Source organism: Halichoeres trimaculatus, unplaced genomic scaffold, assembly GCF_033239565.1.
Source record: "Halichoeres trimaculatus isolate MK-OKI-2021-1 unplaced genomic scaffold, fHalTri1.1 fHalTri1_scaffold_9, whole genome shotgun sequence".
Taxonomy (NCBI): Eukaryota; Metazoa; Chordata; class Actinopteri; order Labriformes; family Labridae; genus Halichoeres; species Halichoeres trimaculatus.
Window position 1 is genome coordinate 3,010,359 of NW_027437188.1, and position 58,468 is coordinate 3,068,826.

The window sequence follows — 58,468 nt, forward strand, 5'->3', positions numbered from 1 at the left end:
TTGCATAAGTATAACTGAGTAAAAAACAAAGTTTCAGGATTATCTCCATTTAAAAAATGAGAAATAAATAAAGTGTGTCTTTATTGGCATAATTTTCAAAAAGAAAGGAATAAGAATAAAAAAAAACATCCAGTTTGTTAATTTACAGAGAATCTGTAGTTTTACAGTTTTGTTTACTGTCTTGAAAAAAACCCTGAGTAAATGGGGTTATTAACCATAAAATTACGTTTATTTATTTTTACAGTGTTGGTAAGTGTTTTTCTAGTTAAATCATTGTTTTACATTTTAAAAATGTTTTGTCAAATGTAAAAGTGTGTTTAAAGTTTGTAAAAGTATTTCAGACTTTGAAATTGGGGTTTGCACTTCTCAGCCACCGTAGCTCTGCCTTCTGACGAGCCATTGACCTAAAACAGGTGACCACTCAGTGGCCAATTAGTGCAAAGAGTAATGAATGAGTGCAGGCCTCATTCAGGAGCCATGCGACTTTTGCGTGCTACTGGCAGCAGGTACATAAGCAGGTAACGTGCCAACCCTCATTACATTTGCACCGTCATGTTCTGCTGTGCTGGCTGCAGGCAGATTAGCCAGTCCGTGGACAATCCTCTTAAACAAGTCTGCATTAAGCACAGTGAGAGCCTGGGGGTTGCATTCTCCTCTGTCTCCTCTTCCTCTGGATAAGTACGTCTCTCTTGTGCTGCTCCAGCTTTGCTTCTTGCGTGTCATTTCTTCTCTCTCACATATTTTTGTCCACCTGTCTGTTGGCCTTGCGAAAAATGGTCCTGATCTCCTGAGTCACCATCTCCTGCCAGTTTGTCCTGGCAAATCACAGAAAGCGGATTAACAGGGAATAATGTACTTGTTTTTAAACAAAGTGTTTGGATTTCAAGCCACATAAATACAATACAGCATACCACACAGCACACAGAAATACATCAAAGTCTGCCAGAAACACAGTCAAATGAATGTGCTAATTATGAAAATGTCCCAGCCAGCAGCAGTGAAAGTGAATGAGCTAAACAAAGCGGGCTTTTCCCAATCTCCTTAAGATGTAGAAGGTGATAAGATCAGGAGATTAATGAGACTTATAGATCACAGAGCAATCAATAAGACTCAGTAAGCAGTGAGACAGAAGCTGCATGTGCAGACACAGAGGTTGCATTATAGAGCTCACAGCCACAGTAACTTCTCCACAGTACAGCAGCAGCTGGCATGCAAGACTCTACCTCCTGAGTTTGGACTAAGACGGTCAAGCCTTTTTTTCAGCTTTTTTCCTTCTGTACGCAGCTATATCCTCAGGGTTCAGCCCATGATTGTCTTCCCTGAAGCAACAGTCCAAGAGTTGCAGGAACCATAAATATATAAGTGTCAAGAAACAGTAACATCATCACATGAATAAGCAGACTCCTAAAAATCACACAGTATCAGAATATTCAACAGTAAGAAGGGGTTATACAGATTATAGGGAACAGGGCTACAATGTTATCATTCAGATTAAGTTTTAAAAAAAAGGGGGGATATAAGTGAGTGTGTTTCCTTTTCTCATTTTAGATTCACTGCATATTAAAGAGGCTGTGAGGAGAAGCTGTTTAAATTAGACTGCATTGCCACCTTTGGGCCTGGAGTCTCACACACACTAGCCACGTATATATGGACCCAAATATTCCACTTGCATTTGGTTTATTTGTTCAAATGGAAAGAATTTAACTTTTGTATACACCTCATTCCAAAAGAAAAGTGCCAATCTGAATGGACATTTAATCGGTTTCACATGGGGTGGAATATTCCTTACCCCAAACTGATTGAGGTATCATGTATCCACTCAAACGGAAAGTTGTCAGGGTACATTCTTTCAGCGCATGCTCAGATATGACGTAGGCGCAACTAGAGACGTTCCTCTACTTTAAAAATGGTGGTGAGCAGTCAGCACTGGACTGCTGCGGAAAGTTTGTTTTTGATCCAAACTTCGAAAGAAATTAACATAATATCAAGACTGGGCGGACGACAAACTCACAGTACAGAGTATTGCAACACCGTGATAAACAAACTGTCGTCCTCCATCTTTGACATATCTTGTGATGTTTATGTTTTTCTGGACATGCCCCATTGACTATTCTGTTTGATTACAGCGGCGCATGTAGACCAGAGATTGGAATATTCATGTATACTATTGTTTTCGGAAAAGTCATTTGGTAAGGTTCCATTCGGAAAGATGAAAAACTCCTCATGTAACTGTGGCTACTGTGGTAAGGCTCTAAGATGTGTATATAATGTGTAACGCTAGTAAATCCTGGTTATGTCCTGCCTAGGGTTGCCACCCGTCCCGTAAAAATACAGAATCGTCCCGCATAAAATGGAATCATCCCGTAAAAAACAGAATCGTCCCATATAAAACGAAACCGTCCCCTATTAAACAGAATCGTCCCGTATAATAAAGAACCCTCCCGTATAATACAGAATTGTCCCATATAATACAGAATCAGCCTGTATAAAACGGAATCATCCCGTATAATACAGAACCCTCCCGTATAATACAAAACCGTCCCGTATAATAAAGAACAGTCCTGTATAAAACGGAACCGTCACGTATAATACAGAATCATCCTGTATAAAACGGAATCATTCCATGTAAAACAGAATCGCCCTGTATACAACGCAACTGTCCCGTACAATACAGAATCATCCTGTATAAAACAGAATCATCCTGTATAATACAGAATTGTCCTGTATAAAACGAAACCGTCCAGTATAATACAGAATCTTCCTGTTTAAAACGGACTTGTCCCGTGTAATACAGAATCGTCCCATATAAAACAGAATTGTCCCGTATAATACGGAATCGTCCTGTATAATACAGAATCGTCCTGTGTAATACAGAATTGTTTTGTATAAAATGGAATCATCCCGTATAATACAGAATTGTTCTGTATTTCACACTTTAATGTTGCGTCCTGTTTTGAATCAATAAGGGATGCAATCTTTCCTGTATTTTCTGTTTGCCTTGAAAGCCGCACCACTTTGCCTGAATTAACATGCATTCGCATCAGCCCTCTAGAAACAGCAGTTTGTTGGTTGATTTTAAGTGTGGAGTAAGTGCTCGTCATTAAGTGAGTGTGAGAAAGTCACAGGAAATCAGAGTAAATATGCTCCTGCCTGTGGCAGCTTCTGGAACTCCGCCTTGTGCCTCATTGAAAGGCAAACGATGCAAAAGTGAGTGAAATTAATTTTAAGGACACAGAATACATTTTGAAGAAATACTTCAAAAATCTTACTAAATCTTACCCCCCGCTGAGGGTGTCCCTTGTTTTTCTGCCTTGAAAAGTGGCAGCTCTAGTCCTGCCAGTCATCAACCAAGCTGAGCTAACATAACCTCACTTTTCATTTTATTGATAGACTCTCAAGTTTGAACAGGCCACTGCAGAATAACTGCTGACTGTGAGTTGGAATGAACATTAGCACAAACAGTTAACCATGTGTTAGCCTTTAGCTTGTGTTTTAGCCCTCTAAGGTCAAAATTTCCTACTGGGAAGTTGGTGAATCCTCCCCACCCCTGAGTTTAGATAACTGCCCTAATTGTAAACAGTAATTAATCTCTTGTTATATTCCGTTTATCTTAGCATTTTTGACCAGTGTGTGTCGCTCTAAATCAGTCGTGTACATAGTATTTTTTGATGTGTGTATTGAGGGATTATTTGTTTATCAACAACGGCGGATGTGCGCGCAACTTGGGTGCAGAAGCACTTCGGAGTAGAATGATTGGTCAACTGATGTGGAGGAGTTAACCACCAAAAAAGACATTTTTTAACTTAATATCATCACTTTGACGGATGGTAAAATGCTCCCAGGTTTGTGAAACAGCAGTGAGTGGACAGAAGAGGACAGATATTAGGTGGACAGGCGTTATTAGCAGAGAAACGTAGTGTGTACCCAGAGGGGAAACACAACTCTCACTCGATGCTCATGACTGCATTATCCATGGACACTCATCAGACTGTGACAGACCAGGATGTAAACATCGTTTCATAATATTCCCTAATTTCACTTTGATCATAAAATCTGTTTCTGTTAATAATAATTCATAGGTTCACTCATTATTTACTGTCCATATTGAGTCCATGTTTGGTCAGAACCTCAGCCCCAAACCAACTTTTTCATTGAATAAAGTCAAATCTGTATTTTGAATATCAGCAGTTAATATTGCTCGTTTGCAGTCAAACTTGGTTAACTGAGGTTGGATAAATAACACATACGCATATGTCGCTGGTGCATCAGTGTAAAATGTGACTGTGTTAACTGGTGACTCTCGGCTGTTAATCACATTCAAAAAAAATGGACATCGTCTTGCTGGGCTTAAAGTGAGGTCGCCACAAAAACTGCTCCCCCTGGTGGCTGGCTGCAGTATAAAAAATCAGGCTCACCTGCCATTCCAGATGAGCTGTGGTCAAACTTGAAAAAGATTAATAGGCCTCATAAAAATGTTTCTCACGTCAGATTATTGTGGTGGCTTGAAGATATAATTTGACTGCCTTGTATTCAAGTCCTATTTTTCCTGAAAAGTTTTGTTTTCATTAGTTATAAGAGGTAAAAAAAAAGGCCTTACATCACATATAACGATGATGACTGCTGCTGTTCTCATGTATTTTCCCGGGGATGGTAAAATGTGTTGGGAGGTAGAGTCAAGAAGTGTTAAGACTCTCAGAAGAAAAAAATAATTATTATTTTTGTCACCCAGCTCCACTCAGATTCTCAGCTTCTGATAATCCCTCTATAGAAATATTGCTGTTTGCCGTCCCGCAACGTGCCACCTCCAGTCATTTTAATGAGGGATGGGCGGCAGATGGCAAGCGGTTTCGCCGTGGCGGTGGGACCCAGAAGCAGTTGCTGCCCACGTGAACGCACACAGACAGGGATGCCAGAAGTGGGGGGCTGAGGGTGCTGCGGCCCCCCCTGGAGGTAGTGGAGGGGGAAAACTATATTGAATTTTTTTTTTTTTTTTTTTTACTGCTTTTTTTTTCACACACATATTAAAACAAACTGCCGCTGTGAAACTTATTTACTTTTATTTTTTGTGCTTCTAACAATTGGATCTTGATTAGTAATAGATTTTGTGTTGAAATGTGTGCACGAGTCATTGGGCATTATTGAGATTTACATAACACACAGGGTTTTGATCTTGATTGTTTTGTGTTGTTGAAGTGTCATTGAGGCTGGAAGTGGTGTTTCCTAGACACAGATAGAATGCGCTCTTTGTTTCTCTGACCCCCTCTCCTTCCACAGACGTCACGTTGTGTCTTGTCAGGTTGTGTCTTGTCAGGTTGTGTCTTGTCAAGTTGTGTCTTGTCGGGTTGTGTCTTGTCAGGTTGTGTCTTGTCGGGTTGTGCCTTTGTGGTCAAGATGGGTAGAAGAGAGTGAGACCCAGAGAGACTGTCAGCCTGGACTGTGGTGCAATAATATTTTGTTTAATTGGTTTGAAATAAACCCTGATTTGTTGGCACACAACGTCTGGTTATTTAGCTGTCTGCAGGCTCAATATGAACCCGTAGAAAACTGAAAAAAAAAGAAAAAAAAAACAGATTTTTTGCGCGTTAGTATCCCCTAGTACAGCCCCCTCTGGTACAAATGACTTCTCGCGTCCCTGCCCACAGATTTTCCCCTGCTGCCTGGAGTACAGCGTGTTGAGCTTTCTGGTGGCAGCCGCTTGGGAACAGCCAATCACATTGAAGGAAGAAGAAAACCTGGAAATAGCAGGCTTCGCGGGGCAAAACGAGCAATGGAGGAGCTAATACTGCTGGTATCTGAATATCCAGAGCTCTACAATAATGCTCTACAGTTGTTGTACATTTGCCGTTTACCGTCTATATTAATTTTGAATTGATTTATTCACAGTAAAGGGGTGCGAACCGTATTTTCCCCTCCGTTTTATAGTCAGTACTGGTGTAATATTGTGGAACCGACCATTGAAACGTATTTCTCGAGGGAATTCTTTTGATGACGGAACCTTTTTTTCCCCTCCGTTTTTTAGTCTGTAGTAATGTTAAATTCTGGAATCAGCCATTAAAATGTATTCCTGGGGGGGATTCTCTTGATGACAGAATCATGTCTTCTTATGCAAATTATACAGTAAACAGAAACTACAAGGTTACTACTCGGGGGTACGTGTTTTTGAGGAGGGAGTGTTGTGAAGGACTTTTGGGCGGGCTCTGCTGTGACAATGGCCGAATCACCTCTTCGTCACTGCCGCCTGTTACCCCATGCTCATGCCGCTTTGAAAGCGCTCTGCATTTCAGGGGCCTCTGTCGGCAGAGAAGCTGTTTTTTTTCGGGGCGGTTACGGCAGTGTGAAGGGTGCATAACACTTTTAACTCAAAGATGATGTCATTCCCGACTCCCCACTTCCCACTTCTGATGTTAATGGAATGCAACATAAGCCTTAAGCTTGTGTTTGAGCCATTAACCCATGTTTCAGCCTTTAGCCTGTGTTTTTGCAGATGGCTCAAGTTTTAGCCTTAATCTGGTGTTTTAGCCTTTAGCTCGTGCTCTATCACTCTCCTGTTTAGCTTTCTCTGCTAGCTACTAAATTAATCACAGAAATTGTTTTCCGCAGAGAAAACACAGATCTCTCTCCTCTCTACTAAACTTTATCAGCCGGTATGGCCTTTCCATAGACTTCAACATGTCATAAATCAATCCGGTCAAACCTTCATTGGGGCTGATAATCTCATTTTAAAATGTGGATTATGATCAGACATATATCTAGAAGGGAGATTTTTTTAAGATCACTTGGAAACTCCTCACAGCCCCTTTAAAAAACTTGTGCATTCAAATATTGAATGATGACAACATATCTAAGGGATACAGAGAAATAATACGCTTACCCTGGTTTGATCTCAGGTGGTCTTGGCAAAGGTTTAGTGAAGTCTGTTTTCCCCACAAGCCAATATGTCTCTTCAATACCTTTACCCTGTAAAACAGACAGGGCATGGAGGGTAGAGCGTATGATCTGAAACAGTCAATAGCCATTCAAAGTGGTTCATATGATGATTGAATGTTACATCACCTTCAGCTCTGTCTTGCCCCTAATATCTATCCTGTAGCCCTCGTTAAGGGAATGGAGGATTTTCACAGTGGTCATATTCACATGGATTCTATAAGCTGGGGGGGGGGGGGTCAAAGAGATGAAGACACCAGATCAAAGAACAAAACCTGTAACAGCAGGGCTTTGAATGGCTTGGAGGTGAACAGAACACTCACGCAGCCCTGTTGATTCCATGCGAGAGGCAGTGTTGACAGTGTCTCCAAAAAGGCAGTACCGCGGCATTGTCAGACCAACCACCCCAGCAACACAGGGTCCTGAAAATGACAAGCTTCCTCTTTTTACAACTATTAAACTGAGTGGAATGATACTCCACTTGATAAGTTTGGCTTTATAGTTTTTTGTTTTTTTAAGCAAGTATGTTTTTCCTTTGGCATAATCTACAAAGCACTGTATTCTTCTTAGCGAAAGTACTGTATGTCTCAGAATTCATCAGCAGTGTTCATCACAGTTTCATATAAAAACAGTCAGTACAGTCTCGAGATGTAGAAGCTACAGATGAGCTTTCGTCATACAGTAATGATGATCCTATTTTACCCTGATGGGTCGCTTTAATTTACAACCCTCTGAGGATATTCAAGGACAAAAAAATTCCTAAAAACTGCTATAAAAACAGAAAATAATATTTTTTTTTACTTTTTTTGCTCAAATCGTTCAATTAAATCAGTCCTAATGAAACATACTAAATATTTAATATTTTTTTAAATTAAAAACCTTTAAATGCCCAATATATTACATGATGTCGCTGTTCTTATTTTGCAAGAAAAAAAAATACTTGCCTCAAAAAAGTTGGAGAGCTGGGGATTTTTTAGAACATCAGATTTAAAATACACAAGATAAGTAAAAAACTCTTTTCTCTCTCACACCTTTTTTTTTTTTTGCAGTGTGAGGTTCTTAATTTCCCACCCTTTGACAACATTAGGACTGAATCGCCTCGACAAAAAGTGCTAGGAAACAATACAGATAAATATTTTGTCTCTTTTTTTCCCCTTATACCTTTCAATTAACTTCATTCCCTTTCAAAAACATCAAATATATACTTAGTTTTATGATTTAACCCTTTAAATGCTCTTTTTTTAGTTGTTTTTTCCATTAAGAAAAATGAGTGTTCTCTGTATAAATATACAATGGGAAAATTGTGCAATCTCATGGTAAACAGTAAAAATAAAAATTTGTCCTTTTTTCCCTCCAAAATGAAACCCTGGAATAGGAGAATGCAAGGGCATTTCATGAGTTATCTGATACAAAAGTATTTATATATTTGATAAATTCAATTGCTACTTAAGTTGATCGACAGATTTGAGTAAAAAAGTTATATATATATATATATATATATATATATATATATATATATATATATATATATATATATATATATATATATATATATATATACACGTTTTTTTTTTTTCAGTTTTTGGCGGAGCACATATTTGTTCTCTTTTTAACTCAAAGGGTTGTAAATTTGCCCCCACTGTATTGCTGACATTAGAGGAAAAATTTAGATTCTGATGATAAAAAAAACTTTTTTCACTAAATATCATTCCACGTGGTGTAACAAAACCAAAGAAAAGAAAAGAAAAGAAAAAAGTACCTAAAAGGACAAAAAATTTCCCTGGTTACCTCTGAGGGTAAAAATTTCATCACAGACAAAACAAACAGTCAAAAAGGGCTCTCCACAGGCCACAGAATTTAATAACTGTATCATGTAGATTCACCTGAGTGGATTCCTATCCGTATCCTGACGGGGACATCTGGCATGTGCCTCATCCGGAAAGTTCCTACTGAGCTGAGGATGTTCAGAGACATGTTGGCAATCTCGGCAGCGTGCTTGTTGCCGTTCCTCTTTGGCAGGCCTGATGCAACCATGTACGCATCACCGATGGTCTCCACCTGCACAGTTTCAAAACTTCAGTGTGTCTATGTGGTGTGTACCATGAGTGGACCAAACTCAGGTTTCAAGATATGTTTTTCTCCAAATAAAAAAGGTGGATGATAATATCCTGATCATATAAGTTTCTGAAAAAAACAAAACTCTCACACAAATATTTTATATGAAGAGGGGTCACTTTTCAGACTCAAATAAAAAAATGACAGAAACTCAGCCAGTTCAGAGTGGTTTACCACAAAACGTAAGCACTCTCTCTGACCTTGTAAACATCATGGTTACTGAGCACGGCATCAAACAGCGTGTAGAGATCATTGAGAAGGTCAACCACCTCGATGGGATCGCTGAGCGAGGAGATGGTTGTGAAGCCCACAATGTCACTGAAGTAGATGGTGACCTGGTCAAAGTACTCTGGTTCCACTGTGGCACCAGTTTTTAGGGCCTCTGCAACAGAGCTGCAGATAGACGGGCAGGGAGGCAGTAAGGAGAAAAACTCAGTTACTTCATGAAATAATGTTGAGCTCACTGAACTCACTTTGGGAGTGTAACTATTTCACAAATTCAAGTTACTCAAGAAAGAAATAGATTTTTAGTTCAGGGAACATTCATTTGGGAACATCTGATGTCTTTGTGCAGGTTCGTTTGTGTATGTCAGGTGGAAACTCACGGTGGAAGCATCTCTGACAGAAGCTTTTCTGTTCTCTGTTTCTCCACCTCCAGCTCCTCTGTTCTCTCCCTGATCAGGTCCTCTAGGTTGGAGCTGTACTGCTCCAGCATTCTCAGCATGGAGTCAATGATGTTTGTCTTTTTACCCTTGTTGATTATCTTGAACTAATTATAAAAGATACATACCTTATTCAAACATATGTTAAATATACTTAAAACTTTAAAAAATAAATAATAATCAAATACTACAAGAAAATAACAACCAGATGTGTACCCTGTCAAATATCTCATCAAATGTTGGTCTGCGGTCAGGCAGTTCACTCCAGCACTGCTTCATCAGCTGGATACACTCCAGAGGAGCCTGGTCTGGGGCCACAGTGGGGCGGCACATTGGAGGGGGCTTCTTCACTTTGCGGATTATCTCTGGTGAGGGGACAGTAGATGTTGATTTTGCTTTAACCTGAAACTTTAACTGTATCAGTGTTTTCATTACGCTGTTGGCTGGGACCTATGTTCTCCAGCAGTGGTGAAGATGTCTGTTTCTTGTTCATTTCATTTTATCAATCAACACGTCAGTGTAAAACATAAAAACAATTGACCTATGGCTCATCCTGCCCTCAAACACAATGAACCCATCACAGTACTTAGAGCCATTCCCATACACTCAGACATTCTCTGCCCACTGAAATACATTGCAGAAAGTCTATTTTTGTTCAGCCTCATGAGGTTTTTCTGAAACTTTGAGTTTGAAAATGGTCAAACGGTGTTCATGGGGTACATGTAACTCTAACACAAGGTATCCTGAGAGGCTGGGTGACTGGGTGCATGTTTTACCCTTTCCTAAGACACATCTGTCTGAGGTTTCTGCCCCTTAAAGGGAAGTTTTTCCTTGCCATTGTAACTGGCTAAATGCTGCAAAGTCCTGTACTCATGGTGGATTAAGATAAGATAAGAGTCCTTATCTCGTTTTGATGTTGGGTTTCTGCTAATAAAATGTTAACTTTTACGGGCCTAGACCCATAAATGTTTTTGTAAAGTGTCTTAAGATAATGTTTGTTATGATTTGGCACTGTACAAATAAAGATTGATTGATTGATTGATTGATTGATTGATTGATTGATTGATTGATTGATTGATTGATTGATTGATTGATTGATCTGGGCAGAGAAAAGTGTTTTCTTTGGATAAAGTTGTGCAGTAGAGCGCAACTTCAACTCTGTGTGAATAAAATGAAGGATGTCTCCATTTATTCTAAGGTAAGCTGACATCGTATTTGAGGCAGCAGATTGTGACTTTTCTGTAAAGAAATATAAAGTTATCCTTAGCATTAGAACCACCACTCATTCATTCATCAGCTTATCTGTAGTTGCTGAGATAACAAAGGTTGTTAAACGTTATGCTGAATGATTCAGCGTAAATCCTGTAGCTCCAAACTAACAGAGACAAACTTGGTACTCTGGTAAAGCTGGTAAGAAGGAGGTTTTACTTTTGTCCTGACCAATGCTGATCCTCTGTCTTGTTGTTTGAGATGCTGATGCTAACCAGATGCTGTTTATCAGGTTTGCTTTGGGACCAGAAAATTTGGTCGGTAACTCAACTTTTTATCGACCCTCTCAACAATAAAATGATTCATATATCCCTCCAATGTGGACTTTTGAGCCTTCTGTTGACTTCTACATGATCTGTGATCTTTCTGTCTCCAAAAATCATCAACAGCATCCTGTGAAATGTCTCCTACTGTCTCCTGAATGTCTCTCTCTTGCTAGTTGATACACACCCTCTGGTGGGAGACCCAGCATGCAGTATGGTGGGCCCCTGACCACCACCTCTTGTAGGATGATGGAAAAGCTGTAGACATCTCCCTTGCATGTGCCTCTGCGGGAGTTTACTTGATCTCTTAAGAACTCTGGAGCTGTCCAAAACAAATCTGAGAGAAAAAAAGAGAAGAATTATAGATTAGACAGGTAATATGATAATTCACCAAATGTGAAGAGCCAGAGGCTTTGTGTTTGCACAAAGAGCTCACTTCTACACTCTGTAAAGGAAAAATGAAGAATGAGGAATCATCAACTTTACAAGTGACAGTTAGGTCCAAAAGCAGCCTATGATATGCCAATGATCGCTTAGCAACTTATGGCAATCTTTTAGCAACTTGAGCCAATCCCTCAGAGACTCCAGGCAATCACTTAGTGACTACTGGCAATCCCTGAGCAACTCGTGGCAATCCCGCAGTGACAGGGGTAATCCCCTTAGACCCTGGGCTCCATAGTTGCCGAAGGATTTGCATGGGCTTCTGAGCATTTCGCACAAGTCCCTGAGTGACTGTCACAAGTTGCTGAGGGTTTGTCATGAGTCACGGAGAAATTGCCATGAGTCAATAAGAGATTGGCATGAGTTGCTCCTGGATTCCCTGGAGCCACTGAGGGATTGCCACAAGTCACTAAGGCTGTATTCAGACCAGAAAAGTCCTTTGGTCCACTTGTTTGGTCCAGACCAAAAGCGGACTTTATTTTTTTCATTTGGTGCGGTTCGTATTCAGATTGTACTTTTTGCAAGTGGACTATATTCTGTTAACACATCCACGTGTGACGATCAGTGCTCTCATTGGACAGCACCGACAAAGGGCGGCACACAGAATACAGACCCCGAAATGGAGGTAAAAATGTGTGTTTGTGCTCTTTTTAGAGCTGCTAAATCATTTTCAGTTTCAAGAGCAGCTCCTTCAAAGGAGGCTTAACAACACCGTTTACAATGTTGGAACAGTGAAGACGAATACGCGCAGCAAGGAGACGCTATGCTCTGCGTGTCCTGATCCACAACATGCCAGCAACAGTGTGGCTAAACAGAAGATGGAGGATCAGGTATGAACCAAAGACGGTTAGGTTACGGTGGCTTTATAGGCCCAAAAGGCGCATGTATCCTGTAGTTACTTCAGATGGACCTTGGTTTGTATTCAGACCTGCACTGGAGAACCATGAACTGCACCAGAGTTCGTGTGGAAGCGGACCGAGAACACCTCAAAAAGTGGGTCTCGGTCCGGTTGTTTGGTCCGCACCAGGGTTCGTTTGTGTCTATTCACACCTGCATGAAAAGTCCGCACCAGCGTGGGAAACAAACCCTGGTCCGTTTAAAGTTGACCAAACAGTCCAGATCTGAATACGCCCTAAGTTTCAACAGCATACCATGAGCCGTTTTTTCATCTTGACCCTGATGGATTTTCCAGAATCACATGGGTTCAAACACTGGCTGGTTCTTTCTACAAATGTATTGGGACTGAGTTTTACCTTGAGGCGGATGTTCTTCTAATGAAGCTTTTTGAGACTCCAGCAGCTCATTGAAGCCATAGTCTGTAATCTTGAGGACAAAACGGCCATCTACCACACAGTTGCGAGATTTTAGTCTGCCATGGGGGAAATCTCTGTGATGAAGGTACTTCATACCCTGGGAGCACAAAACGTCACACATGCACATACACGCCAATATAAGAAACCAGTAATGCCCAGTGACTCAGCAGTTCTTAGATGTTTACTTTGATGAGGTCCAGCAGTAGTGAGGACTTGAACATCCAGTCTAATTTGACATCCTCGTTTCTCAGCAGGTCCTGCAAACTGCCCCGAGAGCAGTGTTCAGTCACCACTGCAAACATGGAGCAGTCTGAGAAGAAGCCCAGAAATGGATTGACGTTCTCATTTCTCAGGTCTTTCATCTGAGATAAAAAAGAGGTTCAAAGAAGGAATGAAGATGATATTGAGAAAATCACAATACTTAAAGCTTTTATCTGTGACAAGGTTTTTTAAAACAATCAAAATAAAAGTGAAATGAAAACTATCTGGTTTAGAAATAGGCTTCTACCTTGGTGAAAATCTTTGTTGTGCTTTGCTTCACTTCTTTGAAATCTCCCTCTTTGAACTTCTTCAGCCACACCCAGTCGCCCTGGAAGGAAAGACAAGTTGTGACAGGAGGAGAAACGTCCTTTTCCGACCGCTGAAGTTCACTTTTTTCTTTACATGAACCAATAATCATTTTACTACTCTCCCATCATTCCTCCATCAGATCAGATGGTGGATTGTTTATACTCCCACTTTACAATATGGGTATAAACAATCTGAAACACATCCTCAAAAATACTATCAATGTGGCAGACACCTTGAGAGAAGCAGAACAGGGAAATGCCAGTTGTTGTCTTTATGGTGGATTTAAGGGACCAAACAAATAATTCAATGGTACCCTCTCTTATCCTTCATTATAAAATATTTAGAATATAAACACATGATGTTTCAGTGTCCCTTACCTCAAACACAGCTACGTTTGTAGTCTCATGAGTTGCCGTTTGCATGCTGTTGACAGAGTGTGAGTTGTCTACAGATTTGTCCTCCAGGGCACTCTTGGACTCGCTAAGATCCTCTAATGTGATTTTCTGCAAAACCAAAAAATGTTTGACAGTAATAAATAAGATTTTAACACATTTTATCAAGAAAAATTGCACATTGTCTCAGATTTGCATAGTAAAAACGCTACATTTACGAGAAATGTTTGATTGGATCAGTGGAAGGTAGCGTGACTGCTTACCTTTTTACTAAGCTGAGGATTGATAAATGTAAGATCCTCTAAACCTAGCAGGATCCGATTGGGACCCTTCACCAGCTGGATTTGTTGCAGTCTCCTCCTGCAAATGGAATTCGATGAAAAAAGGTGAGAGTACTTACGCAATGGGAGCTGGAGCCTTTGAATCATGTTGAGTGTGAGCTTTTCTTGTGAATTTCAGTTTCCTGGAATATCCCTTTAACTACCTCTCCTTTTAAACCTCTGACTTTCACTTTTTAAATGCAAGGGTTGTGAAGTCTATCTAATTTTTAACTTTCCACCCAAGGAAAAATTAATAACAAATGAAAATGATGGATAATTTTTGTTGTTGTTCAGATCAGAAAAAAAGTAAAATTCAGAAAAAGTTATTTAAAGCTGTAGAGACAAGCTAATCAGATTTTACTCAATTCAACATATGTCCAATGAGATACAGCGACTCAAAAAATGCTTTACCAAATGGTGGAGGTACAATTTAAAGAGTTTAAGGTGGACAGACAGGAAAAAAAGACATACATGTCCAACTCAATCCTGTATTCATATAAGGTAGCTTTGAGATGTGGGTCAAATAATTCAATCATGAAGTTTGTACTACTTAGAGACAGGGGGCGCTCCTTTAATGCTTGTCACGAATACCACACAGTTATAGTGAGTCAACTCTAACTAGTCGAGGTGTGGATGATACTTTTTATGAAATCATTGTGCTTTAGCCAGTAATGTCCAGTTTTTTACAGTGCATGCACTGCAATTGATTTTTACAGTACAGTAGTGGATTACAGCATTTGAATGTAAAATAACAGTAAAACACTGGAATCCCTGCTTACAGCACTTTACAATTATTCTAAAGCAAACTAATTTTTATTTTTTTTGTGACAACTTTTTGTAACCATGAGTGAGGAGGGGACCTAGTGGATATGAGACCCTGCTATACAATGAGGCTCCAATTAAACTACTGTCACTGTAGTGGTATTTAAAGTCATTGGCCGTGCCATGTGGAGCACAGGCAGTCTGTGCCCCCTGCAGTGTAACATCTCAATGTACAGCAGGGTCTCATATCCACTGTGTTTCTCTCCTACTCACGGTTACAAAATACCATCACAACAAAAATCACTTCACTGTAAAATAAAGGAAGCAGTATTTTACTGTTATTTTACAGGGAAAGTTTTTGCAGTGCTGTATTTAAACATAGTCAGATTTTACAGTTGATATTTTCACATAAATTTACAGTAATTTTTTACAGTGTGCTTAACTGCTGAACTGTAGTTGGCCTCAAAGCTGCTTGACCTGAACTGTCCAACAATCATTGTTTTATTCTCTATGTTTTTTTCATTCTTATCACAGGTTTTTCACTGTGACTGCATGTTGCCATATGCTTGCTCATGGTTAGCCTGTGCTAGACCTTTTTTATAAGTAATTTCACAAAGAGTACAGGCTAGACCTGCCGTTTTTGTTAGTGTCTTGAGTAACATTTAGTTATTTTTTTGGGCTCTTTGCTCTATTGGTTGGTTGGCAATAACATATTGGCATCTTCAACAGAGGTAAGCTGCCCCTAGGGGGTCTACGGAGGGGTTGGTGAAAATTTTGGTTGATTATACAGTATTTTATATTTTCTAATGATTATTCCCAAATAATTCATTTTTTTCTCATGTTTTTGTCTTTGAACACAGGTCAAAGATGTTAACTACAGAGAGTAATGAATTCATCCATCAACACAGCAGCTCTCTAAACCTGCTCACAGGTCCACTCAGCATTCAATTCAGGCTCCTCTAGACAGAAGAAGACCAGCCTCTTTTCCTGTTTCTGTTACTTGTGTACTTGTTTCACACAACACATGCTAATATTTGGGACCACACTGAAATAATTTGGAGGGGCTGAATGAGTCCAAAGTCTTGGTTTCTTGCCTGCACCATGACCCTCATATCTAAGGGATTATTTTCATTTTGCCTTTTGTTTTGAAAATTATGTTTTTTTTTTCTTTTTCTTTTTATTATTTGTATTATTCCATTTTTTCAGCATTTACACAGAACACCCATTATTTAGCACATCCACTCTTGAAAATGTGAGCGCATTTTATATTTCATACAAATTGACTCTCAACACTGGATGGCAGATGGAATGAAACAGCAGATTGAAGACCACATTTTAAGCTCAATGTTGAGCTTAAACATCATGATCCTGTTTTTATTTTATACCAGGTAAAGATTGTACCTGATATAAAAGCTTATAGCGAGCCCTCCAAGAGCCAGCACAAAGATGACTGCAAACACCACTATGATGTATGTGACCTCCACACCTGAGGATGACAATGACAGCAGGTGACTTTGACTTTTTGGAAGAAGGATGGATTTATAAACACACGAAGATGGAAGATGGTTGAGGAAAAATTTTTGTGTGGACCGTTCGGTACCCCTACCTCCGGTGCACACAGCAGTCTTATCAAACCAGCAGCTGGAATCAGACGGGGGAGGGGCTCCTCCTGGAAAATGAATGGACCTTCCAGCAAAGCGAAGCACTCCGTATGATAGATCCACCAGGTAGGTCTGATACAGCTGTCCTCCTGTGTTGTCAGAGTCCAGGATGACAAAGCTGGTCTTCAGTTCCCCAGCACTGTCCACCTGGATCTTCTGATTAAAGCCATTAAAGGATATGTTCTTCGTGAAGTAGGCCAGATTTGAGCCTGACAGCCACATGCCTGCTCTTCTGGCATTGTGGATGGACTTAGCCAGCAGGTAAACGCTGTTATAGATGGTCCCAAACAGCGGATGTATCTGCAGAGGGCACAAGAAAAGACAAAAGTATGTCATTATTTTCACTTGAAGTATTATAATTTTGTCACTCTGACACAGATTGCATTTCTGTATCAGCATGACAAAATGATAAGACTAAATGAATATGTACGTAGGGGTCATTCCTACAATTCAGTCCCTTTCCAGAACTGTGACTTTCTTAAAAAAATTGACAATTTTGTAAGAACTTTTCATACACTCTTGAGGAGGGCTTTTTAAATTCCAGCATAGCAGACCAAACCTGCTATACCAGAGCCCTGTATCAAAGGGGACATATCGTGCTGATCCCTGATTTAATACTTACATAAAATATAATAAATTTGAAAACAAGACCTTTCACCCCCTGAATTTTCAAAAATTGAGATATTGTATTTTTTCTGATATCTTAGAATGAGATTTGATGCCTCTGAAAATAGGTCATTGCCAGATGGCTGCGAGATTTCGACCGTCGTGACAACACAAGGGTCCTTTCTTTTTATTGGAGTAATCTGATAAAGCAGCTCCTCCTCTGTGATGTCAGTTAGTCACACAACCGCCACCAAGGGATACACCCACCAAGAGCCGAGTATAAACGTATAAACTATACATGTTACAGTACCGGTTTGACTCATCACACTGAAGCGTCCTGAGATGATCTGTATCGAGGTGGATTTTCTTCCTCCTGAGCTGCTGTCCGGGTCTGACTTGGGGTCCAATGCAAAAGGACGTATCCTACACTCTGCTGTTTGATTAGTGCTATCAATGCCTTACGGTGAAGTTTTGGCAAACAGCAAACTCGCTCGGTCTGCCCCATTCAATGTGGCGATTTTGTAAATACTGCCATGCTGCAAAAACCGCCCCCTGGCTCTACCCCCTCCACCCCTCTGATAGAACTGACCAATCAGAGCACAAAGGGCTGTGATGTTGCGAGGTTACTGGAGGTCATTCTTAAAACGGAGCGTTTCAACGAGATCTTCAGAATGGCCTAAACTGAGGATATTGAGAACGCTATTGTGGGGCAATGAAGGAACTAAATGACTTGTACTGAGGGCAGAAATGCTTTACAGGCATCCTAGTCTGGCATAGTGAAAAGGAGAAACCAGCATGATATGTTCCCTTTAAAACAAAACTCAACAAAACTCAAGTTTTTCAAAGTTATCAAACTAAAAAAAAAATCGGCATTCATCAAAGACATTCCTTGTTTCATCATGAATCAGACAATAAAACATTAAAAAAAATCTCATTTTCAGATTCACCAAAGTTACACAATGAACACACTTTGTCTTCCTCTGAAATGGCGTTAAACCTACCTGCCTCTGTGGCTAGGGAAAAGTTCCTGAGCGCAATTGAGCACAAAATGATCTCTGTTTCAACCTTATAACTAGTTTATATACATACTTATGTATATATATATATATATATATATATATATATATATATATATATATATATATATATATATATATATATATATATATATATATATATTATTATTATTATTATTATTATTATTATTATTATTATTATATATAATAAATGAATTATTAGTATGATAATTTCAAAATTTTGAGACATGCAAAGATTTCTTTACCTGTTCTGCTGGCACATCTAGAGTCAGCTCCTCGCTCCTCTTGGCAGCTGTGTAGGCCTCATTGAAGGACAAAAGCTCAGAGGCCACAGTGATGGTGAGCACAGCGTCATAGGCCTCCCTCAGTTTGCTGTTGTTTTGCAGAGGGAAGTAGGAGATGTTGGTGTATGGCACACTGTACTGGAGGGTGTCGTAGGGCACAAACACATACTTCCCTGAAGTCAGACCCATTTCCTGTGCTTTGAGGAGAAAAGAAGCCTGCTGCTCCCCTCCCACCAGAAGAGAGTGCATGCACATGATGATCACTACAACAGAAAGGGGAAAATATGCACAAATAATCAGATTTTAATGAACTCAGTGGTTCACAGCCAGACAGATAGCAGCTGTGGTACACTCTCAAAGATGATGTGACTGAGTCACTGGAGTAAAGGCACATGAGCACAGTGAAGATCTTGGGATATTGGGTGTAACCTCTGAAGAGACATGGTATTTTGGCAGATTGTCTTAAATAGACAAGGCTTCGCCATCATTTTAAAATTCAGACCTTTGAGATGCATCAACTTTTTGCTGTCAGCTCCGTGGTAAAGGTAAATAAACATAAATCACTGATTTTTGGGAGATATTTGAATTGCTGTCCCAACTGATAAAGTTTGGTGAATGAATTCCTGGACATTTCTCTACAGATGAACCTTCTTCAGGTGACGTGTTTGAGGAAATAAACTCTTCATCCTATTATTATACCAGAGGTGCTAGACTTGTTATTATGTCCTCTGGTATACTATAACAAATTACTAATACTTAATTTACGAGGAAGTTTCAGTGGTAAAATTCTGTTATGTTTAAATGCAGCACTGTAAAATAATGTTGAAATACTGGAAACCCTGTTGCCAGAATTATACCCTTATTTTACAGCAAAGTAATTTTGTTGTGATGGCGCTTTGTAACCATGAGCGTGGAGGGATGAAGTGGATATGAGACCTTGCTGTACATTGAAATGTTACAGAGTTGGGGGCACTGGATGTCTGTGCTCCACATGGCATGCACCGGATGTCTGTGCTTCACAATACTGTCAGCAGGGTTGCCAGTATTTTACCATTATTTTACATTCATATACATTAATCCAATAAACAGTATCATACTGTAAAAAAATAAATTACAGTACATACACGGTAAAGTAACATTTAATTGCCGGTTATTTCTGCCTCCAGTATTTTTCCGTTATATTGCTGTGAATTTTTTTTTTCTTTTACAGTGTAGCTTCAGCAAAGATTTCAACATGATTTTTACTTAATGAATGTTCTCACCCCTGATCTCTCCTGCAGCCTGGATCTTCCTCAGCGTCCTCTCGACCTCTGTCTCGTTTGTACCTATAGATGTGACCAAGCCTACAGGAAGACCCTTATTCCTCATGGCTGATGCCACTCTCCCTGCTGTATCAATCCATATATCCTCATTGGACGAGACCACCACAATACTGGCCCACCTGAAGTGCTTCAGCACAATGAACAGCACCTCAGAGGGAAAGGGCACTGTCCTTGAAAAGGTCGGGTACCCTATGACCCGGTCCAGCTCGTAGTTCACGCAGCCATAAGAGAAGATGGCCTTCTCCCAGTTTTTGGCCAGCAGAGAAGCTGCCACACAGTATCCTGGGTTAGTGGGTCCCACAAACGCATCTGCCATCTTCTCATACTGGATGAAGGCAGTGAGGGCTTGTGAGGTCTCGCAAGGCTCATGAAGGATGATGTAATCCATTTTCAGGCCCAGGTCCAGATTCAGGTCTCCGTTTATCCTGTTAACAGCGAGCTTGGCGGCCACAGCTGGCAGAGCCTTGTAGTAAACAGGATCGCAGTTCCAGGGCCCCAGCACCCCCACTTTGAATATCAAACAGCGGACGCAACAAGGGAAGGTCAGTACACCAAGGAGGATCCATAGCAGAAAGTTAAAAAAGGGCAAGGTTGTTAGAGTGGATCTGCTTTTAATGATAGGCAAACACGGATGGCTGGACTCCCATAGCCCCCCTCTAAAATTTAGAGGAATATCTTGCATTTTTCCTCCCAGAATTCCAAGGAAGTGAAACGTTGCGTTCACCGACTACTGTAGGTGACAGTGATGACGGGCGCAGAGCGGGTACAGATCAACTTGGTCATGTCTGTTTACATTGATGCTATATAGATGATGTCTGAATTTCAGTAGAATCACTACTTACAGTTTGAGGCCATTTAGAAAGCTACACAGTTGGGTCACAGTCCGTCAGGTGTCCTAGTCTGTCTCCGCGCAAACCGTCTCCTAACATTCCCCAAATCTTACGCATCCGGCGATCCACGCTGTCTCTCCGGAGAAGACACGGCCAAGTTATGGTGTTTGGGTCATGGGCTGAAGGTGACGAGCAGAGCTCTGGTTCTGCGTCTGTCTGTCACGTTTGGAGACAACTTCAGCACCCTGGAGAGCTGCTTGCGTCCCGCCTCTGAAGGCTCCGGAGCATTTCCACAAGCACCTGCGCTGGCAAGCAGCAAGTGAGGAAAAAATCTTTCAGGGAGAAAAGTTAAATAAATAATCCAAACGTGCCAAAGAAAATAAAAAGTTTATCCAGTTTGAACGAATTCCTTTATGCGTGTGATAAATATGGGAGAAGTTTGCATGTTGTAATACTACAGGAGGCCGTGTCAGCTTCAGGTCCATTCAGTCAAATCCCTCCAAAGTGACCCTGGGCTGAAACGTAGGTGTTACTCGCTAATCCATTTTCAGAGAGGCACAATATAAGAGGATTGGAGGCCTACATTAAAGAGACACGTTGTCGAGCAGACAGAAGAGGTAGCGGGGCCTCGTCCTGTCGGTGATCACAGCACTGCGCAGAGATAAACAGTATTCAAACATTTCAACGTCAATACTTAGCAAACAAACCATTTCTGATGTGTGAAGCAGCGAAACTCGTCCTGCCATGGAGACACATTAATCATCTTGCGCAAAGACACCTGAACCATGTTTTAATTGGTCTAATGTGCCTGCAGTACAGCAGGTACCGCAGATTAAATGAATGTGAACCCTGGTGGAGCGGTGTAATTAAAGATAACGAAGGGCTCTCCTTGTGGATCCCCTGGGTCAGCTGCACTTTCCCCTGCGTCAGTCTTTTTCAGCTCTTTCTCTAAAGACTCTCTGGTGATGCAGCCTGCCAGGCAAATGACACCCTGAACAGCTGGTTGCCACAACATCAACCAGCGCATGACGTGACAAAATATGAGCTTGATGGACGATTTGAGAGAGAGCAGACCATATGGAAAAAAACGTTTTGGAATCAAGGTAACAGCCACAAATACCATACAATCATTTTTTAATCTTAAAGCAACAGCCGGTCTTCCAACATGTTGTGTTATCTAGCAGATGATTCATATTAACAGGTATTGTTGTTTTTTTGTTTTTTGTTTTTGCATTGAAATTTAACCAGGCAATGCTCTGATACAACTAAAGGCAGACCCCCTTCACCAGGTCGAGACCTCAAAAGATCTAGCATGAGATTGCAAATGTACATCTTCCTTCCTTCTTTTACTCTCCCCTGTCAGTTTTTGCATGCATGTGTGTGTCTGTGTGTGTATGTGTGATATCACCTCTGTTGACCGTTCACCCACATAAGCTGATGAGCCTCTTAAACCTTGACACCGCTGCCTGGCATCCAGGAATAAGGGACAGAAGTGTTGAGTCAGCGCTTTGTTCACCCAGTGAGCCTGTGAACACACACACACACACACACACACACACACACACACACACACACACACACACACACACACACACACACACACACACACACAGCACATCTGAAGATGCACCTGAAACAGGCTCCCATCAGGCCTTGCACTTCAGTTTAGACCATCAAACAGCTCACATGTTATCTGCACAGGCACAACAAAAACAAATAATTGCTGAACAGTAATATTTCAGGTAATCTAAAATCTGCCAGAATCTAAGCAGGTGAGCTGTGTCTAAAAAAAAGAGTAAAAAGGAAAGAGCAGGGTGGGTAAATAAGGAATATATCTGTTATCGTTTTGTCCTTTTACTGAAAAATTGTAACCCAGGGATGCTGAGTGAAACAAATTACACTGTAGAGGTAAAAAGGTGCATTAAGAGGGGAGACTGGGGACAGTTGTAACATGGGTCAGCTCTAGCACTTGCAATTGCTCCAATTAGGGACAAGCAAGGAATCACCTGATTCCCTGTGCACATGCTCAGTTTAGTCCTCAGTCCACATGTGAAGAAGTAGAGCCCTGAGGCAGACACAGCAAATTTTGTGAGGGAAAACATGATTTTGGGGTAAGCAGGGGCGTAGCTACAATTAGGAAAACACAGGCAGTTGCCTGGGAGATTCCCAGGGGCCCCCAAAGGATCTCTTAAAAACTGATTTATGAAGTTCTCTTCAATTGAAAGCATTTCTTTCTTTCTAAATCTTACTTCACATGCTTCAAAATCCATCAAAAGGCTTAATCTTTAATGATCGTTTTGGGTTCTCCCCCTCCCTTCTTATTCAATGGGCTATTCCATGTTACAACACATCTGAAAATTTGATTCAGGAAGAAAGAGGTAAAAAACACTTTTCCCATTTTTTTTTCTTATTTTCAACTAAGTCGGAAATAAAAACAATGTTGCTCTGAGATCTGAGATGAATTTATAAGACTTTTAGAATTTTAAGGACTTAATCTAGCCCAGGAAACAGGATAATTTTCTCAAAATCAAACTTTTTGAGTTGGTGATAAACATTATTGTACATAATCTTTTTTTTGGATACATAACTCACTGGACAGGGGGTCAAATAAAAATACATTAACTTTAAAATAATAGAACCAAAAAGTATGCTAACTGTAAATATCACCTCTTTCAGTAGATTTTTTTCCAGTTTTATGTTGTGCTTGATATTTACATATATTTTCTTTACTAAATTATTTTTTTCAATATTTACCTGTTGTAATGTTTTTCACTTCATACTTTCTTGTTTGTTACTATTACTCTGTAAATTCTCCACTGTGGGACAAATAAGCTGTCAATTGACCATAAAAGATTTCAAATCCAGGACAAAGTGGACTAAATTATGTATTCACTTTTTTCAAAATCAAACTAAAGTACAGAACTTGAGGAAATGCATTAAGTTGTGTTAAGTTACCATGTACAAGATTATTATTGTCTCATGCCTTGATTCTGGGAAAGAGACAGTGGACCCAGGGAAGGCCAGTCTAGCTCTGAGGAAGATGAGTTACAAGGACATGGAGGGCCCCATTGACTGGGTTTGCCTTGGGCCCCCAAACAACTAAATACGCCCCTGGGGGTAAGAGAGTAATTTTTTTTTGTGCCTGCTTTGTAGTTGAACTCATCAAACATACATCATGGTGATTATGTTTTGGTTAAGCCATCTTCTATTCAGACTGTTTGTGGTAATGTTTTAGCTGATAGCTGTTAGACTAGCAAGAGCATTGCTAATGCACTCAGGGATAGCTGTAACAAACTTGCTTGGGGTGATTTGTAACATCTGAAAAAATGGGTAAAGTGTACAACATGTCATCTGTGTGCCCATGCCATACACCTGTCACCACCGAGAAGGAACCCCCAGTTTAAAAATATGAGACTATGCTGAAGTGCTAAAATTTGCTGTTTCTCTGTGTCCTCTTGAGGCTGGCTCTGGAAGTCACTCACCGAGCCAAAAACAAAACAAAACAAAACAAAAAACCCCCGCCGTTTTCACAGCAGAAATAAACCTATTAACAGCCTGGTTTAAATCCCATCTGAATCGGTAACTTCACTATCAGCACACACTATACATGGACCCAAATATTCTGCTTGCATTTGGTTTATTTGCTCTAACGGAAAGAATTTAACCTTTGTTTACACCTTATTCCGAAAGAAAAGTGCCAATCCGAATGGACATTTCACAGGGGTGGAATATTCCTTTCCCCAAACTGATTAAGGTTGTATCGGCTCAAATGGAAAGTTGTCATGGAGCGTTCTTTCAGCGCATGCTCAGATATGACGTAAGACGCAACTAGAGACGTTCCTCAATTTAAAAATGGCAGCGAGCTGTCAGCACTGGAGGAAAGTTTGCTTTTGATACAAACTTTGAAGAACTCAACATAATTTCAAGACTGGACGGACAAAAACTCACAATACGGAGTATAATACCGTGATAAAAAAAATAAACTGTCGTCCTCTGTCTTTCATAAATCACGTGACGTTTACGTTTTTCTGCGCATGCCCCATTGACTATTCTGTTTGATTATAGCGGCGCATGTTGACCAGAGATTGGAATATTCCTTTCCATGTAAACTATTGTTTTCGGAAAAATCCTTCGGAAAGATTCTATGCGGAAATGCGAAAAACTCCTCATGTAACCATGGCTACTGCCCGGGGGTTGAATTTTCTAACTCAGCAGTTTAGAAGATATAAGATCACAAGTTTGCCCAATCAGAGACACAGCTCAGCTCATGTGACTGATGAGCGCCCTATAGCTGTGCTTGAAGCCTGTGTCACTTCCAGTATGGCCGCTATGGCTGTTTTGCTTCGAAACTCAGTTTCTAACTAAGGTCATAGCTCTACTGTAAAGTCATAGTTGTAGTTCTATTCTTGTCTGCTTATACATGCAGAAAAGAGAATTGGGCTTTTGTCCGAGAACGTCTCACTCTGCTTCGATAGATGGCACCGTGTCCTTTTTTTGATAAGTGAAGGTGCAGGTGTATAGAACTAGTTTTGGTTCACCCAAAGAGAAAGAAACATGCTAACAATAATGGCGGAGATGGATGCAGCTGTTGCTCTTTATGTTTTCATGTATGTATGTATGTATGTATGTATGTGTGAGCCATGGTGTTTGTTAGTTGTTGTGTTGGAGCCATAGACCGAATGAGTGCAGGGATCCTATTTTTCATGGTCACCTACTTCCTCTTCTGGAATGCCAAGGGGGAACTAAGACCTGCCAAATCCTGCCAAAGCCAACCACAGTCCAATAGCAATCGCATTATCTAGGTGTGTCAATCGATATACTTTGTCTGATTTTTGGTCCGGCGGTTGGCATGCATGTCAATAGTCCAATCCCAAGCTGACTAAGCTCATACTTTGATTTCTGAAGCTGCATGTAAATGTACTGAGTGACACTAACAAACAAACTAGGCAGATTGTTCATTTTTATAATTTCTAAATGTTTTTGTTTGACACACACACACTGTTGAAGCTAGTGAACAGTTGCATCTTTTGTAAATTTTGATTATCATAAATGTTCAGTGTTAGTTTATTTTAAGTCCTGTACTCTGCAGAACCAAGCAATTTTTATGAAAGTCTTTTACTTAAAGCTTTCAATATTTGAAGTCAGTGTCATGGTCCTTATTTCATCATCACAACTGACCCAGACTATAGGGTCAACTTTAACATTACTCCTTGTATTTGAGCCATGCATTTTCTGTTTGTGTTGCAAAGGCAGTTTTTAGACCATTTATCAGACAATCTAAGATAGTTTGTACAGCAGTTTAAAGACACTGGGTTAAAAGAACTCAAAGTTAAAGACAGAAATGTCACAACTGTCCCTGGTCTCTCCTACTAATAGGATCTTACACTAACTTTAATTCAAATCTTTTTGGCTAGAGAAAGACATATTTCAAACAATTCCCTGTATAAAAAATTGAGAGACACAATGGTTTAAAAACAGGTGGATCACAGATGATCTGTGGCTTTTTTCAGATCTGGGACGACATGTTTGACCAGTGAGGCTGATCTCAAACAAAATTTTCCTGGACTTTTTAGAAGAGCTTCATTATGAGTATTCAGGTCTAGAGTTTTTCTTCACTGTATGGTCAGTATTTCAGAAGTTTCCCCTGACTGAACAATCACAGTGGCTTGGTTGTGTTTACCTTTGGTGCCATCTAGTGGACAGTTTCTAGAGATGCTCCAACTTGTGCTAAAAATATTATCAATAAATTGAGATAGTTGCACAAATGTTATCACCCATAACAAAAGGTAGCACAGTTTGTCTTTATTAAGAAAAAAAAAATATAAACATAAACAACAGAAGAATTGACTGCAAACAGTTGCAAGTAAAAACAACAACAACAACAACAACAACAACAACAACAACAACAACAACAACAACAACAACAAAATGCTGCGTCCTTTCTTCACCCTCTTGATTCCAGTTTCCTTTTCAGGAGACAGATGATGTTTCTGACCACCTTGTGTTGGTAATCTTTCAGCTCTGCAACATATACTGTAAAATACTCTGAATACTGCGTAGGAATACATTTCCCAAATAAACCAACTTTATTTTTACAGTCCTACAGAACAGTCCACAGGTCGTTCTGTCTTACTGTACTCAGTAAGTACTGTGCTGATATGCAGTGCTGCAGTTTTTTCTACTAAGAGTAGATTTCTTACTTGTTCCCATCTTGGAAAGTCTGGATGATGGATGCCACACTGAACCTGCTCAGATTTGTCTGCACCCTTTTCCCAGCCTCCCTCATTGTTCGGCCATGGGCTCAGATCTTATCAGAGATTGTGGTCCTTGGCCTCTCTCCTTCTCCTCTTCCTCTTACTCTCACTCCTCTGGCTTTGTCTCTGTTTCCAGTGTTAGCATCCATTGCTCCAACACAGAAAAGCTCACTTGCTGACCTTTATGCTAAAGCTCTGATTGCTGATTGTAAAAATGTGTAACTGGTGTTTTCCCATGTGACAAGTCACTGTGCATAGTAGGACAATCAACTTTAGAATTTTGAATGACAGTGTTTTCCAGAGATTTTCGACGGAAAATGGAGCCAGATGCAGAGAATATGTGTAGTAAAAAAGTGTGTTCATCTGTAGTTTGTGTGTGAAGCAGGAATTGTGTTTGTAGTTTAGCAGGGTTGATTTAAAATGTTCTTTTCTTCTTTCAGTATGCACAAAAGGCTATGATGACTTGTTGAAGGCTATGATGACTTGTTGAAGGTTTTAAAGCTGGTCTTTACTTTCTGTTTCTTACATGTCTTGGTTTCTTTTTCACTCTGATGAAGCTCCCCACATTCCATCTCTGAGTCGTTTATCTTATCTTTACAGCCCTTGAAGATTCCAAGACATTACCACATGCTAGTGGGTGCGTGTGTGAGTGTGTGAGAGATTGTGTGTTTGTGCAAGTAGATACATGTGTAACACCTACTGTTAGGTCACCTTTTTTTCATTCCAACTCAGAGTACAAGATCTTCACTGGGGGATGATTATATTTTTTTCTTATATTTTTGACAGGAACTATGTTTGGGGGTACCCTTGAGGCTCCAAGTTTAATTTAATTTAATCACTGCAGCAGAGCTTGGGTGTGCGCTCAGATGCTGTCATGATCTTGTAGAGAAAACAAAAGCTGAGGACTGAAGGCCTTGCAGTTTTGTGTGAGAAGCAACAGATGATCACCACAATTCATTACACTTGAGTCCCCATTTGGAGAACTTGTTTCTGTCTGTTCCAACAGGATGTGGTCTCAGGACTCCTCTTTCTTGTATCCTCTTTTGCCAAAGGGAGGTTTGTTTTCTTTGGTAGCCTGTTATTTGATTGACTTTCTGAATTGCACTTTTTTTTTTGCTTAAAATATCACATCAAGGTTACCTGCTATGCCTTGTGCAAATTGCATTATGTAGAGATATTTCTGTCTCAGGAACAGTCTTTTCAAAGGTTGCCACGGTACCAAAGTTAAAGGCGCTATACAAAAAGAAACACACCAAATAAGCCATGCTGCTGAGCAACAACAGGAAAAGTCTGCGCTTCCGCTCAATTATTTCTCTTTATCAGTTTCATCAGAACGTTAACAGCAGGCCAAATCAAACAAACCGCCTTATTGTTGCGCAACAGTTTTCTCCATTTCTTCTCATGAGCTCTTTAAACTATCTCCACTAGAGGGCGCACTAACAAAAACCTTCAAATCCACAGACTGTAAATTTACCACAGAAGGTAGAGATCGGAAGTATAAATGTGGGCCTTGAAATTAAAAGTCGTGGTGATTAGAAGCTGAAGAGGTTTTCGTCCACGCACTTCCGAGCATGACCTGAAGGAGCTTCGAAAACAGGTAGTCAACGAAGTACAACTAAGATTTAAACAAAGTTAACGTATTTACAAAATGGTTTTACAAAGAAATGAAGGCGAAATTTGTTCACAAAGGTAAAGTGAAACATGAGCTCTGCCAACCTTCAAAGCGCTTTATTTTGAAAAGTCGTGACCGGAAACGTGTGTTACTGCGTTGGCTAACTAGACAGATGGGCTTGAGATAAGCGAGCCGAAGGACTGTGCCATGGGATGACGACCGACTTCTGATGTTTTCACTTCGTGACAGTTCAAAGTGGTCGCTTACGCTCACGGTGCGACCCGCAGAGTCCAGGTTAACGACCGGACCCAACGAACCAACCCGACACAGGAGAGCCGCGGGGGTCCGGAAAATGGGAGCGGTGAAGTGAGAGCGATCGGAGAACTGCATATCTGGATGAAAAGTATCAAAGTAAGTTACTCTAGGCTCTGGTTGTGAAGAAAAGTACTTTAAATAGCCATATATTGGCTGTTTGGTTTATTCTAACGTTTCCCCACTGGTCGGGGTGTGTTTAATGTTCGTCTTACAGCGGCGGAGTTCAGGGCACAGAATGCTGCAGACCAGCGGACCTCAGTGGTCAGATCAGATTTCACGATTTCACGCCGTCCTCTGAGTTCTAGTGACTGCCCTCGCTGCCCCGATGTCAGACTTCTGTACGAACAACTTTTTGTAGTTCCTCCAAATCATCTAGACACGGACACAAACTTTTAGTTAGTCCAGACCATGAGAGTGATGCTCGTAGAGGTGACATCTGGAGCAGTGATTGACACTTCAGGGGGCGGGGTTGACTCCAAGATCTAACTAACGAGGACTCACACGTGTCTGGTGTTTTATCTGAATCGATCTGAAAATGCTGTGGCATAGTTCTCAGCTCTCCATGCTTTGCCACGTACGGCTGAAGGAAATTTGATCCGCATGTGTGCCCATGTGGTGAGTGTATACCGCCTCCCGTGTGAACGTCTGGGGACATGGCAGTGATTCACAGTGGTTATCCAGACAGAGCGGTTGCATATTTTTCACAGCTAGTCAGAATAGTATGTGTAAGGATGGAGGGGGTCATGTTGGTGTGGAGCCAGTTGTAGGTTAAGTTAAAATAGTAAAATGTCTCACTTGCAAAAAAAAAAAAAAAAGTTTCAAATGTAAATTTGAGAAAGTTTGTTAAATATTTACACCAGGGCTTGACATTAACATTTTTGCTCACCAGCCACTGTGGCTAGTGGTTTCCCAGAGTTACTAGCCACTCAGCATTTTCACTTGCCACAGTTTTGTTGTTGGATAATTATGTTTAATATGATGAAAGCAGACAAAAACATGCTAAAGTTTACTTGAACTAGATTTATGACCTTTTTAAATGTAAATGACCTCTGTTTACACTTAAATCAAGACTACATAAATGTTTAACCCCATTATCAGGTTTTCAGTTCTAAAACGGTTTTGCTCCTTTAATATGAAAATATGCTGACAATTAAGACAAAGTAATTAAAGGAGAAGTTTATTATTGCATTGAATGAAATTTGTTATGCTTGAAGGTTAGTTGAAAAGATAAAAACTAAACTGAAAAACTAGCAAGAAAAAATGTTTGCTTAGATATTTATTTACAACAGTAATTTTTCAGTAATAAACTAAGGACCATACTTTCTGGACTATGTCACTTTGTAGTATAATTGGACATTTTTTTAAATTCGTATCAATCAAAAGAAAAAATGCGTCATGAAAACAAATACAGCACATATAAGTCACACTGGACCATAAGTTTCATTTATTTAGAATGATTTGGTTTGTTTACAGTATTTCCAGAGTGTTCTTTTTACATATAACTGTGATAAATGTTTGTACATTAGGAGCTTTAAATATTGTTCCTACAGCTCCTGGTATCTGTGACCAGTTTCTCTTCTCTACGTGCGCTCCTCTCCTCTCCTCTCCTCTCCTCTCCTCTCCTCTCCTCTCCTCTCCTCTCCTCTCCTCTCCTCTCCTCCTCCCCCCCCTGCTCTAGGTGAGTGTTGCTGGTGAGATCGGTGCAGTGTGAGTTTAAATGAGCTCCATCCGATAAACGTCCTCCCTTTTAAAAAGTTACAGGAGTTTTGGCGGTAGTTTGTGACTTAAACCCCAGAATCTGTTTACAGTAGAGAGCCAAAAAGACGTGAGTGAAGTTTTAAATCACGTTATCAGGAGCTTAACACCGGGAGCTGTCAGGCTGTCCAAGACGGAGGCTCGAGACGCCCGAGACGAGCGTGTCCAATGAGCAAACACTGTGTGCAGGCAGTGCTCATGGGAGTTGTAGTGCCGTAGTCTCATATTGCAATGGGTTTAGTATTTCAGATTCCATTTAAGAAAACTACAATTAAATAATTTAACCCGCCAAAGTAGGAGTGACGGTGTTACCCGCCACAGCTGGAATTCACCCGCATTTGGTGGGTTGGCGGGTGTTAATGTCAAGCCCTGATTAACACCATTGGTTGGTCAAAAGCAAGGGTAGGCAACCTTTTCCATGACTCAAGCCACATTAAAACACACTTATTCCCAAAGTGCCAATACTAAGTTCTTTCATAAAATCATCCACAGTTGATCTGAAAGTCTCCTTGAATGGTTTTCCATGCTTAGCTATACAGAGAGAAATGGTATAACTTCCTTCTGTTGCCTGGTTTTGAACAGCAGGCCTACAGAAAGTTTGAAATGTGTTTCACATACTTAGCTAACACTGTTTTCGTGTTTGGTTAAAAAAAAACAAACAAACAAAAAAAACGCTGATGTCCTGCATACCACACTTTCATAGCAAAAGGTACATATTGTTCAATCTTAGGCCATCTCTGGCAATATTGGTATTACTTTATTATTTTATTTATTTTATTTATTTATCTTGTCCTCTGCCTTATTGTAATTATGAGGCAGAGGTTACCCTTGGTTGCCTACCCCTGGTTTCAAGTGAAGCAGTCCTATTCTATGTGGGGGAATGTGAGTGGCCGGGCATTTACTACTTGAAGTTTACAAACCAATCATAATAGTGCCTGCTCCTTACAGAGCCAAAGAGCAGCTGGTTACATCAGAATGTCTGACCGAGAAAAAGGTGATTATGCTGATTACGCACTGAGCTCACCATGTTGTTATCACCTTTTTCTTTCAGGGGAGGTGCCTCTTATTCAAACACCACGCCTCACCCTGAGTGTCATTTATTACTTTAGCTTAAAATAATAACCATGGCTTAATTGGTGTGATTGCTCTATTTCACCCCTTAACTCCAAGATTTCAGTCTGAGATGCCTCAATGATTGAAAGAATATATCAAAGTGCCAGAGGATGCTGAATCAGTTCAAGGTCTGGTGATATTTGACAGCACTGCAAATAGAGGTGTGAAAAGGGAAAGCCAAGTTCACGTTATGTAATGAGTCCTTCTTCTGCTTTGAATGTAGTTTCTTACATTTCTGTCAAGGTAAAGTCTTGAGATTAGTGTGTAGCTTAAGGACAGCAACAGTGGTGCCTTTGTTCTGGTGTTGTACGCATGTAATAATTTCTTTTTCACACCCTCTGATAAAAGGATTATAAACAGTTTGGCTTAGTGTGTGAACGAATGTGAAATATTTGCTTAAAAAGCAATAATTTATTATCAAGGGGAGTCAGGGAGTATAAAAATAAAGGAGATAATTTGCAACATATGCATATCTTCTGCATCTGTGTTGCTATTTCACATTTCAATCCTGGTATTTTATTGATTTCCCCCATATTAACAGGGCTTGAAGACCTCCGGCATAGTGCCGGAAATCCGGCGTAGACAAACCTGCCAGATTGTGAAATCCTGCAGGTCGGTCTGGCTGCCCTCCGTTGATTTCACTCGATCGAGTTCCGACTGAACCAGTCAGGAAAGAGAGGCGGGAGCTGCAGAGGGCAGCTCCCGCCTCTCTTTCACAAACAAGCAGCAGCGGCCCAAATCCGCTACGTCATACCGTGGCTTGATGCGTATTGGTCTATGATGAGTGTGACTGGCAGAACGATCGTCCAGTATGGCACTGTCCGTCTAATTTGTCAGATAAATGTGCTTCGTGAAGAGAGTAATTAATGACGGAGGCGGAGAGCAGAAGCAGCGTAGCAACCCCTTATAATGAAGCAGTGATATTGAGAGATGTTTTTGGACAACAAAGAAGCTTGGCTTCAGAGAGCAAGTTTACCACGTAATCGGGATACCCGCTCGAAAACTGCGCCGCCAGCGAGTCTGTAATCACGCAATCGGGCGCGCATGGATGTATTTTTCATCCATGTGAATTTCAGTAAAACCGTCACTCCTACTAGCGACTTCGGCGGGTTGAATTATTTAATTGTAGTTTTGTGAAACGGCATCTGAAATACTAAACCCATTGCAGTATGAGACTACGACACCACAACTCCCACGAGCACTGCCTGCACACAGTGTTTGCTCATTGGTCCCTTCGCAAAGTCTTTTACTGAGAGGCGCCCCAGACGCGCTGGTCTTCAGCCTTCGTCTCGGACACTGTGACAGCTCCCGGTGTTTAGCGCCTGATAACGTGTTTTAAAACTTCACTCGCGTCTTGTTTGCTCTCTATGGTAAATGGATTCCGGGATTTAAGTCACAATCTAGCGCCAAATATTCCGTAACTTGTTAAAAGTGAGGACATTTATCAGACGGAGCTCATTTAAGCTCACAGTGCACCGTTCCCACCAGTAACACTCACCTAGAGCAGGGGAGGAGGAGAAGACAGGAGGACACGTAGAGAAGAGAAACTGATCATAGATATGAGAAGCCGTAGGAACAGTATTTAAACCTCCTAATAAACAAACATTTTAAAAGTTATATGTAAAAAGTTCACTCTGGAAATACTGTAAACAAACCAAATCATTCTAAATAAATGAAACTTATGGTCCAGTGTGACTTATGTAGGCCTACGTTATTTTCGTCTTCATGACGCATTTTTTTGACTGATACGACCTCAAAAAATGTATGATAGTACTACGAAGTGACTTGTAGTACAGAAAGTATGGTACTAGTTTATTAGTGAAAAATTACTGTTGTAAATAAATATTTAAGTAGGCAGTGTTTCTAGAAAGCTTTTTCAGTTTAGTTTTTATTTTTTCAATTAATCTTCAACCTTCACAACTTTCATTGAATGCAATATTATGCTCCTCCTTTAATTAGATTGTTTCAATAGTCTGCATATTTTCATATTTAAGGAGCACAACCATTTCAGAGCTGAATACCTGATTTAGGTAGTCTTTATTTGAGTGTGCACAGGGGTCATTTATATTTAAAAAGGTTTTAAATCTATTTCAGGTAAACTTTAGCATTTCATCATCCGCCTTGATCATATCAAACATAATTATCCAACAACAATATTGTGGACCCTACCAGAAGCGATGGCCACAGGTACTTATGCTGTATCGCTGACTGACCGTTTGTGTGAACAAAAAATTAGTGTTACTGTGTTTAATGTTGTTTTTATTATTATTATTATTATTATTGTTATTATTATTAAAAACAATATTAAACGCAGTAAACGCCCCCCCCCCCCCCCCCCCCCCCGCTTTCAGGCACAGGATTTTTTCCTGCTTCAAGCCCTGTATTAATGAAATATATCATAATACATTAAAATATTAATAATTCTTTATAGATTTTTCCACAGTCACATTCAGAGTGACATTCAAACCCACTGAATCTTACACATGTAACACCTTATGGCAGATGATCCTCAGGAAACAGCAGAGGTGGTGCTGTTTTCCCAGGTGAAAAGGTGTCAGAGGACCTTTGAAAGTGAGAAGATGTTGGGGGGGTTTCACAGGACATTGCTAATTGTCCACCCAGGGGGTTCATTGTTGTAAGTGCAGTTGCCTTTGGCTAATTGCAGTAGTTAGAGTGTGTTTGATTTGAAGGCAGAGGCAGCAGCAGTTTGCTGTTAACTGAGATTTATTGTTGTATGGTTGAAAGGAACACCTGGTGCAGTGAGTTCCTAACCCATGCTGAAGCAACAGCTGGGGCAAAGGATGCAGGGAAGGAAAAAAGAAGGGGTCAGCGTGGCTACAAAACCACATAAGAAGTGACAAGCTGCTGACAACCAGGGTGGATGACGTAAAAAAAGAAGTCTGGGCGTTGAGTTTTACTGGCAGGTTCCCATGTTTGAGATGGATGTCTCTGTGGTTTACCACCAAAGAAGGTATCCAGACCTTTCGTTGGATTAAGGTTAAACCAAAAGTTTGGTTAAGAAAGATAAGCCCCAAATTATCATTTTAACACAGCCAATCATGTGTGTACACAGAAAATTTGAGCTCAATTATTTTCTTGTGGTATAAAACCCTAAATGACATCATGCTTTAGTCTTCAAAAAGCCCACAGAGAATTCACCCATTCATCAACTTTCTTCTCAGCCTTAATATGCCGTCTATTCCATGGGTGAACTGTTTTGCCTCTGTACGGCACAGTCAGAATAAATCTTGTTAAATTTTGTTTAGCGGGTGAGAGATTTGTGTGCTCAGCTTAATTTGTAAGTCATTAAACCCACCCATTCCTGTTTGGTTAAAATCTACAGCTGGATGGGCTCAGGCCGTCCCTCAGGAAACAGGCACTTGCACACAAGTTTTTGACAAAACTAAGAAAGATCAACAAAAAAATTTCAAAAAGAGTACACAGACAAAACACAAATATATAAATGTAAATATATATATATATATAAATAAAATCTCATACAAAAAAGAAGAAAAATAAACAAATACAGTACAGAGAAAATAAAAAGGAAAAAAAAAATCAAACATGTTTGATCATCACATCACATAAGAAAAAAAAACCCACTATGACCGTCAGTAGTGTAACAGGGCCACAAGACAAAAAAAAAAACAAAACTCACAGGGTGACACGGCTGAAATAAGTTAGAAATGAAGACCAAGCTATATGAAAACTTTCAGGTATTCCATGAGAACTGAATTTAAGTTTTTCTAGTTCAAGGCAGCTTAGTAAGTCTCTGATCCATTGGCTGTAGGAGGGCAAACAGGTAAGTTTCCAAAGGGCTGCCAGTTGGAGGGATCCCGAAAATAGCAGTGAGAGGGCACGGTTTGAAGTCAAATTCAAAAATCTCTGTAAAACATTTAAAAATAAGGCCCCAAAAATTTGAAATCTTCAGACATGTCCAGAATTGATGTAATAAAGTTGCTGGTTCCTGTTTGCAGCGGGGACAGATAGGATCGGTGTTAGGAAATATCTTTTCCAGTTTAGCCCTGGACCAGTGAATGCGATGGACTACCTTAAACTGAATATGAGAATGTCTTGCTCTAAAAGAGGAAGAGTCCTCTTCCTCTTCCAGCTTCTTCTTTACTAAAACAGAATCAGTCATATTCAATTTGTGCTGTTTTTTGATCGCACATATTAGAAATGAAACACAAAATAAACCAAACAGAATGAGTTGGTAAAAGAAAAAAACAAGCAAAACTGAACAAAGCAACAGACAGTAACATTAGGAGATGTCCAGGAGGGACCAATAAAATGCATCAGGGCTTGTCGAGTGGCCCTCCAAAAGACACAAACGGAATATAAACATACATATACACAATTATATGTTTCTGCAGTTCAAACAAATTAAGTTCGGTTGAACAGAAAAAAACCAACAACAATCTTGTCGTGTTTCTTTTCTTTATAATTTTCAATTAAACCAGTTTTCACCACAGTTGCATGTAGTGACACTTTTTTATGTAACAGTGGAAGTAAACTAATAAAACAGAGCCTGGCCTCAGCAGTTAACTCACACTATGTGCTCCATAATTGCAGACTAGATGAAAACAGCAAGCATACACGTCAGCTGATCAAACTGAAACTCTCAGGCTGTATCAGTGAACCCAGCATTCAGCAGTTCAGTTTGGTTGAGTTCATTCAGGGAGTTCAAAAGTCAAACAGAATAAACAGCACAGAGGTGAACAGCTTTGTCTTGGTAGACTTTGAGCCATTGTAATCAGCCTGCATTATTGACCTACAAGTACCACAAGGCCACGTAACTTTAGCCTGTTACATAAACTGAGATAAATAATCCAGACCCTTGTTAAATATTCCTGCTTTCAGCTGTAACCCGAGTCTCCCAGAACACCTCCACTGCACACAAAAAACAGTGTTAGAATTCAGAGCTCAGGTCGGTTTAATAATCAGACAACTGTGGAATTTTATTTCATTAATCAAGAATTGATTGCCTAAGAAGTTACATGTTAAAGTGCTGTACAGTGTGTCCTGCACTCTAACCATGTAGAATAGATGCCTTTATTAGACTTGAATGAAGAGCTTGAGCACTTTAAAGCTGTTATTACAGGTGGTTCCCTTATTGACTCTAAGTTTTGGGCTGTGGTGTAATTGACTTTATTGCTCACAAAACACTGGCTGGTATCTCCAGCAGGCACTTTGCTGTGTCATACCCAGGCCACCCAACCATGACTGTTCTTTTCTACCTGTTACACAACACTTAACCTCTGTCCAATTTTCACACTCACTTGTGTGTTTGTGTGCAAGTGTGTGTACACACTGTCTTGTTGAACTTGGTGAGCTCTATTCCGTTTTCATTTTCTCATCATCTCTGTTTTAAGAGGGACTACTGCAACATTTTCAAAAGGTATGTTAGGTTCAGGAGATTGTAAGATTGATTTTGCTGTTGATTTCCTATATTTCCACTCACTATCCCGCTCTGTTTGACTTATCTGAAATGTCCTCAATGAGTTGTTTTCAGACTTTTTAACATATACTTTGCCTTTTAAATATTTGTTTTTCTTAAGCTTTTATTTCAGCAGCAGTTAGATAACAAGTGGTTTTGCTGCATCATTTTAAGAAATTCTGGCTGATTTTCATGTTTCCCCCCCAATGCACAGAGCCTTAGAGGATGTGCTTAGAAAGTCTCATGTTTCTTAAGCCATATTTTAAGGTGCTTGAATTAGGGGTGGGTGACATGATATAAAATTTATACCACGGTATGTTTTCTTCATATTGCAATGACGGTCACAGTTCCAATATGAAAAAAGGGAAGTCTTTTCAAAACATGATTGTGATTCTGTTCTGTGTTGTACGTGTACACATCCTACCTAGCAGGTGGAAAATGTCTACTACTGGGTTAGAAAAAGGCCTTTGCCCACAATGTGCTTTGGAAGAATAGTTTATCCCATTGCAAGCTTAAAGTGCACTCTACTGGTGAGCTAACTCAGTCTGGGGAATGAAGAATATTAACAGACAGAAAGTCTTTTTCTATCAAAGGCATTTTGTAGATACATGTTTATTGGACAAAAAGAAGGGTAACAACAAATTTATAGCAAACTAGAGACACTTGTTCCCCTTTCCCTTCAGCAGAAACACCTGCTATGACAGCAGCCACTTCACCGGATGCACCATCCACAAATAAGAGCAGGCTGGCTGTTTATGCCTAAACTCCATCAAAGCTCGGCAGAACTCATATTTTTTGTTGGTACATATTTTATTGATAACAAAAATAATGGAGAAATTTATTGGTTTTGATGCAATGAGGCTATGAAGCTTGTTAGACCGTAAAAATCCATAATTTAGCTGCACCATTGTCTAAGGCGCAGGGTTCAAAGTAGGCCAGCTGATCGATTGGTGCCGATTTCCTTAATTTTGGGGGATCGTTGATCGTTGATCAGAGATCGGTGATCAGCCCATCCTTACATATAAAACTGATCTTATATACCTCGAGAAAGGTCTGACAGTCAGCCTTTGTTGCTTTTTGCTCTGAGGCCTAAAACTCAGGACACTTTACTGGTTGTTTAAGTTAAAATGTAAAGATTATATTGTTTCACAGGTTTTGTTCAATTATTTTTAATAAAATGAGATTGGAACATTGAAGGCATATGCTAAAAAATAAAAATAAAAAATCAGTTTCGGCACAAATCAGTATCGGCAGGTTAGGCTTGTTATCCATGATCAGTGATTGGCCAGAAAATCGGTGCACCCCTAGTTCAAAGTGTGTGTGAAAAATGTAGCTGCTTATTTTCAGCAATAGGGATGGAACAGTTCACAAAATCTACAGTTCAGTTCTTATCACGGTTTGTGGTCATGGTTTTCTGTTTGGTTCAGTGTACATCGTTGCTGTTTTGAACACCTTTATTTTTACCATATACCCTAATTATCCACCTTTAGATAGGACTGTCATTTTTAATAACACCGCAAATTAACGCAGGTTAATCTGGATCCCAAATCCGTGGGGGGTTCAAAAACGCACCTACTTTTAAATGCCTGGCATTTACAAACCGTCTGTCCTATTCAAAAGCTGTATAAAAGTGGTGTTCTCGTCAGATTTCTCAAATTTCCGACAGTCCCTGAGTCTATCACACGTGACATCAGCAACATGCATTAAACCGGGGAAGAGAGTGATTTTTGTGAGACTGCGTCCACATCACGTTAATTCACACGTCCTTTTTTGAAATTCTGCAGAAAATCAACCGTTTGCTGTAGCTCAATTCTGTAAAAACAGATAATTCTACACTCCTTACTGCTTTATACAAGCCCTGAATGATCAATGTATGTCCTGTATTTAAATCTAAAGAATTCTTTAAAAAATTTCCTTCCATCTTCCTTGTGTCATGTTTCAGCTTGGGGCTGCTCTGCACCAGTGAGCAACAGTTTGTGTGTTCAGAGCATGTTAAACTGAAAATACTTCACTTTTCTTTGATCCAAGACTTCAATAAAGTGCTTTGTACACAGTTCCTCACAGTTTTTAGCCTGAAGCCCTGGTTCTCCTAAACTCATAGAAGTATAGAAGTTCATTTATTTTATTATTATTATTATTTTTTTTTTTGGAAGTACTTAGATCAGCCTGTTAATACAATGGTATGTGTGCAGTACAACTAGTTTCCCCGGGGAGACAATAAGCTGTAGCACAGCCACACCAAAATCAAAGCAGATGCTCACCTGCTTATGAAAGACAAGCTCAGGTGTCTCATTAAACCAGCTGACTGGTGATAAGAAAGACAAACTGCTATAGTGAGTCTTAATATGATTTTCTTCAGTTTTTTGTTCCTGATTTTTAAAGTTTAAATGCCTGTTTAAAGGGGACTTATTCAACAGGACTCCTTTTTTGTGGTAAATGTTACAGAAGCTTATTTATAACAAAGGTAGGTTGATTATTTTGATTTTGTGTTTATTTATTTATCTGTATTGTTCAATTGTTTTCAAGGCAACATTATTCTAGGTTTAATTTGAGTTAAATAAGGGAAAATGCCATAAAATTAAATGTTCAAGTTAAGGAGACAAAAGGATTTTTTTATTCGGTAATCAGTTTTGTTACGTTACCTTTGGAAAATCATCAACTTGCTTGAGTGAGGGGGTACTCATGTACAGGATTAATACTGCAAAGATATTAAAAGGTGTACACCCCTCAGCCACTGATATAAAATAGAGGCCAAATTAGGTTGTAACACAGAATAATTGTGATTAATTGACTAATCTGGAAATAATAGACTAGTCTATTGGATGTCAAAGTTAAAGGACAGGCCCTGATCCAGAAGAACTCCCAGGTTCCTGACAGTGGAGCTGGAAGCCAAGCTGATGTCATCCAAGGCGGTGATCTTGTTTAAGAAAGCCTCTCTGAGTTGTTTGGGTCCAAGAACAATGTCTTCAGTCTATATCATGTATTGTGATATTGCTTAAAATATTGAGATACTGGTTTTAAGCCATATTGTGCAGCCTGAACTGGAAGCCTTTATTCATGCAACTTTAGTATCATCACTTTATTTTCTTAGCCTTCCAGTGGGAATTATATCTTTGATCTAAGACTTGGTTTGCACTTTCGTAACGTGCTGTCTGAAATTATTAAGTAGGACTGTGGAAAATAAAAACAAGTGTATGGTAACTCACGCCCAGGTGAGGTATGTTGAATCACCTGTTCCATTGTTGGAATGAACCACGCAAGAGAAGAACAATCCAAGGACTCGCAGTTTTATTCAGCTGTGGCCAACGCCTCAGGGCAGTAAGACAGGTGAAAATTAGAAAGGCAATCTTGGCGCTATCAGAGGAGAAAGCTGAGGCTTGCAGTTCTAAATGCGTTTCACACTGCGTGATAGAAGGCTTGATGTCACCTGATTCCCCAGAAAAACTGTTCTCGCCAATAAAGCTGACTGCAATTCACCAACTGCCTGACATGAAGAAGTGAACAAGTGCCGGGATTTTGTCTGAGGAAGGTTAAGCCAGCTTAGGTGAGTCTAATTCAAGCTTAAGTTGTTTTGGAGCGTCAGGTTGTGGGTTGTTGAGGGCTCTTTCACTGTTGTTTCAGACTCTCTCTTAGATACAGTAGGAGAGGTCAACTGACCTCTAGGGAAGGAAGAATATTTTCAGACAAAAAAATGCATTTTTGCATTTTATGCAATAAGGATGAGCAATAAACTAATAACATTTTATATGCCAATAAATTTGTTAAAATAAACATGACTAGTTTGTCATTACATGAGTTTTCCTGAATCATGTTCTGTATGTTTCTGAAGCCTGTTAGGTTGTCTGATGAAGCACTTCAGATTTCTGAGCTTCTATTCCTCGAAACGCCCCTGCTGTAATACAAACTGTGGCATGAGACATAACATTTTTCTGACGTAATTTTTACGCAGCTGCCTTGTTGTTTTTAGTCAACAAACAGACATACACAGAGATACTGACAGATCAGTGGCAGTGATTTTGACTAAAGGGTGTGGTTTTGACGTGGCTCAGAGTCTGAACCACAGCCCCAAAAAAAACTTTTGAGGCAGCTGCCTGGTTTACAGCTTTATCAATCCGAGGAAGAATTCCTAAATCATTTAATGCTGTTTTTAGATATTTATCATCATCACTCAAGGACTTAAAACAATAACCTGTCCCAACAAAACAACATAATGTCATGCTGGACAGCACACAGGCCTCATCTTCAGAACAAGCGTCTATCAAAGGCATTTTGTAGCTGCATGTTTATTGGACAAAAAAGTGAAAACAAACTTAGAGCAAACTAGCACAACACTTGTTTCCCCTTTCCCTTTTGCTGCTGGCCTTATAGGTGAATGCGTGTATTTTCAGAATGGCTGTGGCAAAACAGTGACCTCTCAGTAAGTCAGGAGAAATAAATCTCCCACATAGCCTTATAAATATATACATAAATATATATGTGTGTGTGTATATATATGTATTCAACATATACATTGACAGTACTGAAACCATCCTCCTACCTTGAGTTACTATACACTTGCTTATATTTTCTACAGTCCTACTTAATAATTTCAGCCAGCATGTTATGAATGTGCAAATCAAGTCTTTGATCAAAGAAATAAGGTCATTCCCACTGGAAGGCGGAGTAAAAAAAAGTGATGATACTTGGGTTGCATGAATAAAAGCTTCTAGTTCGGGCTTCACAGTATGGCTTGAAATCAATATCTTAATATTTTAAGTAATGTCACGATACACAATATACATCTTGATATTCTGATTTATGCTCTAAATCTGTGGATCTCAATCTTTTTAAGTGATGAACCCCTATGATATGTTTTTTATTCCGCCAAGTACCCCCTAACAAACACAAAGCAGTTTTGGACGGAAAAAAAGCACCATATAGCACCATACTCCTAGTGTCTATTGGATATAGTATTAAATTAATGAATTTAAACTTAAATTGGATTCAAACATTGATTAAATAAATGGTGATAAAGGTATTTTGCTTGGCTGGTATATTTTGAACGCTAGGGCTGGGCGATATGGCATTCTATCCATGTCTCAATATTTCAGGTCTTGTCACGATATACGATATATGTCTCGATATTTTGACTTGGCCTTGGGATGTTGCTTTGATGGGTACAATCAAACCACAATGGCAACACTTCATATGTGTATTGATATTTATTATGATTATTCATATCAATTTTGTATCCATTTTGGTGTATGAACACATTTGGCCTAAATTTGTTAGAAAAAAATCAGAGTAGGAAAAAGTATTATTTTTGCAATGTGGAAACCAGAAACGTGCAGCAATTCATTTTTATAACTTAGAATGCAAATATAAGTAGTAATTTTAAAATGCTAATGCACAAATTTAGCAAACAATACCCTTACTTATTTGCATCAAAACAGGAAATTGCCAGGTATTTTTGCACAACTTTTTACAAAACCATCAGGTGTCAACAAGATTTTACAGGAAAACTGCCATGTATCTCCTCATTGCTCTGACACACAAAGTACACTACATACTATACACACTACTACACACCAACTATATAATCCAAACACCTAAAAAGTTACAAATAGATGACGTGCATGTTGTAACTCCCAGAACTTCCCCTCTGTCCTAGCAACCGTATGATTTTTCTGATTGGCTGAAGTGGCGCACTTTCGGCCAATAGGAAAGGAGTGTTGTGTTTCTCTGTTGTTTTTTTAATCTTGCCGGCACTCTTCTCAGAAGTAACCACTATTACAGTTTCATCCTTCACCAAACGCCTGACAGCACTCAGGAAACAGGTTTTAGTCTTTGACAGAAAACATTTTGATGCTAGTAGTTCAAAACACTGAATCCAAACCATCTCCAAATTATCGCGCTATCATTTATCTTTGACTAACTTTCCTTCGGCTACTGAATCCGTCTTGTGTTGTCGCTGAGTGATGGGAGGGGGAGGAGGAGGGGTGTTTGTCACATGAAAGAGTTGGGGAGGAGGAGCAGAGAAGGACACAGAGGAAGGGAGAGGAGAAATAGGAGCAAACTTGCGGACCATGTGAAGAAATTAACTGCTAAATGATACGCAAAATCAACTATATCGATACAAACGGTGGAGCTATTTTTATTGTAGAAGAAGAAATATATTGATATAATTAATATATCGATATATCGCCCAGCCCTATTGATAACATCTTTGAATCTTGCGTACCCCCTGAGGTACACGTACCCCCATTTGAGAACCACTGCTCTAAATACTATATAAATGTTAAACTATGATAAAAACTAAAGAGGAAGACTAGTTTTGTCTTTTAATAACACAATCAAGTTTTTCTTAGAACCTGTATGGAAACTAATCTCATTGGCTGATCTAAGTTGTGCCTTTTTTCCTGCATGGAGATTTGACCACAAATAAAGGAAAAACAAATCAACATTTGTTTCAGTTGGAAAATTAGGTTGGGCATGTTTCAAATGTAAATATTGAATTTGTTCTCTCTTCAGAGCATGATGACACAACTGCTTTGGCTTGGCCTATCCCTGCTGGCTTCTGTCCAGTCCATCACTGTGAAGAACTGCCATCCTGGCTGCCATTGTGAAGTGGAAAGCTTTGGCCTGTTTGACAGCTTCAGTCTGACCAGAGTAGACTGCAGAGAACTGGGACCAAGCATCATCATGCCAATCCCCATCCCTCTGGACACGACCCACCTAGACCTGTCCTCCAATTCCATGGGTCCACTGAGTGACACAATGCTGGCTGGTCCTGGTTACACCACCCTTGTTAGCTTGGACCTCAGTAGCAACCATATAACCAAGGTCAGTGGTTAGAAGGACTGAAGTATAAAATGTTGTGCCACTAAACATTTTAATCCATAGTAACACATCGTTCACTCATACCACAGATGATGTTCAGTTTAATAACAGTGTAACATATTCTGTCTTGAAAAAGGACAGGTTAAGGTTTTGCTCCTGAATTTTGACAGAGTTGGATACAAGTTAAAGTTAAGATACATCTGGAAAGTTTTCACAGTGCTTCACTTTTTCCACATTTTGTTATGCTACATCCTCATCCCAAAATGGAAAAAAAAACTTTTTTTTCCCCCATAGTTCAACACACAACAACCCATAATGACAAGGTGAATTATTTAGAAATTTTTGCTGATTTATTAAAAATAAATAATTTAGAAATCAGAACATGACACCACAGACCTATCTTTGGGTAGTTTGGTCCATTCCTCTTCGCCTTGGTGGGATGAGAACGTTAGTGCAGAGCCATTGTCAGATTTCTCCAGAGATGTTCAATCAGATTCAGGTCTGGGCTCTGGCTGGGACCCTCAGGGAAACTTCGCAGAGTCCTCCCGAAGCCACTCCTTTGGTATCTGGTGGTCTTGCTGCTGAGAGATGAACCGTTGCCCCAGTCTGAGGTCCAAGGCGCTCTGAGACTGTTTTCATCCAGGATGTCTCTGTACATCGCTGCTTTCATCTTTCCCTCAGTCCTGACTGGTCTCCCAGTCAGGATTTCAGTCTGCTGAAAAAACATCCCCACATGCCGACACCACCTGACACCTGTAGGGATGGTGTTGTCCAGGTGATGAGCGGTGCCTGGTTTCCTCCAAACATGATGCCTGTCATTGACGCCAAAGAGTTCAACCTTTGGAGGATTTTCTTTCTCATGGTCTCAGAGTCCTTCAGGGACCCTTTGGAAATCTCCAGTTGGGATGCCTTTTACTGAGAAGTAGCTGCTGTCTGGACACTCTACCATAGAGGCCTGATTGGTAGATTTCTGCAGAGATGGTTGTCTTTCTGGAACGTTCTCTTTTCTCCACAGAGGACCTCTGGAGCTCTGACAGAGTGACCATCAGATTCTTGGTGACCCCCCTGATTCAGGCCCTTCTCCCCCAGTCACTCAATGCAGATGCAGGGCCAGCTCTAGTTAGAGTCCTGGTGGTTTTGAACTTCTTCCATTGACAGATGATGGAGGTCACCGGGCTCATTGGGACCTTCAAAGCAGCAGAAACTTTCTGGACCCGTCCCCAGATTTGTGCCTGGTGATAATTCAGTCTCTGAGGTCTACAGACAGTTCCTTTGACTTCATGCTTGGTTTGTGCTCTGGCTGCACAGTCTCCTATGGGACCTTATCTAGACAGGTGTGTATCTGTCCAAATCAGGTCCAGTCATTTACCATAGTCGGACTTGAGTGAAGCTGTAGGAACATTTCAAGGAGGTTCAGTGGAAACAGGATGAATCTGAGCTCAGTTTGAACTACGTGGCAAAGGCTGTCAAAACTGATGTTATTGCTTACGTTTTTTTTAAATACTTTTGCAAAATTTTAATATAACCTTTTCAACCTGTAATTATGGGATGTTGTGTGTAGAATTTTGTGGTAAAAATGAATTAATTCCATTTGGGAATGAGGCTGTAACAAAACAAAATTTGTACAATGTGTAAGACATTATTGGCCGTTTTCTGCCATTTATGGCAAGCCTAGTTTCAAGTGTATTTGTTTCGTAGTAACAATGTTTATATCTTAGATTGAGTAGTATCACTGTCACTATATCAATGTCCCTTTAGAGATACAGTTTCAGTGTTTATTCATTGGGATTCCAGTCGTACCATGAATGGCACAGAGGAAATGCCAAATAATGTTTTGGTGCTCAAACACACTTTCACATCTGTATGAATTTGTGTTTCGTTCTCCAAATGCAGCTTGGGTAAATAAAAAAAAAATCAGTGATTTAACATGTCAAGTTTAATTTGATTGCCTGTTTGTAATCATCTCATGTTCCCTTTAAAATGTCACCTTGCTTGTGCTAAATCCTGACATTGGTTTACCTTTTCCTCTTCTTCCCACTTTAAGGTAAGCCCTAATGCTTTGTCCAAGCTGCGTTATTTGGAGACTCTGGATCTAAGCAACAACCACCTGGAAAGCCTCTCTCCAAACTGCTTCGCTGGCTTACCGCTGGCAGAAGTTGACCTCAGCCATAACTGCTTCCAAAACTTCAACATGGACGTGTTCACCACCAAAGTCAGTGGTGACCCTGTTAGTGTGGATCTGTCTCATAACCAGCTTGTGTCAGTCTCTTTGAATTTACATGGGGGAGTGTTAAACATTCAGAGCTTAAACCTGTCAGCTAATCGCTTGCTGGGTGTGCCAAAGCTCGCAGGACTTCCGCTGAGGTACCTGAATCTGGACAGCAACCCCATCACACACATCAAGCAGGGAGCGCTCACTCAAATGAAAGATCTGGTTTATTTGTCCATCAGTGGCCTGCAAGAACTTGAGGAAATTGAGCCTAACAGCTTTAAGGGCCTTCAGAGCTTACAAGTCCTGGATCTTTCACACAATCCCAAACTGAAGACTTTGAGCCCTGCAGTTTTTAGTGGACTGGAATCCTTACTGGAGCTGAACTTGTCTGGCTCTGGTGTGGTTTCTTTGCCAAATAACATGCTGACCCACCTTCCAAGTATTAAGAGCATTACAATAGGAAAAAACATCCAGTGCTGGAGGACCCAGAAACAGGGACAGTTCCATCGACAGCTGGGTCAAGTCCAACACAACGATGTATTGAACTGTAACGTAGAGGGTGTGGTGTTGTAAGATCCAGCCGGGGCACATAGACTGCTCCTTAGAAGAGCCAGCATACTCCTCTAGGTTCACTGGGTGAAGGGGTAACCTCTCATTCCGTTCAGCCCATATTTGTCTGTCTTCCATTTCAGAGGGACGTGTCCAATAGTTGACTGTAACTTTGCAATATTAGGGTCTGGATCACCCTTCCTTTCACTCAACAGCTGCATGTAACTTGTCACCTAGAAATCTGGGAAACGTTCCTTAAGTTTTACCTTTGCTCTGACGTTTCACCCCTGCTTCTAAGTGTAGTGTTTAGACAAATAAAAGTTTTGATACTGGTGGTTGAAGTCGCCATTTGAGGTTAAAGTAAAGCCTTTAATCGCAATGCAAGCTATGCCTTACCAGCTTTGATATGCAAAGCTCTTTTTTTGTTGTCTCACTCAGCCCATCTTTCATGTTTATGTGAAACTGGAATTTGTCTGAAGGACTAAAGCAGCCATTTTGAGGTTGTAACCCAAGTGCCATGAGCCCCGTTTCCACCAAGCGGTTCAGTGTGGTTCGTCGTGGTACGGTACACATTTTGTGGTGTTTCCATCCTCTAATCTCAGGACAGGTCCCAGAATTACCGACCTGTACCATCCCACTTCTTTTTACCCTTCTGTTGGGGTGCCAGACATACTCCACCGTCCCCAGAAGGTGGAGCTAGAAACACTGCAGTCCATTGATTGACTGATGGATTTATTAGCTGGGTACACTGTGTCACACTGTGTACCAAGAAGGGCACGGTTGGCTGTGGGAACGCACACAGGATCAGGCTTTACCGATCCCAACCGTTCCAAATTGTACTGATCCAAACCGGACCACTTGGTGCAATGAGGCCTTAAATTCTTTAACACACATGAGACTTTTTGCACTTGTCTCACTGGGGGAATCATTTTGCTGATGATGCACTTAGCCAAGACCTTAATGTTATCCAGTGTATTACAAAGTTCTGTTCTTAGGTCACAGTATCTAAACTATGTGGACATTATGGACTATTTCCAAGGACTGTTGACCACTAACATGTTTTTTTTTAATTGAATGTGACTTATGTTAAAACATTTTACAAGACAACTTACCTTGTTTTTTTTTAAGACATTTCGGATAAGGAGGGATAACTCTTCAGCATCTGTCCCCTGTTTATGCAGCTTCAGCCAATTAATCTAGTTCAGCACAAAGACCCCAAAAGCAATATGTATCACCAAAGCCTTTAGCTTTAACTGAAAGCAACCAAAATAAGTAGATTTTTTTCTTAAAATAACCAGAGTTTCGTGGAATCTTAATAACACCTTAATAACCCCAAGGACTTGTTTGGTTTTGTTTTAATAATCAAACAATTTCTCAACAAAATGCTAATTTTAAGGATATACTGACTGGTTTAACTTGATTGCTGTCATCTGAAGATCTTTAGAAAAAGTTTGCTTGGTTTCAGTCTTAATATTTGACCACATATAAACATAAACTGTGAGGATTGTGTTTGGTAAAGAGCATAGATATTTAGGGCCCGTGCCCGCCAACTGCAGGTGCCGCGATAGCCCTCTTGAAACCCTTAGGATTAACCGGATTATTCTTTCTTTCTTTTTTATGCCACTTTAACCCCAAATTGTGTGCCTTTCACTTAAAATAAACGGGAACACACCTAGCCACAGTATTCAGTCATGGCAAAAAAAATTGATTTCACTGTCTGCACAAAAAAATATGCCCCATAGTGTCCCCGAGGGGCTGCAGTTTTAAGCCCCCTAGGGGGCACTATTGGGCATATTTTTTGGTTAGAACTATCATGTCTAGTGCTGCTACAAAAAAGCCTCCTACGACCATGCTGAACTTCCAACAGGAAGTTCGCTATTTGGCCGTAAACTTCAGATTTTGACGATTTGTAGGCCACGCCTTTAAACAAACTAGTCTGAGGATTTTTATCGGATCAACTCCAAACTTGGCTTGTGTATACTACACGTATTAATGATTAAAAGTTATTAAAAGAATTTTCACAACTCAATGGGCGCAGCCAGGACAAGGGCTTAGAGTTCGGCATTTTTCAATTTTGTCCGATCTGCACAAAAATGAATACACATGTTCAGTGTAACGGCCTGGACACATCCAGGTCATTATTTTTACTCCAAAGTACAGCGCCCCCAAATGGCAAAAAATTATGTTTATAGGGTATGTATTTGAACAAACTTATCCGAGGTTTTCCATCTCAGCAACTCCAAACTTGCCAAGTGTTTACTACACACATTGATGATGAAGAGTTATCAAAGGATTTTTGGTAACTCAATGGGCATGGCCTTAAGTGACCGCTAAAGTTGACTATTTTGCTGCTCCATGAAAACCTTCATAGCCCTTATAAAAAGGTTGTATCAGGACCAAAGTGCACACACATGTTTAGTGTCTTATCTCCAACACATCCATGTGCTCCTTTTTAGATTACAGCACAGCGCCCCCCGCTGTCAACAGGAAGTCATGTGATTCAGTCTGTGGTTAATACCTCTCCCTTTTCTGATATGTTTTTTTTTATTAACTTGTGCTCAGAAATCTCTCTCAAACCTTCATAAAGAATCCCTGATCAGGTTATGTCCTGTAGTTAAAGGATGTGTCTTTGGAACAACAACAAGCTCAGAAACTCGTCATAAACCAGAAAGTCATAGTTACTCTGTCCTTTAATGTCCCATCTTCTTCAAATTTTACACACGCCATCGAGGTCCATCTCGGGACACTATTATAACCTAAAATATCTGCTACTGCAATAGTGCCACCCTCTGGAAATGCATGATAATACCTTTCATAGACATACTCACATTTGTTCCTAATTTCACACACATTGTGTCACTAATACTTTGGCCACATTTTGCTGCACATGAAGCAGCCAGGACATGCTCTGACGGGCACATGACGGGCGAGGGCCTGCTTATCGCTGCTAGCAGCTTTAATTTGTTTCTATCTCGAAGCTGAAGAAGCTCATATTTCCCTGACAGATCTCAGAGTGGTATCGACCTTTAATCTAATTCCTAAGTCTAATCTAAGTCAAGTCTTATGGAGCTTTTAACTGAACTATGTTGTTGATATATTCACAAAATAAACATATCAATACTTGAACCTTTTTCCATTTAGACTTACCTAAATCTGTCAAATTGTCTGTCGTTTTTTGGACAGTTTGTCTTAAAAACTGGTGCACAGCTTCTGACATGTGACAATCTGTGACTTATTTGTTTGTGCAACAGGAGTGAACCAGCAATGACCTGATTGACTGTGAGTTCATTTTGACCGTCTGTTATCTCCCTCTGGTTTCGAAACAAACGTTCCTAATCAAACAACTTTGACACATTTACTACTGAATTCAGTAAATGCATTTGTTTATGGTAAACAAAAAGCTGCGCCGTGGTCCTGTGTGTACTTAACCGTTGCATTCCTGTGGTATGTCTCTGGACCTGAGAGGAAAGCCAGCCTGGGTTGTGCATTGAGGCTTTTGAATGTCAGCAATCTGCAAAGGCTTGGTGCTTTTATGTTAGCAACTTCAAGAAAATACAACTTTTCAGCATTCAAATTAAAATAATAAACCTTGTCTTTCTGCAGAAGTTTATATTTGTATGTATGTAACTATATTGTATATAATTTTATATATGTAAATGAATCATATATATAATAAATTGACTATTTCTAAACTTGGTGTCAGAGTAACACTGTCTCATGTTCTGTCTGGGGCCAATTTCAAATAGTTAGGTGTGTCAGCAAAGGAGCATAAACACATATTAAAAATAAAATCACATCCTGGGAAAGATTCTGTCAGTGTGGACACTGTATTTATCATTTTTCCACAGATCCTGTTTTTTAAAGCTGTGTGTGATTTGTTACCGTGGATACGACTGACTCATAACAGGGTGTGTCTCCTTACCGGACAAGAGGAAGGCTTGAATATGAGAGGTTCACCCTCATATTCTTCATTTCAGCTCTTCATTTTTTCTACTCAGCAGCTGCATGTTTTCTCTGGAGCTTTGTTTTTGCTTTATTTACTTACAAGAGTCTGGACACACAGGCACACACACATTCACTTGTGGTCTTAAATGTTCCCTAAAAACACCAAAGTGGGCAGAAATGCCAGAGTTTGGCAGTGAACTGCAATAAACTGGGCTGGTAGCCTGCCAGTGAGGTTGAAAGAGGGGAGAATAGAGAAAAGGGAGAGGCAGAGAAAGCTGGGTGTCAGTCATGGCAGCTTAAAGATCTCCTGAGCGTGGTGAGGAGAGTTTGTTCTCTGTGTGAGGGAAATTCACAGTACGTTCTCCTCTCTGTGATGTCTTTTCAGTTCACACAGTCCCCCACAGACAGCCACAATAAGAGTGAGCACACCCAGGCATTTTACAGATTGCATCATGGTTCTACGTGCAAGAAATGTAGGAGCTCTGGCCAGTCCTACACAGAAAATACCAAACCACCAGTTTCTTGTGTTGTTTCCTGAGCCTGTGTTTATGTGAAAGCATCTCCTCAAGCTGCTGAAAGCCCTCAGTGGATTGACCTCATTGCACAAAGCACTTCCAGATGTGTTTTCTCCTTCTTGTCCCTACCTAGAAGCGCTGTTATGTTGAGACCTACAAAACCAAGCATCAATCAGAAACGGTCCCCGCTGCAGTCAGCAGCCTTCACACTTTAAAGCTTTCTGCAAAACTGTGAAATCACACATATTCAGGGAATGTAAGACCACAACAAATCAGGTCACAGGTCAACAACAGGGAAATATTTGCTCTTTGGACTAATCGTTGTACATCTTCATGCCTAAATAAAACATCAGGTAAAAGAAAAAAGTTTTTGTTTTAACCCCTTAATGCCTGAGTGAATTATTTGATATCAAAAGGAATTGTTGTTTGTGTTTTTCCATTCTTAAAGGTGCTAAATTGAGTGGAGAGTGTACATTTAGAAATAGTACATACTTGAAATGTATGTTAAGATACAATAAGTTCGCCCTCAATTGCAGTTCTATTATAATGGACATAGTGCATTTGATATGATCCTTGGTATGTGTAAAACAAGGATCTTTAACTTGTGATTCTTTGACCCCTGTGCTTGTAGCTTCGAAAAATATAATTGAAATAAAGAATTTTTATTTTTCTTACAGAGGGTATTGATGACTAAAGGCACTGACACTTAAAAAAAAAAGCCTGCCACTGATCTACTTCACCTCCTACAACATCAACAGCCCACCAACTTTTCACGCACCTGTGATTAACCTCAAGTTTTACAGCCCTGGTAATATAACTAAATCTACAAAAAGACAAATCTAGAAGAAAATACAGATTTAAATTTGGTGTGGATGGATTCATTTAACTGCCAATGTGCCAGTTTCGTATACATGCTTGACATGTGGCAAAACATTAGCAAACAACAAAAAATACGATGTGTGATATCAATATGTTATCAGATTTAAGAATTCTTTCAAAACTTTTGAAATGTTTGCAAATGTATATAGTTCGTTTAAAAAAAATTGCAAAATATCAAAAATGTTAGACATTGCTGCAAATTTTTAAAATGTCAAAATTATCAAAATTTTTGCAAACTTTGGAAAATTCTAAAATTATTAAATTATTTGCAAAGTTTTAAGATTAACCAAATTTCAAGCAAATTTGGCAGGTTCTCAAATTTCATTGTTGTGTTGACTCTGACTCAGGATTTTTGCATTTTTTTTTTAATCACAAAATATTGGCAATTTTTTTTTATTTCAAACAATTTTGGCATTTTTCTTAAATTTCAAAAATCTAAAAGATTTTAGCAAATTTTCTAAATTAAAAAATTCCTGGCATTTTGAAAGGACCCATCATATATATATATATATTTTATTTTGCACAGGATATTGAGTATGCATAGAATTTAATACGCTTTTAAGTCTTTATTGTGAAGATAAAGTAGAGTTTGTTGCTCCAGAATGACTTTTAGCACGGTGAGCTGAGGCAAAACAGCTCCTATGAAAGGATAGGTTGCAGATCCCTGGTGCAGAATATGAATCAACAGGCATTAGTGGGATACAAAGGTCATCTCAGCTGCATCAAAACCCAAAGCTCTTGGTCGCAATTTTGGGACAAGTGTCATAAAGGGGTTTAATAATATGCATGTATAAAGCTGTTTTAAAAGAGGGCTAACAACTTTGCACCGTCTTCAGATTCAAAATGCACAGATGTGGTGAAAACAGCACAAATTCCCATGTGAGCCACATGATCCATCCTAGACTCGCTGAGTGAAAAGAGATGTTCCCCTGTACCTGTGTCTAATTCGATACTGTGGAAACACACACCATGTGACACGGAGTCCATGTGCTACAGCCAGCCGAGTGGAAAAGATTATTTTTTGAGACAAATCGATGTAAAAGCTGACAGGAATGTTGACTCTGATGTTTGACACAGCAAACAAATCCCACTCCACCCACAGAAAGGATCAAGTGACATTTAATAGTGTTTCCTAACTTTAACCTGACAGAAAGTTGATTGGCTCCTCATACAGACACAGACATGCTCAAGTGTAACCACAGACAGAACTGAAAATGTGTTTATCTTTTCTACATCTATGCTCCAAACACTGGAAACATCTGGCTTTTTTAAAGAGGGGAGGTATTTTATTCATGGAGGACTGGAACTTTTATTTTATCTGTATTCATAGGACAAGGAGACATTGTGACCTGGATTTTTAGTAACCTCATATCTGATAAAACAATTTACACAAGCAAACTGTGTTGGCTCACTTCACGTTCATTCAAGCCTGAACAAGATTCAACAAGATTAATTCTTCCACAGAACAGGGAAATGACAGCCTACTTGCTTCTCTTATTGTTATGGCGTTTTTTTTTTTTGTTTTTTTTTCAGCACACCACAACACCAAAAACACAAAACTAAAAATCTTAATTGAGCTCATTTAAAAGAAAAAAAACAACTCAATCAAAGCTTCAGATTTTAGTGCTGTGAGACATGTGAGTACAGAAATCAAAGGTAATCACTTTCTACCCTGCAGTGGTCTGGCACAGAGATGCAATTACTTCAAAGCAGAGGGACGCTTTGAACTGTGTATAATTAATTCAGGCAAGCAGAACCAGGGTGTCTTTATTAACTACTCTGCTCTTGCTTGAACAAATATCAAGCAAATGTAATTTGACCTTCCCAGATAGATCCTGGAGAGGCTGGAGCTATTCGAGCAGCTAATTCACTTTGCTTCAAAAGTAAGCCTGCACTGCTCTGAGCTCTGCATGGTTCTGCTCTTACATTGTCAAACAGGAATATAAACTCAGGAAAGTTTGGATCAGGGAGTTCGTACAGATAGGGAGCATGAATGTTTTTTTTGAAGCAGAGTTAAATTTGTTTGGGGGCAGATATACAATTTTTGTTTGTAGTTTATTTGACATCACAACGCTCTGAATGCCCTCTGGCTTGTTGTGCTCCTGAGACAAAAGACACCAAGGCACTGTGTCAGCGTCCCACAGCTCAGCACAGAGGTTTTGTTTTTCAGACAAACAAAAGCTCAACTCCACTTGTCACAGGCCACAATGATTTGCTTGTTGTGCTCATGGTCATTAAGGATGGGAGTGTGCAGCGCTGTATAGAAAGAACTCCATCTGTAAATCCTCAAGGTAATAAACATTTCATAAAACTTTCAGTGTGTCTGCCTCAGAGAGTTTCAGTCAAATATGATGTTCATGTATTTGGATTCCAGTGGTAACTTATACTGCAACCTGCACTCTTTTCAGACTGTTTTCCTTTGTTATAACCTGAACCAGTGAAACAAGGTCACATGGAATCAATGCTTTACTTTAAAAAATGTCACTAACAGCAACTTGGCAAAAATGGTCTTTTTCCAGTTGTTTTACAGTGCATGTACTGTAATTGATTTTTTTTACCATATAGAATAGAATAGAATAGAAAATACTTTATTCATCCCAGAGGAGAAATTCAGAAGTCACAGCAGCATTTAAGAAAACAAAAGTAAGAAAGAGTATAGAAAGTGCAAAAAGGTCCATAAGAAAATAGATGATGACAGCCCGTCCACCACTCGTTCACCACTCTCCAGCCCAGCCAGTCTCCACCTCCACAGGGTCCAGGACTGAGCCTCCCCAGCAGTCTGTTCAGTCTCTGTCTCCTGGATCCTGTCTGTCCACAGCAGGTGAAGCTCCTCTAATGTGGCGCCGGCGTCCGGTGTCAGCTCCATCAGCCACGTCCGTGAACAGCACGATGCCACTCTGCCCTCCGGCAGCCCCTCTGCTGCTGGGCTTGTACGGCTAGCTCGTCCATCCCACCGGAGATAGATCCCACGTTCCCAACAACGATGGATGGAAGGACAGGTCCACGTCGTCACCTCCCAGCTCACACCTGAGAACCAGCACGTCGTCCTCACCTCCTCCTCCTCACCTTGAGGGAAATCATCAAGTCTTACACTAGTTAGCATTGACATGCTACAGGCTGCTAACAGCTAATTTCACATGTAAACAATGCAGCCATGGTTACATGTAGGATCTCCAGACAAACACAGGAGAAAAGTAGTAAAAATATCGCTGAAGACACAAAAAGTTTGGCGTCCATGACCAACAATGAACCATACAAAGTGATGATCCACTCCAAATACAAAGATGACGAAAAAGAGACAAAAAAAAATTTCAAGAAACATACAAAGAAGAGAGAGCTGCTGCAACAGGCAGCTACTTGGGCAGCGCCTAGCAACGAAGAATTATATAATATATATAATACTGTATATTGGATTAAAATGTATGAATGAAAAATAACAGTGAAAACTGGCAGCCTAGTGCAAATGTTTTACCATGATTTCACAGCTAAGTAGTTTTTGTTGTGATTTTTGATGTGAGACTCTGCTGAACATTGAGACTATGCATGTGGCGTAGCACCAAATGGCTAATAATAATAATAATAACAATTATAATGATAATAATAATAATGATAATAATAATAATAATAATAATGATGATGATGATGATGATGATAAACGTTAAATAACTGAAAGCAGGGTTGCCAGTAGTTTAGCTCTTTTTTTTTTTACAGAGGAATTTATTATCAAAAAAATGTTTAACAACAGAATTTCACCATTGACATTTCCTGGGAAACTTACATTTATTCATTACAGTGGAGTTATTTTCATTTTTTCCCCTCCAAAGTCTGGCCCTCTCCCTCCCTTGTGCCTGCCTCTTAGCTGCACACGCTCAGACAAGGGGTCAACTCGGGGCACAGTCTGCACAGTGTGCAGGAGACGGACTCACAGTCTGTAAATGTTGAGTGATGCTCTGCTTCCCTCATTGACCAAATGACCACAGGTCCTCTATTTATGGAGAAAAAAATGTCAGCAGAAGACAAGTCAAAGGACGACCAGTCACCAAAATGCAAGAGAAAACAGCCCACGATGAGACAGAAACACAATCAGGGAAAAACAAGTCCTGCAAGACCTGTTGGATTTAGTTTAACGTGGAAATGTGATCCAACCCTTTAATGTTTAGTCATATGTGTTAAATACCAAAGTATGTGTAAAAATAAACAGAAAAGATTAAGATAAAATAAGCAGCTCTGTGTTGGAGTGGGGGGAGTCTTGCACCACCCAGTTCACATTGTTGGTCTGAAGAGGGAGTTCCTGGAGGAAAAGGGAAACATCCTGAAACTGCTGCCCTCTCTGCCATGTTGCTCCATCTGGTTTCCATCTGGAGCTGGTGAGCTGGACTATATAAACATTTTCTCATATGATACCACCTTCTTTTCCACTTGAACTTTTTTTTTTTTCATTGACCGCATTGAATCATCTCCAGCCTTTGAGTATTTGTAAATTCTGCAGCACCACAGTTTAGTGCTTTGAGTCCAACAGGTGACCCCATGGATACATAAAACCAACCACAATCTCAACACGTCTCTTTTACTGAGTTGGACGGGCTGGAGATGGTAATGACTTTTGACTGGGGCAGGAACAGGGAGAGGTGCCCAACTGGGATTTGGATGAAAAACAGATCAGTCTTAGATTACATGACCTCAAAATCCACACAAGCTGAAATGTAGCTAAAAGTGCACTGATATTCCAAAGACGTAAGCCTGGAGAAATGCTCCAATCACCAAGGAGTAAAAGCCTGTCAGTGGTTCACAATGCACATTTACCTTTAACAGTGGCGAACCATGGCCCCAGCCTTCAGTAGGACCATGGGACCACACGTGGCAATAAACAATCAAACAAAGAAATAAAAACAATAGCCAAAATCATGTGACATGGGAGTTCAGTATATTGAATTTTGTAGTATCACAAATTTATCATGTGCCTGAACACTGCAACACCTAACACAACTTCAAACAATTAAAAAATTCAGATATAAAATTGAAAAAAAATCAACTTAAAATCAATCACTTTGCTCACAATGGGCCTCAATTACGAACAGTGCGTACGCACAAATTTGTGCTTAAATCGTTCATACCTTTGGTGATATACTGTATACTCTCCGAGTGTCTCCTCCTCATCCTCCCTGCAATAATGTACTCCATCTTTTTAGATCAGATTAAAAACAAAGACTAAAACAGAGAAATATGGGAAATCACAGGTAAATCCAGAGTAAAATACATTTATTTTCTCTCTTTTTTTCTCTTTTCTCTCCCTCTTTTCTTTGAATTAAATGAAATGAGAGAACCAGATATATACTCAGTATCAGATGTTAAGGCTGTTTATTGTTTAATTGTAAGATGTGCATCAAACTTCCAGCTGCCGTCAGGTTAACTTTCCATTATGACAAAAGGCTTTAATCTGACATCAGATGTGATGGGACAGTTAATATAGATATAAATGTATATACTGGTTCAGACGGTTACATTAAATAGTGATGGCTGTGATTGTTTATTGCATTAAAATGTGCCTGACACTCTGGAAACCTGCCTCTGAGGTGTGAAGCATATGTGCGCTTGTCACCAAATTACAGCTGCGGAGGGTGCACTCCGCTTTGCGCCAAGGTTAGACCAGGTTGGAGCTGGCGTGCTTTCAGCGCAATTTCAAGCTTTTCTTGAAGACAGCCTTGAAAACGGAGTTTCAAGTAATCCAGTAACCACACAGTCTTCTCCATTACTTTCTGCCATTTCTCTTCACGTTCTGCCAACTAGATCTTCTCTTTTCTCCTCACTCACTCACAGCTACGGTTAGGTGCTTATCCATTAAGTATTCGCAAATCCCCAGAAGATGACAGGTAATGATCCCGCCCACAACTTAACAAAATATGATTGGCTAAGACAGCTGTCATTGTCAAATTGTTTCCACATTCGCTTGAGTTACACAGGTATTCGTTGCAGTTACTGAAGGCCCTGCCTGCCAGACGGTGTCGCTGATTTACCCAGATACCATCAAAAGGAAAATTGTGATTGGTCCATTTTCTATCTAGTTATATTAACCCACTGTTTGCCAGGACAAGTTTATGAAAATAATATAAAACTCATCGTTATGATTTCAGTGAGTAAAATAAATAAATAAAAACAAAATAAAACAAAATAAAATAGTTATTTAGGAGTACAAAAAATTCTTTCAATATTTTTTATTAGGCCTTCACTGAATACCTTGAAGGCCCAGAGGGTTCCCCACTGACCTTTAAAACACATTCAAGACAGTGATCCT

The 58,468-nt window shown here is 39.9% G+C and overlaps 2 protein-coding genes across 2 annotated transcripts; one reads left to right on the forward strand and one right to left on the reverse strand.

Annotated features, from left to right (window-relative positions):
• Window positions 1-210: 210 nt before the first annotated feature.
• gucy2f (guanylate cyclase 2F, retinal) lies at window positions 211-20,760 on the reverse strand. Its single transcript, XM_074679611.1, has 18 exons — window positions 19,882-20,760; window positions 18,581-18,882; window positions 16,638-16,992; window positions 16,433-16,517; window positions 14,213-14,309; window positions 13,935-14,060; window positions 13,496-13,576; window positions 13,173-13,349; window positions 12,928-13,084; window positions 11,421-11,570; window positions 9,918-10,066; window positions 9,645-9,808; window positions 9,240-9,432; window positions 8,808-8,982; window positions 7,248-7,346; window positions 7,054-7,148; window positions 6,872-6,957; window positions 211-815 (listed from the first exon to the last, which is right to left on the reverse strand). Exons 1-18 carry the CDS (start codon window positions 20,621-20,623, stop codon window positions 734-736), a joined length of 3,315 nt encoding a protein of 1,104 aa, XP_074535712.1. The 5' UTR covers window positions 20,624-20,760; the 3' UTR covers window positions 211-733.
• An 8,062-nt stretch (window positions 20,761-28,822) lies between these two features.
• Window positions 28,823-50,427, forward strand: tsku (tsukushi small leucine rich proteoglycan homolog (Xenopus laevis)). The gene is made up of 3 exons (XM_074678675.1): window positions 28,823-29,048; window positions 43,768-44,079; window positions 46,121-50,427. Exons 1-3 carry the CDS (start codon window positions 29,034-29,036, stop codon window positions 46,859-46,861), a joined length of 1,068 nt encoding a protein of 355 aa, XP_074534776.1. The 5' UTR covers window positions 28,823-29,033; the 3' UTR covers window positions 46,862-50,427.
• The last annotated feature ends 8,041 nt before the right edge of the window (window positions 50,428-58,468 follow it).

Bases quoted from the DNA above. Each gene is read 5' to 3' on its own strand.
- gucy2f (XM_074679611.1), bottom strand. From the start codon at position 20,623: ATGCAAGATATTCCTCTAAATTTTAGAGGGGGGCTATGGGAGTCCAGC. The intron at 14,061-14,212 runs GTAAGCAGTCAC...TTGGTTTTGCAG, and splicing joins ATCCTCAGCTTAGTAAAAAG to AAAATCACATTAGAGGATCT. The intron at 6,958-7,053 runs GTGATGTAACAT...TCTGTTTTACAG, and splicing joins GGGGCAAGACAGAGCTGAAG to GGTAAAGGTATTGAAGAGAC.
- tsku (XM_074678675.1), top strand. The intron at 44,080-46,120 runs GTCAGTGGTTAG...TCCCACTTTAAG, and splicing joins GTAGCAACCATATAACCAAG to GTAAGCCCTAATGCTTTGTC.